At 38.5% G+C, this 72,089-nt stretch overlaps 1 protein-coding gene across 1 annotated transcript; it reads right to left on the reverse strand.

The window, feature by feature from the left end:
- Positions 1-695: 695 nt before the first annotated feature.
- ANXA10 (annexin A10) lies at positions 696-22,270 on the reverse strand. The gene is made up of 12 exons (XM_054383132.1): positions 22,253-22,270; positions 14,442-14,523; positions 11,304-11,398; positions 10,049-10,162; positions 8,806-8,896; positions 8,073-8,152; positions 6,619-6,672; positions 6,413-6,506; positions 4,924-5,019; positions 4,248-4,306; positions 1,627-1,749; positions 696-764 (listed from the first exon to the last, which is right to left on the reverse strand). The coding sequence occupies exons 1-12, from the start codon at positions 22,268-22,270 to the stop codon at positions 696-698; spliced, it is 975 nt and encodes a 324-aa protein (XP_054239107.1).
- Between the last annotated feature and the right edge of the window lie 49,819 nt (positions 22,271-72,089).

Raw genomic sequence — 72,089 nt, forward strand, 5'->3', positions numbered from 1 at the left:
TTTAAAAGCTGTGTAGACAGGGTGTTTGGGGATATGGCTTAGTGATGGACTTGGTAGAGTAGGGTTAATGGTTGGACTCAATGATCTTGAAGGTCTTTTCCAACCTAAATGATTCTATAAGGGACAGGTGCAAACAGCATTAAAGCAAACATGTATTTGCATGTCTTAGTAATGCTTTATTCAGTCATACTGATATACTTTCAGAAAGTACTTCTTTAAAAAATATCTAAAACCTCTGTGTCAAGTTGGAAATATTGTAGCCACAGGAGAAAAATAAATGTACAATATGAGGTGTAAGAGGTGAGAAAGAGAAGAAGAAAAAAAATAAAAGGAAGAAATCATACTGCTAGAATTAAATAAAACAACATTTTTTTTCTCATCAGTGTGGAAGGGAATAGGTTCTTCCAGAGCCTATTGTCTAATGTTGGGGATTTTGTGAAACTAAATGATAGACATATGCTTACATGGAGATATTTTTATACTTGCTTCATTAATCATAGAAATGTTAATTAGAACTAGGGATAAAACCATATTCCTGCCAACATTTTTTCCTGTCTCAAGAAAGATTTAATATTTGCAAATGTATAGCACTGATTTTTAAATGTAGGATAGGGATCTCATACAGTTAGTGTTTTGTGTCTAGTTTCAGTTCTATTTAAGTTTTATGCAGTTTTTGAAGTTGATCTTCTTGTTCATTAATAATCTTCAGTGTCACCAGCACAGATAGCAAGCAAAGCACTCTCATAATGCCCTGAAGCAAAATGCTGCAAGAAAAAACCCAAACATTACTGTGATTATACATTTTATTTATTTTTGTTCTCTTAATGTGTGACAAGGTTTAGACTGACGTATGGTCTTGTAAAATACTACATTTTTGTACGGATTGTAGTCCAAAATCTTTTAAATGTCATACACCTTGGGCTTTGGTTGCTTGGGCACCTAGAAACAAACTACGTTTGAAAGGTTTTATCAATCCTATTTTAATGTGTCTCAAATTTAATACCAAATCCTGAGGAACTTCTTACAGTTATTGCATTTGGATTATAGCAAAAATAAAAAAAGGTAGTGTCTTTGCCTGAGTAATTTTTAAATGTTCTGGTTTCACAGTCTGCTCTCACAAGTGAAGGCCTCTCCCACTTCCAAGATGGGAGGTAATACAAAAAAAGAATCTCTGGGCTGAGATAAGGAGTTTAATGAGATGATAAGATGTATAGTTGCCTTACTCTAATTTCTCAGAAAAGGGCAGCAAAATGCATAAGCAGCAGCAGAAGCCAGTGACTCCCCCACCCCCAACCCACAGCCAGCCAAGCAGAAAAGACTGACAACCTAAACCTTGAAACAGCAGCAACCAGAACAGGAAGCCTCTCATGTTAAAATCTGAACTTCAAGCCACATGATGCTTTGCTCCAGCCAGTGTTTTCGTTTTGAAGCTGGCGTGACAGCAGCATGGGTTTGAATATCATCAGCAGGTTCAACTCAACCCATGACAGTCACAGATACATTACAGTCTACCAAGATTTCCTGATGTTTTTCGCAAGTTGATTCCTTGGTCATTTTGTCTCAGCCACTTGACATAGTTTGTGGGGTGCCAGTGCTGAATATATGCAAAGGTATGTAAAAACTTACTTTAATGTCATGAAAGATTGATTTCCCATATCTCTCTTTGTATCGCTGTCGTATATTCATCAAATCAATCTCACTCCTGGAAATGAGAATCCTTATAACTGTTTTGTTGTGAAACCCAAAATCCTAGGAAGAGAAGACGACGAGAGGAAATCTGGCAGTCAAACAGTATGTGTTTACCTAGCTATGTATGTTCACATTAATGTTCAAAAGACAAGCCAATTAATTAGGCTACTCATAAAGATACCCAAGCTTTTAAAGGAATCCAAACATTCAAAGGTTTTATCCTACAGAGTTTTCATATACTCAACAGAATTCATGTTACTGAATAGCATGGGCTGAAACTTTTGTAAAGAAAAACCTGATGAACTTTTCTCAGTCTTAAGTATTCAGTTTGTAGGTAACTTGTGGCTGTTTTGGGGTCCATCCAAACTATACTGAAGCCAATAATTTATTTCACAACTGCTGCTGAATGTGAATTCAGTGGGATTGTAAATTATTTATTTAGAATGTACATAGCTTGGATTCAGCTGTGGTTTATTTTAACTGTTTCTCGATAAATTTTGATACTGTGATTGTGTAGAGAAGGGAGACATCTAGTGGCAATAACAGTAATCAAAATGAATTTACAGTTGGGATGACGACCCATTCAGATTGTTTAAAGATAAATTGTAATTTTATTGATAAGTCATTGATACCGAAATCTTGTTTACAAAAAAAAAAAAAAAAAAATAAAAAAAAGAAAGTAATGAGATACATTTAAAAACTGCATGTAGAGAATCTGATACATGTTTGATGTCTGTACTAAAATCTTTCATATAAAACGTTACGGGCTATGATTCTGAGCATTAGACTCTTACAGTCATGGAATGGTAGGGATTGTAAAGGACCTCTGGAGATCATCTAGTCCAACCCCACTGCTAACACAAGTACACCTAGATCAGGAATGCACCCGGGCAGGTTTTGAAAGCTTCCAGAGAAGGAGGCTCCACAACCTCTCTGGGCAGCCTGTTCCAGTGCTCTGTCACCCTCAAAGGAACGAAGTTTCTCCTTAAGCTCAAGTGAAGCCTCCTGTGTTCTAGTTCGTATCTTTTGGCTCTTGTCCTGTCACTGGCCACCAGTGAGAAGAGCCCAGCACCACCCTCATGACCCCCAGCATTTAGATGTTTTTATGCATTTAGAAGATACCCTCCCAGTCTTTTCTTTTCCAGGCTAAAGAGCCCCAGGTCTCTCAGCCTGTCCTCATAATAAATGAATGTATGAAAAGCTTCTTATATAATCTAGACATAACTTGGCTGCAAAACCAGACAGTATTTTAAATTCTTGCATTTCTTTTGAGAATTATCTGTTTATTAAAACACTTTGAGAAAATAGATTAAAATATTAATTAAACCAAAATGCAAATGTATATTCTTAATAATTAAAAATGTTTTCCTGCATCACATACATCATCTGAATATAATATTGAATAAAACTAGCTATGTGATAGTTCTTAAAAATGAGCTTTTAACGTTTCTTCTTGGCACTCGCTTGTTTTAGTATGTTAGCACTTACAAACAAAAATAAAAGAACCTGCCTACATACACTGAGTTCCACAAGAAAATATCATAATTTATTTTTATGTAACTTTAAGTTATGATTTAATCTTTAGTGATAATTATTACATCTCTAGAGATTAAAAATCATATAGCAAGAAAAGTGAACATTCTACACAGCAGAGGGAGATACTCTCTGTAAAAGACAGATTTTCAATAAAAAAAAAAAATTGACAGAGTTAGTAGATGAATATTTTTTAAGGCATCTGAATATTCAAGCTTTTACTGTTACTGTTAAATCGTAACTACTGCATAGGTGTCCACTGCTCTCGTGGCCCCAAGAAGGCCAATGCCATTCTGGGGTGTGTTAGAAGGGGTGTGGTCAGTAGGTTGAGAGAGGTTCTCCCCCTCTACTCTTCCTGGTGAGTCTGCATCTGGAATATTGTGTCCAATTCTGGGCCCTCAGTTCAAGAAGCACAGGGAACTTCTTGAAAGAGTCCAGTACAGAGCCACAAAAAATGTTTAAGAGAGTGGAACATTTTCCTTATGAGGAGACACTGAGGGAGTTGGGGCTCTTTAGCTTGGAGAAAAGGAGTCTGAGGGGTGTCCTCATTCATGTTTATAAATATGTAAAAGGTGAGTTTCAAGAGGATGGAGCCAGGCTCTTAGTGATGCCCAATGACAGGACAAGGGGCAATGGGTGAAAATTGAGGCATAGGAAGTTCCATGTAAACATGGAGAAAATTTTTTACACTGTGGGGGTAATGAAGCACTGGAACAGGCTGCCTAGGGGGAGGTTGTGGAGTCTCCCTATCTGGAGATATTCAAAACCTGCCTGGATGCGTTCCTGTGTGATTTGGTAAAGGTGATCCTGCTCTGGCAGGGGTTGGACTAGATGATCTTTTGAGGTCCCTTCCAATCCCTAAGATTCTATGAGTCTGTGTGATTCTGTGAAATTTATGTATGTACTAACAATTTTAAAACATGCAGTGGTTAAATGTGTGAGTACTCATTCACAAATAATCAAGCAAACAAAAAAACCCCGGGAAAGCTACTTTTTATGATACGTGTAGAAGAGGGATTACTTACATGAATTGCAGTGTAAAGCCTGTAAGCAAAGTAGGAAGGCTTGTCACGAACGCAGAGAACTAGGAGAGATGAGTTGCAATACGTAAGCAGAAGGTAATTATACAATAATTTCTATTGGCATTTGGCTCCTTGAAATATAAAGCTAAGTAATGCTATCTATGACTCAGCTTATAATTAAGCTACAAGTTTTCACAAATGTAAGTATATTTATACTTTTCAAAGTCTGGTACTTGTTTTTGGTGGGTACTCATTGCTGTTGCATTGAAGAACTTATTAAATGTCAATGCGCTCACATGACTTTTGTAGAAATGTTATTATCCTTATTGTACAAATAGAAAACAAATGCATATAAAACTTGGAGCTTGTTTATATACCACTGAAGGTCTGAAAACTTTAATGTGCATAGAGTCAGTTGGTAATGCAGTTATTGTTATCAAATAAGGAACAGGTTCTGCTCAGTCAGAATCTAGTGCTACATACATACTTTTTCATATTCACACAACCATGGAAAAGTAGTTCAAAGATTGTTTTCTAATTAGCTCTGAATATTGATTTACACATTATAGAGAGTAAAATAGATGAAAGTATTAGAAAAGTAATATTCTTGTTTCATCAATATTATACTAGATATTTATTAAGAAATTACTGCTAGTATAAAAGAATACCTTTACATTACCTATTGCAACCAGTAATTCTTGAAAGTATCCATCATAACATTCATTAATAGCCTCTACTATGTCTTGCCCAGAGATATTTTGGAATTCCTGGAAAACTTGGGAAAAAAAAAAAGAAAATCTTGATTTGTTCTAGTTTGTTAATAATGATCAATTTGCCTTCTTTTTTTTCCCCTGCTTCCCCCAGTACTATAACTATTGAGTTTACTCTTCCCCCTATTTGCTCTGTGTGTTTCATGATGTTTATATCCCCCAGATAAGGCAATTTAAATGAATAGTCTGAATCCTGCCTCCCAGGATGTTCTCTCTCTGCGTTCTCTAGTATACAGTACATAATGAATGCATTGCAGAATCTCTGTTTCACCGGGAGCTTCAATAAATTCTTTATCTTGCAACCTCTGTTTATGAAAATGGTAAGAATGTCATGTCTTTAAGACAACTTCCTTTGTCAGCTTGGGTAAGACTGGCCAGAGATTCACAGATTGTGACAAGAAGCCATGGCATGACACAACATTTCAGTATCTAGACAGGGACAGTCTGAATAATGCAGGTATCCAGACTTACATACACCCTTTAGGGAAGGAAGAAAATTTTCAACTCACTGCTTACTACAAAACATATGGAGGACCACATTACAGGCAGAGTTCTCAAATCTCTGTTGCAGAGACAGTAGAGCATAAGATTGCTTACATTATGTTAATCGTGTGATCACTAGCCTTACAGAAATCATGACAGAAAATTAATTTGTTGATCCATGACAGCAAAGTAATTCTAAGCTACTGTTATAAATGGGTATAAAAAATATAACTGGCTGCACTGTGATAAATTGTTACCAAACAGTCTGTTTTTCCACAGCAGAGCAAAACACATCTCAAACTTGTCATCAAACAGACACAACAGATTTCTCCTCTGCAGCTGAAGATCTAGATGATCTCACATAAATTTCTTGCACTCTGTAATCATGATTATGGATTAAAAAAAAAGTCCCACTATATTTATGTGTGTATGCTCATTATGGGAGACTGAATGTGGATCCTGAAGTGCTCCCATCAAAACCTCTGAAACTTCCAGGGAAAAACTTCCACACAGCAATGTGTTTTCACATACAAACGTTTGTTGAAAATACTCCTCTGCCTCTCTCAAGGTGTTCCCAGTCATAACAAAGAGTTACTTAGGAAAAATGAAGAAAATATTAAAGACAAATCTGCCCTGTCCTTTCTTTGGTCATGCATTTTCTCTTTTCATCAGGCATCCTGATGTCTGTCTGTTTTATCTACAGCTGCCTGTAGTCATCAGACAAAGTTCATTTTTGCATTACATCCAAAATCCTGTTAACATCAGTGGGAGTCTGAGAACTCCAACAATTCACATTTAGGTTTCAGGCTGATACCCAGCTGCACACTGAGCTTTTTGGTATGTGAACCACGGTTTATTAGCAAATCAGATTTCTCCTTTGCAATCTGTGTTCAAACAGCTGAACTGTTGAATTACCCATCCACAGCTGCTGGTAGCTCCTGTTGCAGAGGATCATTTGCAGCATATTTTTGTGTTCTCCTGTTTTCTGCTGACATGCTTCCCACAGAATCTAGTATACCAGAAAAAAGAGAAAAAATACAAAAGATTTTAAGTCTTAAATAGGTTTTTAATGTTTGTTTTTTTTTTTTATGTTTGAGATGCTCACATCTGACTGTATTTACCATTGCATCCTGAGCAGCTGTAGAAGGATCTGCATATCCTTCCATTCTTGTTCCCTGGGAGAAAAAAAAAGGTACATTTTCTTCAGAAGTTAAATTCTAAAAGACTATTGGAATATGCGGTTGTTTCTTTATGAAGGTGTGTTTCATTTCTTAAGATAACAGATGTGGGCTTTTAGATTGGAACAGTGTATTCAGTGGTTGAATTCACAACTGTGGAAAATGTCTTCCAGTTTGTCAGGTTATGTCTTCATTTCCTCTAAGAAGAGGAACTCTGGAATGAGAAATGGTCTTGTGAGAGAAAAAAATGCAGGAAGTGGGTAAATCTACCCTATTTTCAATCCCATTCTAAATAAGCTTTTACCTTGCCACCACCATCCCACTACAATTTCCAGTATTATGGATGGTATATTGCTTCCTATAATATATAACTACAAAGGAACAGAAGAATAAGAGTAACATTTACCATTCGCTAATTATTTCTTATCAATATGCAAACTATAGGAACAAATACATCAAATAATAGAGATTTTGATTTCTCATAATCACTGTCTAAGATCCAAGGCTAGGAAATTTTTTACAACTTGGATACATAAACAAGAGAGGAATACTTCTGATTTCCCATACATTTAAAAGATTTTCAATTACATAAATCAAGCTATTGTTGTTAGAAAAAGAAAAGAATTGTAAATTTATGTTTTTTTAACCGTAGTCATCATGTAAGATACAAATCAGCATTAGTTGCAAAACCCTAAGAACCTCAAGCTGTGTGTAATCACTGCCTTAATGATACATGTTTGAAGTTTAAAATTTAAAGTAATTTTACCCTATATATGAAAGGGAGGATTAAAATTGCATATTTGCTGTCAACTTGTAGAATGACTAATTTGTACCTCTTTCCTGTTAAAAATATTATTTTACATTTTAATTAAATTGTACAAATTTCACACAGTGGAATTCCTAGTAACAGGTGCATGCAAAAATACTGTGACTTAACATACACAATAGTACAAAAAACATAATGTTTAAACCAGAGAACTATTTAATACTTTCTTCTAGAGTCAAAAGTGGATATATCTCCATTTTTACATAATTCCTAGACTGAACTGTGAACAATATATTCTAATAACGGAGAAAGCAGAGTTTTTAAAATGAAAATCTTATTTGTACATTCAGGAAGGCTCCTTTTGAGATGAGACAGACTAAGCAGAGGAATATCTAGGGACTTAATCAATAAAATAGTCTGCTGACCTTTGCCACCATCTGAAAGCCAAATTAGAAGCAGATGAAGGAATTCAAGTTCTCTTCTGCTTTCCCCCCCTCTCTTGTTCAGAAGTGTAGCCCTACTGAACTAGCTTTAACCACAATCACCTCAAAATTTAAGACTTCTCCAACAGTAACAAAAGTTATTGTGAACTTTTTAGAAACATTAGTTATACAACTTGTATTTACAGTACCTGAGCAAGGTTCATGAGTGTATCTCTGAAGTGACCTGAAGTCTCAGAATCAATATCTTGTTGAAGATCATTATTATATTCTATGTTAAACCAAAAACATAATCTAAATCACAAGACAGCATGCTCTGAACAGTGCTATTAAAATTGGCAAGCAAAGGCTGAATAAGTCAGGTGCAAATACTTATCCATTTTCTATGGTGATATTCCACAGTAACCTGTGCAGGGTTCTACATCGACCTATCCGTGGGGCTGGCAGGTCTTTCTTGGCCCTACCAGGGGGCTCTGCCCTCCTGGGGGCCCTCAGCTGCTGCCCCACCTTGCCAATCAACCCACCATGGGCGCAGCCACACAACACAGCTTCTGCTGCTGTGTGGTGATGGGGTACTTGGAAACTGCACTTCAAGGCAAGTGGGCAATGTCCAGTCTCAGTAAGCGCTTCTTTGAAGGAAAACAGCTTACATGCTTTTTTTGAATGAAGTGTGCAAAAGCTTCTGAAAATCCCCACATGTAGCTACCACATACGTCAGATGTCATAGGCAGCAACACATCTTACAAATTCTATGATGTATTTTCGACTTTAAACATTTTGCTTCAGCCATTTATATATAGTTATGGAAAAGCAGGGGGGAGGGAACAGACTAATACTGAGAAGTTATTTTATAGTTCAGTTTGTTCAGGTCTGCTAATAATCCAGAGCACATATAGTACAACTGCTACTTGTAAAAAATATTACGCATTAGGTAGGCTTCTTTCATCTGGAAGATCTCCATATTTGATCTTGAGGCTAATATGTCAATTAGACATTTTTCTTCTGTGTCTATTCCCTGTGTGGAAAGAAGGAAATATGAAAAGATGTTGTTAGTAGAAACCATAGCTTTTAGAAAAAAAGCAATGCTGTGCTTCTAAGTAATTGAAGAATAGCAGTTCCTGCTGGAGCAATGCAAAGTGCACTTTGCATAGTCTACCTGTTTTAGTAGACAGTGACTTTAAATTAGTAGTAGAAGCCTGTATTTAAAATATATTCCTTCTGAATCTGAATTTCAGCACATACATTAACAAGTGGGGAATAATGCAAGACTAGTGTTGGCAGAAACAGAATGGGAAGAATTGTAGAGTTTCACTAAGACTTTAGAAAAATCGGATGCAAATATGGAGCATACATCTCCAGTAAGTGTTCAGGTAAGCTGAAGTAGATGTGAGCACAACTATTATATTGTGCTTCTATCTATCTATCTATCTATCTATCTATCTATCTATCTATCTATCTATCTATCTATCTATCTATCTATTTAAAAAGTTATGATCTATAATATCTACTGTAGAACTTGATGTTTAAAGAAGCTTCACCAGATATGCATAAACACATTCTTTATGAATTGATTTGAGCATCTGGCCTTCACAGTGCCCTGTGGGAATCAATTTCACCATTTAATTACGTGATCTTTAAAGAAATATTCTTTGTTTCAAAAGTTCAGTTGTTTAAGGAGCACAAGCTGGGAAGAAAAGGAAATCACAAGGAGTGATCATTGCTTTGTCATTGAGTAATTTGTAGGTGTTTATGTAAAGGCATATTCTATTAAAGAATTGTTGGTCTTTTCAGAGATGAAAGCTCAGTGCATTGTGCTGGCTGTTTGAATTAATTTTGTTTGTAACATACATAAATGCTTACAGGATCAAGGCCTTACATTTCCCTCTATAAATATTTACTCCTTTCCCAAGTTTACCGTGGGTGTTAAATGAGTTGTGTTTGTTACATGACAAGGATATTATTTGTGCTGGGTTTAGCATACCGATGAAAGAACTTCATATATCACTATTTCTAATGACCTAGTGTGCTATGTAGTAGCATACTATTCCAGCATATGAATTTCTAGCAGTTTATCAATCATTTAAATGTGAAAAATAATCAATTTAACATATGTTCAGTACTCTAAGTAGTGACTGCAGCTCTAAGTAATTCTGAATTTGACAAGAACCTTCAAGGCGTGCCAGAGCTCATGGGCATCATAGGAGGCAGGTGGATACATCAAGCCAACCATGACTTCTTTGAAGTGATGAGAGAGATTCTCTTTTAGGTCTGTTATCAGATCCTTGAAAAGAAAAAATGTATAGACAGGATTATTTCAATGGTCACACTTTATGAAGACAGCTTAAATAAAGTATTAGTGGTTTTCTCTGTAAATGAATGAAGATGAATTGTCCAAGATGAATTCTGGCTAATAGTAAGAAAAATATTCTTTAAATAGTATGTGTTTCTTCTAATAGTTTGGGTGAGATGATGCCGGATAGACAAGCCAGTAGACCACATAGGATTCATAGAATCATAGAATTGTGGAATACCATGTTGGAAGGGACATTAAGGGTCATGTGGTCTCAACTTTCTTGTCAAAATCAAGGTCTAGATAAGATGGCCCATCATCCTGTCCAGATGAATCTTAAAGATGACCAATGTTGGGGGATCCACCACTTCTCTGGGGACATTATTCCAATGGCAGATAATCCTTGTGAATTTTTTTCTTCTTGTGTCCAATTGGAATCTCCCCAGAAGTAACTTGTATACATTGCCCCTTGCCTTTCCCATATGATTCCTTGTAAAAAGGGAGTCTCTGTCTTCTTTGTAGCCACCCCTTAAATACTGGTACATGGTGATAAGATCTCACCTAAGCCTTCTTTTCTCAAGGCTGAGCAAACCTGAGCCTTTCCTTACATCAGACTTCCAAGTCCTTTGATCATCTTCATGGCTTTTCCCTGGACTGTCTCCAGCCTATCCACATCTTTTTTTGTATTGTGGGGACCAAAACTGAACACAGTATTGCAGATGTGGCCTGACCAGTACTGAGTGGGTTTATGTTTTCCCAGGTACAAAACCTTAACGCTTGTCCTTGTTGTACTTCTTAAGTTACTTGTTAGCCCACTCTTTCAGGCTATCTAAATATTTCTGAGACTGCCCCCCAAATGCACAAATGGTTTGATCAATGAATGAGGAGAATGAACCAGAGAAGAAGAAATTTTATATGTCCATTTTTAAAAAACTGGTGTGTGGCAGATGTACTTCTGCTGCTATGTAAATGATAATTGAAAACTGTAAAAGTTACCAATAATTATGAGTGAAGTTGTGTGTCAATCTGTTGGTGCCAGCCAATTGTCTGCCAGGCCTTTGGTTCCAGTGACTGACCTGAGAGAAGGGCTGACCAAGTGCAGTAATGGAAGTATAAAATGGTTCTGCCATACCCTGCCATACATGTCTCTGTACGCCTCAGCAATCATGAGCCGCTGTGAGTTGCAACGCTGCGTTAGGACATCAATCAACACATCTTTTTCACAGCCTGTAAAGGAAATATGACACAGAATGTAAATTTTAAAAGTACTGTTATTTACTTATATTTGTGATTACCCATATTTTATTCAAGAACATTAACCTAATTTCTTGAAAAATAATAGATCAGAAGATTAATAACCCACTGGTATTTACCAACATCAGTTGTATCTGCTGTTCTTATGTACCTTTCGTTTACTGGTGTAATACTAACAAAAAGTGAAGTAGTTTGTTATTATTTGATGCATCACCATCTCTCAAACTCAATGTGTTTGAAACCATCAATAAAAGGTAGACTTTAATCTATTCAGAACTAAGCACAGTAGCAGAATTTGCTGGTGTACCTGGGAAATCATGCTTGTATGCACTGTTGATATTGATTAAATTGTTATTTCAGGATTTCTTTCATGGGGATGGCAATTTGTGGTCAGACCATTTGCTGAAAAGCTAAAGCTACGTGTTTTCAGAGCAACTATATAGAGTAAGTTATGAAGTTTTAAAAAAATATACTATTTAACCAATTTCCAAGAGCATTTTGTTGAAAGTTGCTTATGATACTTTGCTTGATGGCTAGAGCATGCTGCTAAACTTCTGTAATGAACCAGTATTTATGGCTTATGCAAAAAAAAGAGATAATGATTAACATATTCTGAAAATTATTTTATAATTTAAAATATTTTTTACCATCCTGAAAGTTGGCCTTTGCAATTTCAGAAGGCTGAGCATTTTAATGACATTCCAGTATGTTTGTATCTCCAAGTGTAAATCAACTGACTTTATCACACTTGCAGCAGAGACACATTAGGGTGAAAAGCATGAGAATCAGCTGGATCTCAATGGAGTAGGGTAGTCTCTCAAGTTTCTACCAGTCATTGTTATACAGATGCATATACATATATATATAATGTTACAGATATACATTCCGTACCTACTACAGATTTGTTAGGCAGATTTTATTATATAGTTTATAACTGACTGACAGGTTTCATTTTGACAGAAATATAATTGAACATTGAATGCTTTCTTTTTTTTTTTTAAATTGTCAGAGGAAGTCTGTATTTCTTCAGTATACAATCATAGAATCATAGAATTGTTAGAGTTGGAAGGGACCTCAAGAATCATCTAGTTCCAACCCCCCTGCCATGGGCAGGGACACTCACACTAGATCAGGTTGCACAGAGCTACATCCTGCCTGGCCTTAAAAAACTCCAGGGATGGGGCTTCTACCGCACCTCCCTGGGCAACCTGTTCCAGTGTCTCACCACCCTCATGGTGAAGAATTTCTTCTTAACATCTAATTGGAATCTACCTGTTTCTAGGTTTGGTCCATTCCCCCTAGTCTTATCATTACCTGACACCCTAAAAAGTCTTTCACCAGCTTTCTTGTAGGCCCCCTTCAGATACTGGAAGACCACAATAAGGTCTTCTTGGAGCCTTCTCTTCCCCAGACTGAACAGCCCCAACTCTCTTAGTCTGTCCTCACAGGAGAGGTGCTCCAGCCCTCTGATCATCCTGTGGCCCTACACTGGACACACTCCAGCACATCCAGATCCTTCCTGTAATAGGGGCTCCAGAACTGGATGCAGTACTCCAGGTGGGGTCTCACCAGAGCAGAGCAGAGGGGGAGAACTACCTGTCTTGACCTGCTGGCTGTGCTTCTCTTGATGCAGCCCAGGAACTGATTGGCTTCCTGGGCTGCAAGTGCATGCTGGTGGTTCATGTTGAGCTTCTCATCCACCAGCACCCCCAAGTCCTTTTCTTCAGGGCTGCCCTCAAGCTAGTCGCTGCCCAGCCTACATTGGCACTTGGGATTGCCCCAGTTGTGCTAGTTTTTCAGCAAGACATTGATGTAACATCAGTCTGATTAATGTCCATCAAACCCATAAAATGGAATTGTTTCTGAAACTCTGCATAGGAATCTGTTTTTACTTTCCAGAAAATAATTATGACTAGATGTCTGTGCAGCTTACGTAGTTTCTACAGTAAAAGGATAAGAAGGATTCAGAAAATATTTTAAAACCTAAACAACTGATATCAGTAGGAGAGCATACGTGACTGAAAGCTTCTCACAAAATGAATGTTGCATGCAAGATTTGGGGTCAGGATGTCAGTGATTGTAGAGGCTATGGACACTTAGATTCCTCTGAAGCTGAACTTTTTATTTTGCCAGTTGTCCTTGAAATTAGAACTTTGTTCCATGTACTTTGATAGGTAAAGTGAAAGTAAGGTTAAGGCATCTGTATTTACAATATTTAATGAAGAGAATCGTGTCTACATTTCCATGTTAGCAACATTGCATTAAAAGTACAGTTTGAAGTTTAGCAAGATGTTTAAAACTTTTCATCTGTATCAAATTTAATCAAAAAGATACTTCAGATTCTTCTTGATCAATAATACTCATTGTGGTTCACTTGACATTCAGTATGAGTTCTCACATTTCCATTAAAGAAACTGAAAACAGAACCCAAGATTTTGTGGTGTACAACCTTGTGAAAAGCCCAAGGGGTATAAGGATTCTGATACAGAAAACAGTTTTAATGTGAGAAAAATGTTTCAGAGAGTTAAGAAAATCATAAAGAAAATCATAAAAATCAATATTCTGACCCTCAGCAATGTTGATGATGCCCAACAAGAAAACACAAAAATCCAAACAGAGGAAAATGCTTTGGTGAACATTTTTTTTTTTAATATAGGCTGAAATTCTATAAATAAATTCTTTAAACTTTATGCACCCTTAATTTTTTTTTCTAGATGACTGATTCAAACCTTAAGAGTCTCTGGTAATAGTTAATTGTTGAAGTTACAATTAAAATCCTTTCCCATGTTGGCCTTCACTGATATAGCACAGAATTCTGTTTTTTTAAACTTATTTTCTCAAGAAATCTTTTGTTACTCTAAGTGTTGGTGTAGGGTTTAGATTAATCCTAATTACCTCTTAATTCCTGTAAATGCAGCTACATTATTTATTTGGACATCCTAGTGTGTCTCATTGTGATTTATGAGAGTTTTCTGAAAAAAAAAACTTCTGTTTTAGAATCAGTCAAGATACTTACTAATTCCCTGTAGGGCTCCTCCTAGCAACTGGGCATCCATAATAGGATTAAAATTTGGAGCAGGAAAAATCGTTCCTTGTATCTGCTAAAGAAGAAAGAAGCCTTTAATTGAGGTGCTTTACATCTATTAACACTGTATATATAATTATGGTGAAAATCAGCAGTAGTAATATTAAATTGTCTTTGCTTCATGGGGAGCAGGATGCAAAGTTTTAAATTTATGAAACAGAATTTACACTTGCAGTAAATCCTTGAGGAAGCTACCCTTAGTATGAGTTGGACCTGGAAAACAATAGAATCTTTTATCTTTCAGTGTTAATCCGTGATATCCCTGATGGTTTTCCGTTATCTGTAGTATTTCTCATGGTATTTCTAATTTGAAAGGACTTGTGAGAAAGTAACAGATAAGATACATAAGTTGCTTATAAATCTAGTTATTTTTTAAAGACAGGATGTTACTGCTAAGCATGAGATAGCTTTCCGATATGTCATGTAGAAGGCAACACCATTTTTCTAGTTACTTTGTAACTGATTAAATTACTGTCAGTTCATTCTCAGTGATACTTTATTTCATGTTCATCATTTAAATACAAGGTTCTGTTGTTACAACTGAACAGAAAATACATAGAACCTCTTTTACTCGTTAAATCAATCAGGAAAATAATGAGAAAAAACGAAAAAGAGATATAAATACTGGACATAGAGAAGACAATAAGACTATGCTGATTTTTGTTGCTGACTCATCCTTAAGATATGCTCCATCCTGTCTTCCTTTGTCAGCATGGGAATTATCTGTATACCCTGGGCCTCACTTGTCACTTAACTTATATCTAGAGTAAGACTCTGCAGATATTAACCTCAGAAACTGAGAGTTTATATCCTCATGACATCCCAGTACTTACAGTACACATACTTCTTCAAATGTTATTCACCAGAAGCTTCCTAGGCATGTGCCATTTGCCGCAGTGTGAAGTTTGAGGCACAGAAGGCTTCATTTTTTCCCCACCTTGCTAGCATGTCAAATAATGCTGACATTAGTTAAATTATCATTCTCCACAGCTCAGGAAACAGAAATAGCTGGTCAGCTGGACAAACCACTCCAAAGCTTACTAATAAACAAAATCATTATGGAAAGAAGACCTGGAAGACACTGTTAGAATGCAGTATGAAAAATACCTATTTATATATACTATGATTTAAGAAAAAAGTGGATCTAACTTTCTGGCTGTGATTTATGCTTCCAAAAATATCTGTGTTGTATAAAAAGTCATTGAACTCAAGAGGAAAACCAAAACAAATCCAAAACCCAACACATCATTAAATGTTAGGGTTGCTAAACCAGAAAACATTTAGAGGGGAATAATTATAAAGATTACTAGGATGCAAATGAATGCAAGTAACAAATAACAAGATTCAAAGACTTTGAGCCTTCGCTTTAAACCAAAGGTAGAAAGCACAAACATATCTGGTATTCAGTTCAAGTGCTCTCTGGACCTGCCACAGCCCTCACTGCTCAGAAGGGTGATGGTGTGGAGGACATATGGGACCTGGGCATTTATTTTGTGGCTCTTCATGCCTGCATCAGCTTTGAATAGGCTCAATTACTGTAAAGGTTAGTTGTCTCAAAGTATTTCATACATTCAGGTTTATGGTGTCAAAATGAACCACCAAGTCACTGATTTTTTCAGCATTTATGATACTTGCACTACAACCAGAAATAAGTTATTAGTGAATGCTATAAGAGTGGATTCCTAAAGCAAGTTCCCTTGGAGCAGGTTGCAGAGTGATGTGATCTTTTATTTTTTTAATTTATTTTTTCTTTTTGTGCAGTTTCAAATTATTTAGGTGCCATGTGATATTTACTGTGGAAAGCAAAGCCAAGGAAATGGATAGGTAGATAGTTCAGTGGAGACAGGGATTGATTCTTGGATGCTGCAGTGCTGTCTGTCCCTCTCTGAAGTCCTGTAGAGACAATCCATACACCTGTCTCAAAGGATGGAACCTTAGTGCCATGATGGCAGGTGGCACTACTGTCCTGTGTTGACAAGATAGTACATTGTAAATGAGAAAGGAAAAACTCACTTCAAAAGCAATGCAGAAATCCAGGGGGTTGCTTTTATAAGCAAGAAGCTCTTCTAATGTCCTTTGGTGTATTATGAGGAGAGTGAAATCACGAAGGAAGTCTCAAAGATGCAGCAGCAGACTGTCCATATGTGCTGAAAGTCTAGCAGGTGGGGAAGAAGACTGGCCTGGCTGAACAGAGAGATTTGGTTGCAAGTCAGGGAAAAAAGGAGAGTTTATGGAACAAGGGGCAGGCCTTCAGCAGTAAGACCAGTTGTTTGCTGGATACCCAGTCACCCTGAGCTGGAAGATAGGGATGAGGAGCAGGATGAAGCCCCCATAGTCCAAGAGGAGATGGTTAGTGACCTTCTGCATCATTTAGACGTATACAAGCCTAAGGACCTGGATGGCATACTCCCAAAGGTACTGAGGGAGCTGGTGGAAGTGCTTACCAAGATATGTTCCATCACTTACCAGCAGTCCTGGCTAAATGAGGAAGTGCCAGCTGACTGGAGATTTGCAAATGTGGCACCTATCTACAAGAATGGCCGAAAGCAGGATCTGGGGAACTACAGACACGTCAGTCTCACGTTGATGCCAGGGAAGGTCATGTAGCAGATAATCTTGAGTGCTGTTATGCAGCAGGTCCAGGGCAGTCAGGTGGTCAGGCTGAGTCAGCATGGGTTTATGAAGGGCAGGTCCTGATTGATGAACCCAATGTCTTCTATGACAAGGTGACTTGCATAGTGGATGAGGAAAAAAGCTATGAATGCTGTTTACATGACATTTAGTACAGCCTTTGACACTGTCTTCCACAGAATCCGCCTGAAGAAACTGGCTGCTCATGGCTTGGATGGGGTAGATACTTTGCTGGATAAAAACTGGCTGGATGTCCAGGCCCAAAGAGTGGTGTTGAATGGAGTTGGTGGCCAAGTGGTGTTCTCCAGGTCTCAGTATTTGGGCCAGTTCTCTTTAATATCTTTATCAGTGATTTGGACAAAGGGATTAATTATACCCCTCAGTAAGTTTGCAGGTAACACTAAGTTGGGAGTCAGTGTTGGTCTCCTTGAGCGAAGGAAGGGTCTACAGAGGGACTTTGAGAGACTGGACTGATGGGCCAAGGTCCATTTTATGAGCTTAAAAAAGGCCAAATGCATCTGAGTCCAAACAACCCTATGCAGTGCTGCAGGCTTGGGGAAGAGTAGTTAGAAAGCTGCACAGCAGAGAAAGACCTGGGGGTGTTAATCGACAGCGAGCCATTAGTGTGCCCAGGTGGCCAAGAAGGACAACAGCTTCCTGGCTTGTATTTGGAATAGTGTATCCAGCAGGACTAGCGAAGTGACTGCCCCTCTGTACTCAGCACTGGTGAGGCTACTCCTGGGGTACTGCGTTCATTGTGGGGCCCTCGCTACAAGAAAGGCATCGAGTTGCTGGAGCAAGGCCAGAGAAGGGCGATGAAGCTGGTGAAGAGTCTGGAGAACAGGTCTTACGGGGAGTGGCTGAGGGAACTGGAGTTCTTTAGCCTGGAGAAGAGAAGGCTGAGAGGAGACTTTATCACTCCCTACAATTACCTAAAAGAAGGTTGGAGCAAGGTAGGTGTTAAGTCTCTTCTTCTCCTCAGTAATAAGTGATAGGATGAAAGGAAATGCCTGAAGCTGCACCAGGGAAGGTTTATATTTAGATTGGATATAAGAAGAAATATCTTCACTGAAAGGGTTAGAAAATACTGGAGTAGTCTCCCTGGGGAGGTGGTTAAATCCCCATCCTTGGAGGTGTTTAAAAGACACAGAGATGTTGTGCTAGGGGACATGGTTTAGCATCAGACTTAGTAGAGTTGGACTTAATGATCTTAAAGGTCTTTTCCAACCAAGATGATTTTGTGATTCTCAGATTTAATGAAAGATTGTGTAGTTTTAAGTTGAGCTACAATAATCTCCTGTACTGAAAGACAAATCTGGAGGTCATGGCTGGCATTTTGTTTTGCAAAGATTTGTTTTAATCTTGTCATGTTTTAGAAGCATACATAGTTACAAAATTATTTGCTCACTATTCCTCAAGAAAATGAGGAAATACATCAAAGCAATACTCACCTTGGAAAGCGGGGGCTCTGCTTCCAGAACCTAGGGCCCAGGATACAAAATCATGTTTTGCCCCCAAATTATACAGGGTTTGCATGCTAAATGCACTACCTAGCAGCAGTCTTCATCATTGTGCAAACTGAGGTAGCAGAGCAGTAGAGGCACTTAATAACAGTATGAAATTACAACAGATTGAATTTTGATCATGGAGCAGGCAACTGTATGGGAATAGGTTGTTCTCTTCCATTATCTTTGGTTAGAGAATTTCTATGGCCCTGTTTTGAAGCAAGACATTTTTAGGGTTGATTGAACGTCTAAGTGTAGTTACAAGTACTGCTATTTCACTTCATTTCTACTGAAGTCAACTGTGACTGACTAGTAATACCCTATAATAGAAGAAGATTCAGAGGAGCTGGGTAAGATTAGTGTGACCATGAAGCTCAAGGAATAATGCAGGATGTGGCTCACCACAGCTCTTTTAAAGAAAGATGATTTTATCTCACAGAAGGTAAGGCAAACAAATCTCTAGATTCAGTGATTTTTGACTTGAAGGATTTTAATCTTTCTGATGTCAAGATACTCTCATCTACAAAAACATAGATCTGTTTTCACAGAGGCAGTCCAAGTGGGCTCTTTATACATAGTTCTGCATGTTTCCACATGTGTATTTAATGCTTTTGAAAAAGAACTGATTCCAAAACAGCTGTGCAAACAGAACAGATTAATGAACGAATCAAAACAATAAAAGAAATTGAAAAGGGGCTGTTGGTAAAATCTGAGACTGCTTTTATTAAATTATGGTGTATAAAGTTCAGGCAATTCAGTCTTGTGATGGAAAAAATAATCTAAAGTGAGAACAACCTTCTAATAATATTTGTTCAGTAAGTCATTCTGCCGATAACAAGCATTCAGACTCCTTAGTCTGAATGTTTCCTATACATAATACTTAGTAAAATAAAATGCTCACTTTATTACCTAACTACATGCTATGAGCTAGGTATACTTTTGAGATGTCTTTCGTATGCAACTTTATTAAAAAAAAAGTATATTGATTCACTGTAAGTTTTTTGTTTGTGTTACATTTCATTTGAATAATATGAAGGAGTACTTTTAAACATAGGAAATTCTTTCTCCAGAGCCTCCCATTTCCCCCTGTATATGTATTTTAGAGAGGTCACAAATGTCATCTTATCTAATTCCTGGCAGTTTTACCTCTGTGATTCTGTGGGATGCCATATTCTGTATGTAATCTCTGATAATGATGTTGCCCTGAATTGTTAAAACTGGCAGAACTGCTGCTGTTAATATTTTGTCCATTTCATTCTTGATCTTGGAGGACTCCATCCTGTACAGCTGTTCTCATATAACATGTACAATTACTAATAATGGGTAACATAAAATATAAAGGAGATAATATATATAAAGAAAAAGGTAAAATTTGAAAGTAATACCTCCAATTCTTTTTTAACATTTCTTATGTATCTGAGTTAATGGTGTATTAAAGTTGTGGGATTCCTTGAAAGATATCTTTAAGTCTCAAGTGTGCTTTTAAGTGTTGTTGTCAGCCTAAACTCGTAGTTAAGAATAGTATACAAGAATATTTAAGAATAGTCACAAGTGTGACAACCTAGCCACTCAGTCATGTGTAAGCCCTGCTTTCTTAGAGCTTATGACTTGTTAGAAAATTATTTTTCTCTTGTTTTTTTTCTGAGTCTTATCTGAGAAAGCTGCCATTCCTCCATGACCAACTTTATCTCTACAGGAACTAGCAGACATCTGGGAGGGAACATTTGCATGGGCTCCACACTACAAGTCCCCATTCTGTCTGGACAACTCAGCAAGGAAGTCTGCTGCACTGTTTACCATCTGGTGAGCTAGTTCATACAAACCCCTAATTTCTCTGCCTTCCTATCCCACAACACATGGAAATGCTAATAAAGAATAAAAGTTTACCCAACTTGAGAATCTAACACATACTTTTCAGAGAAAGCCTGGTTTTTTTTTTACGTCATTGCTGAGATCAGTATGTACCTTGCTGTTTAGAGATGCTTTTCTTTCCTCTTCTGTGATTATGGAAAAAAAAAAAAGCGGGGAGCTAATCAGTGTGTTTATATATTTAGAAGCAGAAGGACTAGAAAGACAGTATTCATATAATTTATTCTGGAATATTTTGGTGTGATTTAGAGGATCAAAATTGTGAACTTAAATTAACTCTTTGCTGAAGCAATCCTAATGGCTGAATAATATAGAACAATTATATTAAATTATGCCTAAAATAGCTGTTGTAAACATCTCTTATAGTTAAGATTTTATGTGTATTCTTTTTATATATATAATACTATTTCATTATTATTACAAATGGAATAATTACCAGTTTTAATGACTTAAAAACAAAAGAAATTTTCTATAAATTGTTTTATAATGTATTACTGTTAATATCAGGCAAAATGCAATATGCAGATGTAGTGACAATTACTTAAATAGAATTGGTCTCAAATCATTGGAAGAAAAGAAACTGAACTTCTTGACTTCTCCATCTGAAACGGATCTACTAGCTTTGTCAGGTGGCATTCTTCCTGTCTTTCTTTGATTATCAGGAATATATTATACATAGGAATTGAAAGAGAAAATAAGAAACAAAGAAGGAAATCCCTTTTCAGTTCTTAACTGGTCTAGTAAAGAATGAAAGATCCCAAACTACTGAAAACCAAACACTTTAGTAAAACCCATTCAATAATTAATACTTTAGAAAAACAAATATATGCAATATAATTTCGTAGGAAGAAATGCTTTACTGATATGATAGGAATAATTATATTTCCAGATAAGTAAGAAAAAAATGCTCATCCTTCAGAAAATTATATATTGATCTTCAAATTTATTGGTAATGCAAAGAGCATTTGAAAGGAGTGAATCATTATTCCTATTAAAATAATTAAAAGAATATGGAAGTCCTTAATGAACATAATTATCAGTATGACATGTGCAGAAAAGAATTTGACATTTTGCTGTAATGAGATGATAACTACAGTAGCTTTCACAATGGAGCTTTAAAATTGCAGTATGAACTTTTATTTTCATGAAGAGCCCTAATGCAACCATTTAATATATTGCTACAATTTATTGATGGGAAACAATAATTGATAGCTTTCCCTATGTTATGGGCCTTGTAGAGGTAGCGTTTCTTTCCTTTGAAATATTTTTCACATTGTGGACAAACCCTAATGATAAAGCTATGTGGTTACTTCATGCAGTTGCAGACTGTCTTCTGAAAATACAAACCTACCAAAATAGTGCCATAAATCTTCTGAACAACTCACCGTTTTATTTTTAATGGAGTCAGGTCATAGTATGCAATTTTATGTCTTGCGTAACAGCTACGAGCAAGTATATAACCCCCAGAGCCTCACAAAGAGATAAAAGACATTATTTTGTCTTGAAAGGCCTAAAATTATGGGAGAGAAACTGATAATTTTTTGTATTTTAATCTTCATTTCATACACTTCATATATACTGCAAGTAAGCCCAGAATTAGACCCAAATTACAAATAAATTGATTTCACCTGAGATTAATTTCTACCAGTAAAGAGAAATGGGTCACAGCATGTGTGATGACAACACAAGAGCAATAAACTTTTTGAATGATTTCAGAGAACAGGTCGTTATACTCACATAGTCTCCACAATACATTTCGATCCAAGTCTTCAAGTTCTATTGAGAGAAAATGGTATCTTTCTTAGAATAAATCTAACAGTTCAGTAGACAAAATTTTTAACTCTTATTCTATATCTGACAACTGAGAGAAACTATCCAATCAAACTGGTACCAAGTACGTTAGGCTCCAGGGTAACAATGAAGCATGATTACGTCTTGGTACTATACGTCCTTGGCTTTTATAGATTCACTGTATACCTAGTGATTAATCATATGTGAATAATCATGATTATAACATAAGTAAACAGTCATTAGCACGACACCCTCTGTTCTGCTGTGTTGACTTTAAGAATCAAAATTCAGCTAATCACAGAATGAAGTTCTCACCTGCAGAAATTGCTTGTGTTAATGATTAACTTTTCAGATTGGGTTTGGTCTAGTTCCTTTCTAGCTTGTGCTGCAATCACCCAGCTCATCATGTGTATAAAGACGCTTTACAGCCCTTACTTGTTACCTGGAGTAATGAGGGCCAGTCCTTGGGCCTCACTGGAATCACATAGATGAGGGTCTTTTCATGCAAGTTACAATTTGCCTGTAAAGAGATGATCAAAAATCATATAATATTACTCTATTCAAAACCGCATACAAAATCCAAACTATCCAACTGACAGCAAAAACACATTTTTCACGACTAATAGGGTGTATTTTTCCTGTTCATTATAAGTATTATTGTGATAATCCATAATTAGGAACATAAAATAGATGCAGAATCAGTCTATATATTCCATAGTACAACTTGAATGGAAGGCACAGGCTACCATTATTCTGACTGGGTACCACAATAGAGAGGTAAATTTTCTGCAATAGTTGGACAGTAATAGTAGCTCAAAATTTGAATTAATTTTAAGTTTTCTTGATTTTCTTAATGTATTTTTCTCTATTATAAATGTACCAAGCATTTCAGTCTCTGGGTCTCAAGTGTTTTTCAAGGATGTCTGGGAAACAGAATCCCACTGAACAGCTAAGCAAAAGGATCCATGAAGGATCTGATCTGCCTGGTTGGAAGAGGGCACATATGAGGTGCTGAAGGTGGTGCCTAGAGTAGGATCCAGTCACCTGGCACTACATGTTTTAAATCAGTGATAAGAATATGAGAATACTTTAAGCCTCTCTCTTTCAGACTCTAATTTTATGTGCATTTCCTTTCTGTGACTAAAATTTAATACAGTAATTTAATCTTCAGTACCACAGAAAATGGATTAAGTTTACAGGATTACAATAATGTTTTAGCTTGCTTGTGTCAAAACCTTCAGTAATCAGGAACCGTGGGATGTAAATAAGTAGACAAAAATTGTTGTTCTATGAAGTACTAATTTCTGACATACAATGTGAGGGAAACACTTAACTGAACTAGATTGTGGTTTTAATGAATCCTTCTAGGAAAGGTATGAGAGATTCTAGAGACAATGGGAGAGAAAGCGTTCAATGTAAGAGGGAGTTTCAACCTCCTTTTCCCTGTGAATGTCCTTTGGCTGTCCTTTCCTGCCATTTCACCTCTAAGGCAAGAGGCAGGGCTTACAAGGAAATGCAAAATATATTTGTGCACGTAATGCTTAGCAAAACAAACCCATTGCTTGTGTACCAGATTGAACATGCTGAACCTAATCTTGCCTTTACATTTTCTTCAAGACTCAGTGGGACCAAGGTGTGGATGATTTCTAGAAGAGCAGCTTATCCTGTTTTTAATGGGGAAACCCAAAGTTGTTTCGCAAGTGCTTTTGGCAATCCCGTATTTAAAAAAGATGTGGACTACTTGGAGAGACTGCAGAAAAAAGCAGAAGTAATTACTTATACAGAGAGGCAGGAAACACTCAACTTTGTTCAGACTAAAGAAAAGTGAAGGAGACCTTAACAGTTCAAGAAAATAAAAGCTGTTGCAGGGGGAAGTGAAAAAAAAAGTAGTTTGTCCCTCTTCACTGTGGACTGAGCATATGAAAGGCCCTTTGTCTATTTCTCTATTTAATCTTTGCAATTCTCACCCAGCTATAATGTGAGAGTTTTATTTCTCTTTTGGCCACCTGGTTGCTGCTTCCTGTTTCTGTTCCTTCTTACTTTTTCCATCTCATTTTGCACCTATTCTTCCTTTTTGAGAGATCTAGGAGCAAGGAAGGTTTGGTTCCTCTTCTTCAGGTCCTTTCAGACTGGAATTTCTCACTTGTGCTAAACGTTCTTCCTCACACTTTGTGTGTCCCTGGTCATTGATGTGCTGAGACTTAGGCATTTAAACTAACAATTTCCATGTTATTCTAGTGGAAATTTTAGGTAAAAATAATGAGGCACAATTAATTTCTAATTAAACATCCATATACTTCTAGAAAAGAATTATTTAAGTGAAAAGTAAAAATTATTTAATGTGAAATTATTTTATTTTTTCCCTTGAAAACTAGGTTCTAGCATATCAGTTACATAAAAATTAAAACCAGAAATTCACTTAAGATTTATTGCTTATCAGATAATCAACATGTGGATGCTAACAAACACATTTATACTGCTGTTTTTGTCCAATATTACTGCAGTGGCAGCATCAATGTGTTAAAGACATGGAATTTTTTACTCCTTGCTGCTGAGCCTGCAGTTCATGTAGTAGAAAGAAAATCTGAACATAATGAGCTGGTGGAATTGCTACTCCTCACCAGAGTAGAAACTGTGTAAGCACATGACAGAAGGACTGGTGGAAAGGTAATTTCCAGCTCTAGGGTCATAGTAACAGTGTTTGGTGTTTGAAAAATGTAGTAATGGGGATTACACTCATTGTAGGAGCTTACAATTGTGTGTGGAATCTTACTCACCATGATTAAATGAAGTATTTGGTGGTAAATACCTTAATCACTGTAGGATCTATGAGTCAAATTTAAGTTTCGCAATTCTAAAGTGTGTAACCATGTCACAAAAGGAATTTGGGCACTTAGCTACCTTGCCAGTTCAAACCCTTGGGGTTGCCAGGGCTAAGATGTGCACTCTTTCTGAAAAGATCTCTAAGCGTGATAGGAGTATGCAGGAAGTTATACCAAATATTGCGAGGACTGTGCAGCTGGTAATCTGTACCTCTGGCATGACAGAGTGAGCTACTGAAAGCAGAGGGCAGTGGGTTTTTCTCACTTTTCTCATCCCTTCTCCTTCTTCTCAGCTTGTTGTGCCAATATAGAGATAAGGCAAACAAATGTGTTCAGCTCTTCTTTGAGTCTGAGGTGATGTGCTACAGGGAAGATTTATTAGAAACGCTGTGGCCGGCAGGGTCAGGAACGTGATCATCCCCCTGTACTTGGCACTGGTGAGGCCTTGAATATTGTGTTAAATTCTGAGCCTCCCACTAGAAGAAGGACATAGCAGTGCTGGAGTCCAGAGAAGGGCAATGAGGCTCATGAAGGCCTTAGAGCACGTGTCCTAAGAGGAGTAGCTGAGGGAGCTGGAGTTGTTCAGTCTGGAGAAAAAGAGGCTGAGGGCAGACCTCATTGCTCTCTACAACTACCTGAAGGAAGGCTGGAGCAAGGGGAGGAGCCAGTGTCTTCTTGATGGCAAGAGGCAAGACTAGAGGAAATGCTGCCAGGTTCACTAGTTAAACTTTGTAAAATTTAGTGTTTTTTATTTTAAACAGACACTTTCATCTACAAACGATCATGTGCAGTATTACAGGACTAGCCATATGAGGCTGGGAAGAGAAAGGAATGGAAGGAATATTAAAGAACTGAAAAGAGACTCCAGATTTTTATGACTCATAAACACAGAGGATCTAAGTGACTTCCCTTGGAAGAAGCATCATTTGTCTAAGAAAAAGAACAATATTTCTGCATACCAAAAGTACGGATCCCTAATTTAAGAGAAAGTATTTAAATAACGAAGAAGTACATTTCACACAAACAAAATAATTTATTTCCATGAGAAGCAGTAAAAGAATTTTTGAGCGAGATGAATGGCAGATTCTGGCAGTCTGTGTGCAGTAGATTGCTGTTCTCATGGATGAGGTCCCCTTCTAGCTCTACTGTGTCACAAATCCCCCTACATTCAATCCATTGAATTTATTTTATTTTTTGATTTCCTCCTCTCAAATGTGCAAGCTTCATTTAATCTACTGTTAGGCAAGGGAAGGTGAACATGTATATATACAATTGTTACTACATTTGAGATATTAGGCTCTTTTCTGGGTAGAGATTTTGTTTTTAATGGGATGGATATAGAAATTAAATATTTTTAGTTATTTTTATCTTACACTATAGGCTCTTTCTGCCACTGTAGTTGCATTCATTTACAGCCTTTTAATAGCTTTTTCATGTTTAACCTGTTTAGGCTATGTTTAAAACTGTGGCACATATGTGCCCCTGGCTTCCTAGGGTCCTGATCATTTTGTTTGGGATGCATGGAATATAATCTTCTCAACAAGAAGTCTCAGCTTCCTCCCAGGGAAGAATAAATGCTTGCAAATTATTATTTATATTGAAAATATATTATTAGATATGTTTCCTAATTTATTACTGTGTTCTCCACAAAGTTATTTTTTGTTTTATGGTGCAGTGCTAGTGTGTTTTAAGGGTGTGAAAACTACAGATTTGTGGTTAAGAATGCAAGCAGTTGATATAAATTAATTTTGAGGAAAATTTCTCGCTCTTTGGACGTCTCTTTTGCTGACAACTAAGTTTGCATGTGTTTCTAAAATTCCTATAATTATTTTTCTGAACCTTGAGAAGGTATTAAGGCAAATATCTGTACACATGTGCAGATAGAAACACAGGTGTTTCTAACACCTGTGTTAAGGAGGAGCTCAACATTTACAGTCTCAAAGCTTGGTAGCTAAATGAAAAATAACTGTTTCCAGCCAAGAAAAATCTTCCATTGAAAACCTGTTAGAGCTGTATAAAAGTATTTCAGCAGAATTTCTGACACTTTTGGAGTGGTTGTATTTGAGTCACTGTGGATGTACTTTCTAAAGTTTCACAGTTTAAATATAAAATTGGAATAAACGCAACTAAAACCAAACAAACAAAAACCAAACACTCCTCTCCCCAATGACAGTGGCTAACCTCATACTGCAAGGAAAATCACACTATTAAAGATTATTTTTCTCTAGCTACCATGGAAGGGGTTTTTCACTGTAATGACTCTTCCAAATTATTTTCATTTTTAAAAAGTGAAAAGTAGGCAGCCAGGCATGATTAATAGTATTAGCATGTGACTTTAATGGCAATGTGTAAATGCCAGTAGGAAGAGTATTTGACCTTCATATTATCTTCCTGCAGACATTTAACTTTCTGGGAAGCAGATCATCTATGCCAAACAAGCAAAGTACATATTTTTTGAGTATCTATGGTAACTGGCAATTGGTATTAAAAATCGCTTCACTTATAAACTGACCTGATTTGTATTCTTCTTCACAGAAGATGTTTTATTTACAGAATTTAGTTTAAAATGTTTAGTCATGCATAGCACAGTAAATTGTGCAATACAGATACAGGGAAATGTGATTGTACTTTTTTTTTAATGACTTTAAATAAAATACATGTTTGTCAAACAAATCCACAGTCCTTTTATTGCCTGGCTATGCAACAAACCTGTTCTGCTTTGTCTAATTTATTATTCCTTTATTTGAACGTTGGCTTTTTTTTTTTTTTAATTTCATGGTTTATGTCTAATCCTGTTTCTCTTGTTTATCTCTCAGCTATTGTGTTTCCCAAGATTATGGTAAAACTGAGCAAAAGATTAATGAGTGTGATGGATAGATATTCAAATAAGCAAATTAAAGGCAAAGTCTTTTTACAACCACAGTTATTTACAGGTTACATCTCATGCTGAGCTGTATTTGCATATTTTACCAATGCTTGGTTAATTATCCTGAAATTTGGGAAAGTTTTTATCAGCTTCAGACTTTGTTGGGTGTGAAGCTTGAAGGATCATTTGCTTCAATGAAACTCTGTGGTCAACTTCATAATTCCATTTTCCTATCAATGTCTTGCTTCAGAGAAGTATCTACTAACCATTCATATCTGTAGCATCTTGTGCTCAATGATTATGTTTAACATACTGATTTATTGTATACTGTCCCTCGAAAACTAATATTCTTTTTTTATTTTCCAAGTGAAGGAAATAATCGTTAAGTGATTTGTGTAATGTCACCTAGGAAGCCAGTAGCAAAGCTGACAGCAAGTGTCAAAGCTTTCAGACCTGTTAGTAAAACCGCTCTCCTACATTACTGCAGACTTTTGTTTACAAGAAGACTCTCAGAAATATTAGTCTAGTGAAAATAATCTTGTATGGTGATGGATTGACTGAAGTATATCCCATTAAGGCTATCTCAGGGGAGGGAGAATAATGATCAGGCATAAATAACCCATAGTGTAGTTGGTATAAATTAGATTTGATCCCAAGTGGGAGAGTTTATTAACTCAGACTGAACACAGCTCCAAGAGCTTTGTACTGGTTTTGAGATGTGTGTTTATACATACCCACTTTGGGTATGTGCTGTGTGTGGGATCTCTGTGCCATGCTCTGTTGTGCGGCTTTCTTGTTTTTTTCTTGTCTGTCTGTGCTTAGAATGATTTCCTTCTGTCCATCTGATTAGGTGTTCACATGTCAGAGCTGTACTTTGAAGCATAAGGTGCCCCTGCAAAGGTCCATATTGAAAAAGACTGCTTGTGCTACTTTCACCCTTAAAATGTATGACAATGATTTCTATTAATTTTGCCCTAGGAGCTCTTCTCTTGGCAGTTTCCCTCTAGTATTTTTTTTTTTTTACAGTTCAGGAGACTAAAGTAATTAGCATTTATTGAAAACCCCCCTAAGCTTTAAACATATTTGCCATAGGAAGGAAATATTGGTATTAATAAAGAGAGATTTCTGCTGACCTAGAAAAACTGGCTGTAGTCCTGCACTGTATGAGCTATTTCTTTATTTTGATTTTTTAAAATTAATCTTAGGCTGTTCAAAGCATGGCTGTGCAGGAGAATTAGGATGTTTTGTGGACAGAATTAATTTGTGCCCTAGGAAAATGTAAACTTAGAGAATATAGTGCATACAGAATCAGAATCAGAATCAACCAGGTTGGAAAAGACCTCAGAGGTCATCAAGTCCAACCTATATACATGATATATTCAGGAAGTTACATGGTGAAGTAGTGGAAATATGACTAAGTGGAAATAGGTCCTACTTGGAATTGTTTTGTTACACTTAAGCGGAATTGTTCTCAATACAACTTGAAACATTATCCTGGATGTTTTGCATAGCTTTCAGAAACGCCTTGTTTTATTAAATTCAGCAAAATCCACTTTTGCTAGAGAGCCGCCATAGAGTAAATAGGTATTCCTCTGAGAAAATATACACAAAAAAGATAAAAGTAAGGTGCCGTGACATAATTATCCCAGCAGTAAGGTTCCTAAATCTGCTGTCTAAAACACTGCAAAAAGAAAAGGAAACAGTCACCAAATGTCTTCACTACTAATTTGTGCAGGTGACAGCGATGTTTTACAGCATTCTCAGTGCAGTGGTGTTCCAGATTAAAATTAATATGGTTCTCTGGAAATCTAGCTATATAAGGATGAATTTTTGATTCTGATAACACAGTATTTTATTACTGACTTTATTAGTTTCATGCAAGGTAAACCATATAGACATGTAATTTATCTAAAAACGGCTTCAAAATAAACCAGATAATTGTACATCTAGACTTTTACTGCAAGCACTTCAAGGATTTGATAAGTGTTATGAAGATCATTTAAGGATTGCTTTATTTATATGACAAAATGCTCACTATGCTCTCATAGACAGCACATTAATTTTTAAATGAAATGTATATAAATAAAATATGAAACATTGTCAATTTAGGCAATTTGTTAAGGCCAGCTGTGTTTGGAAGATGTAACTGCAGCTTTCTACATTGATGCCTGTTTTAAATACTATGAGTCTTCTCATGAGTTGTAAGTTATACCAAAACCAGCATATATAATAATCAGTGATTGTAGACCAGTGATTTGCACAAACACTTGTAGAAAACATAACGGATGTATAATTTCTTGTATGCTAAGATGTCAAATTACAGTGCTGTTTCCATTATGCAAGCACTTGATCTTGCAGTGGATGGAACATTTCTCTACTGCATGCTTGTACTGGTAATGGAAGTTGCTTATCTCCTGAGTAAGCTCTCAGAAAAAAACCCAGGGTGTCTGTGGGTGTGTATATGTGGGGCATCTATAATTTCTCTGGAGAACAGAGGTTATTTGTGAGCTTTTGTTTCTTGTGAAGAACGTTTCTGTCTTAACGACATGCTTAAATCTGTTAGCATGTCTCCCATCATAACTACTCAGAAATGCAATTAGCAAGTTGTTTACAGTAGAGCTGCAACTGCTGTGATTAAAGTGTTATTGATAGAGTGAATCATCTTCTGTTTTCCAAAGATGAGTTTAATAAAGGTTTGATGTGATACAATAACTTAGTCTTGATTAGCTACAGTGTAAGGCTTAATATTCACTGTCAAATTACTTCACATAGAAGTGACATGATATTTTGCCTACATTATTCCATACAGTTAAGCCTGTTCTTACCACTTTTAATCCTGAGTGGTTCCACTAGTCTTGGAGCTTAGAAGCTGCTTGATGCTAAGGACTGTTGAAATTCATTTATTTGTATGCCTGAACCTGAAGGACAGAACGATAACTACCATACTTAAGGTAGAACAATTTTCTGCTTGGGAGTGAAGTCAAAAGGACATAAATGAAATGGAATGGTGTAGCAGAAAAAAGAGTAAAATCAATGTTGCCTCTTTAATAGCCTATCACCTGTCATTTTTTAAGAAATCTCTGTCCTTGCTGATAGTCACAACTCAGACATAAGCAGGAGTTAATGTTATCTGTCTTGTGCATTTTGTGTGTGTTCTTCTTGTTGCTCTAGTAACTGGAGTGAGGTTGGCACTAGCATATGCACCTTTTATCTGAAAAAAATTGTATTAGGTATATCTACTGTGTCTAAGGAGGAAAGCTGAGAGGCATAGCCTAATTTTCAAAGCTGGCCATAAAAAGTAAGAACCATCTTAAACTCCTCCCCAGTGTTGAGAGCATGGCTCTTTTTTGTGGTAATTAGAGGGTCTGATTTCTATATGTTGGCGATAATTTTCAGCATAGTGAGAAAGAACTGCTAAGACCCCAAAATGAACTATGGGACACTTGAGTTGTGTTCTTAGATATACAGTCAATGGGTTGAAGCCCCATGGGAAAGTAACTTACCCATCTGTGCCTCCATCTTCCATCTACTAGTTAGTCAGTGCATAATATTAGCTTAATAAGAGACTCAGTAGGCACTGATAGATTTAAAACAAAATATATGATGACCCCAAGATCTAGATATCTCAGGAAGAAGTAAAAATGTTGGGTTTTGTTAGCAGAATGTGTTTACCATTAAGGTTAAAAGGGTCCTTATCTGTTTGTTTTATTATTTAGTTGAGACAAAAGTGAGAAGGAGAATAAAACCACCCTGTCTGCCACGTTCTGTGGCAGGCACAGACTGCAATGTGCAAAGGTAGCAAGAGCTGTTTTTTTGCAATCCAGATCACGTGTGACCCATACTCACACAATTCCTGCATTGGAAAGCTGTGAAGGCCAGGTATTGCTAACAAAAATCATGTATTCATTATGGGAAAATGACCAAAGTTTTGAATAATCTTTGTTTATGTTGTAGTGGTAGTCAGTGGATATACTTGTGTACATTTGATTTATTGGTACTGGTACTGAACTCCAGCAGAGGTCCTGCAAAAACAAGGAGAATGTTTATTTGTACAGCATATCCAGAATATGTGGAAAGTACTGAATGTGTGTGTCAATCAGTCCTCTGTTCTGTTATTTACCCTGTGTGGACTGGAGTGATCAAGTTAAGTCCTGCTTTCTTGATTATTTGACACTAACTAGCTTGTACGTTTCACTGGTTACTTAATGCTCTATAAAATGATGGCATTGTGTGATGGTTTGAAACTGTCTTTTTAATTTTTCCTTGCAAAGTTCAGAACAGAGAAAGTGAAAGAATGTAAATAAGTCACTATTGGGTGTAAGAAAGCAAAATAACGATTGTTCCAAACACTTCCATTGGATAGATAGAAATGTTTAAGAACTATTACCCAAAACAAAGTAGGCATTCGGCACATTCTGCGTTCGGCAGTGGGGGCAGTTGCTGGGCTGTCTGGTTGCTGTTTCTTCTTCTCTTCTGGCTGAAGATAACACACTGACCTTGGCAGCTAAGTTAACAACTTTCTGCTTAACTAACTCTGCTTCTCTGTCCAGGGGGGTCTGGGGGAAGCTCCTGGGAGAGAGAGAGGCCCCTTTGGGAGGGTCCCCTTGGGCGGAAGCAAAGGGAGATCGGTTGTGCTTTTCTGTTGATTGTATACATTTGTGAATGTCGTGAATTTTGTATATTTGTACATATTCATTGCATTTCATTGTAGATTTTAGACTTTGCTTGTAAATACAGCTTTTCATTTGCTTCCAGACTGAGCTAGCCTGGTTATTGTTGGTGGGGGGGAGGAATTTCAGCTCACACCGACACACTTTTTATTTTTGGCGCCCAACGTGGGGCTCGATTGCTTGTTTGATTTATTTCTGCTCAGATTAGGAAGCAAAATGAAGCTGTTTTGGATTTTGAGTAATTTTATTTCATCTATTATCGGTGCAATTGTCTACAGATGGGCTGTTACCTGCATGATAGACAAGATTGTGAGATATGTGGCATATAAGTAATTTCTTTGGGTTAAGAACAAGTTACTGAATGTTGGTGAATTCTGTTGTGGTCTTATTGGGCTAAGAAGCTATGGTAACTCAACTATGGATCTGCTAGCAGACACATTTGAGTTTGTTACTCCTCTTACAACTACAGAAGGTCTTTGGAACTAGTGGTACCCTAGATATCTTGTGCTAGCCTTAATCTTAATTTTGTTGCTTCTTGGAATAATCATATGGCTACTGATAGCACTGTGTCAAGAAAGACATAAGGCTACTTGCTCTTCCAACTCTGCTGTGAATGTGAAAACCAAGCCAGTAAATTTGGTGGCCACTGTAAGCAGAAAGCGTAAAGGAGCTGCAGGAGGAGATGCAGATGCTGCAGGAGATGGTGCAGATGGAGATGAGGGTCCTTCTACTCAGGGTCCCTCTGTTAAGAAAGATCCTTCTGGTGAGGAAGAGAGGGTTAGCCTTAAAACTCTGGTAGACCTCTTGAGACCCCACATGGATGATGGAGATGTAGGTCAGGATGTAGACCCTGGTAGATTAGCAACTGCTGGCAGAGCCTCTGAACTCAAGGAAATTCAACGGAGGATTACAACAGGATTATGGGGACAGCAACCTCAGGATGATGATGATGATGATGATGAGGATGACATACAGTCAGCTAATGCACCCAGACAGGAAATTAGACATGTGAGGAAGGATTACATCAGAGGAGATAATGAGCCAGTCCTGTCTTGGCTAGCCAGGTGTTTTGATATGGGAGCCCCAGCATTGGTGGTAGGCGACAAGTCGGCCTCTCAGTTGGGGATGCTCTCAAAGGATACAGGCATAGACAGGCACCTAGGCAAGTGCATTGGTAAAGTTTCTCTGTGGGCACGCCTCCTACTGGCAGTCTCACTGAGGTACCCCAGCAGAGATGATTTACCATGGAACCCTAAGCCTTGGACCACAATAGCTGAGGGAATCAAGCGTCTGAGAGAATTTGCTGTGAGAGAAGTAATGTATGGAGATCATAAGACTCTGAATCCTGATGAAATTCCTGTTGGAACAGGCCTTGCCAAAAAGCTCCTCCTGATTATGCTACTATTTTGGCAAGCAGGATTGTAGCAAGAAATTATGGTGGAGTGCCTCCTACTGTTGGCCATTTCACTGACCAAATGAGGCAATTGGAGGATAGTCTTGCACGTACTTCTTTGGTTTCAGCCATTGAAACTTTGTCTGGAAAGATTGAGAATTGCATGAAAGAGCTGAAGGAGGAACTTAAAACCTCCATATCCAACTTGATGAAGGGGGATGATTCTGATTCCTCTTCCTCCAGATGGATACAAGTTTCAGCTGTTAGGAACAGACGTGCTCCAAGAAGGCCATTCCAGAATAGGTCAAACCAAAACAGACAGCAGAGGCAATCACGTGGCAGTATCTGGATAACTCTGCGTGATCAGTTTGGTGAGAACATGAACAGATGGGATGGTCAACCAACTTCTGATCTTTTCAAGAGGTTACGGGAGCTGCAGAGGGGCAGATCCCGAGGTAGCAATACCAGGAGGGTAGCTGTCGCTTCCTCAGTTTCCCAGAACAACTCTGATAGCTCCAACAGTGATCCTAATTCTGATGCTGGACGTTGTGCCAGCTGTACATGTGGAGGTAATCCCCACCATTAGGGGTGCCCTGCCTTCCGCCAGGGGGAGGTAAGGGATAATGGAGATAACAGAATCTATTGGGATGTGTACATCCAGTGGCCTGGCACTTCAAAATTTCAGAAGTACAGGGCCTTGGTTGACACAGGAGCTCAGTGCACCATAATACCATCAAATTATCAAGGGGGAGAATCTATAACTATTCAGGGAGTCACTGGTGGATCTCAAGAGTTGTTTAAGATAGAGGTTGACATAAGTTTAACTGGGAAGCAGTGGAAGAAACATACTATTGTAACAGGTCCTAATGCACCTTGTATTTTGGGAATTGACTTTCTGAGAGAAGGGCGTTTTAAAGACCCTAAGGGTTACAAATGGGCTTTTGGAATAGCAACTGTAGAAATTGATGGAGGAAAATTGAAGTTGTCCATTAGACCTGAGCTTTCAGATGAATCTGCAGTTGTGGGACAACATGAGATAGAGGATGTAAAAGCTGCCGGCTGCTTCTCAAACTGTGCATCACAGACAATACAGAACCAACCGTGACTCTTTGGTGCCCATTCAAAACTTGATTTGTCAGTTGGAGAGTCAGAAGGTCATCAGCAAAACTCATTCACCTTTCAACAGTCCAATCTGGCCTGTGAGAAAGCAGAATGGAGAGTGGCGTCTGACAGTTGATTTCCGTGCCTTGAATGAAGTAACTCCACCCATGAGTGCAGCTGTACCAGACATGATGGAACTCCAATATGAGCTGGAATCCAAGCAGGCCAAATGGTATGCTACCATAGAGATTGCTAATGCTTTCTTCTCTATTCCCATAGCAGAGGAATGCAGGCCTCAGTTTGCTTTCACCTGGAGAGGCATTCAGTACACATTCAATCGTTTGCCCCAGGGGTGGATTCACAGTTCAACCATCTGCCATGCAGTGATCCATGATGCTTTGGAGAAAGGTGGAGCTCCAGAACACATTCAGTTCATCGATGACATCATCGTCTGGGGTGAGACTGCTGAAGAAGTCTTCGAGAAAGGTAACAAAATCCTTGACATTCTCTTGCAAGCTGGTTTCGCTATCAAGCGAGACAAGGTGAAAGGACCTGCCAGAGAAATCCAGTTTCTGGGAGTGCGGTGGCAAGATGGTCGCCGTCACATCCCAATGGATGTGATAAACAGAGTCTCCACCATGGCAAATCCCATCAACAAGAAAGAAACTCTGCGTTTCTTAGGCATAGTGGGATTTTGGAGACTGCACATTCCTGGATACAGTCAGATTGTGAAACCTCTATATGATGTGACTCGAAAGAGAAACAGTTTCCAATGGGGTCCTGAGCAACAAGTAGCCTTTGACCAGATCAAGCAAGAGGTAGTCCAAGCGATGGGTCTGGGACCTGTCCGAGCTGGTCCAGACATCAAGAACATTCTGTACACAGCTGCGAGTGACAATGGTCCTACCTGGTGCTTATGGCAAAGAGCTCCAGGGGAGACACGAGGACGTCCTCTTGGTTTCTGGGGTCATGGCTACAGAGGCTCAGAGGCAAACTACACTCCAACAGAGAAAGAGATTTTAGCTGCTTATGAAGGAGTGAAAGCTGCTTCTGAAGTGATCGGAACGGAGTCACAACTTCTTCTAGCTCCTAGATTGCCAGTTCTGAATTGGATGTTCAAAGGCAAAGGTTCTTCACCACATCATGCAACAGATGCTACCTGGTCTAAGTGGATGGCTCTGATAACACAGAGAGCTCGAATGGGAAATCTCGAAAGGCCTGGTTTGGTGGAGGTGATCACAAACTGGCCAGAAGGCACAAGCTGTGCTAAACCTCCAGAGGAGAGAGTAACTCGTGCTGAGGAAGCTCCTCCTTACAGTGATCTGTCTGATGATGAAAAGAGATATGCTTTGTTCACAGACGGTTCCTGTCGTCTTGTTGGGAACAAGCGGAGATGGAAATCTGCAGTGTGGAGTCCAACGCGCAGAGTTGCAGAAGCGAGAGATGGAGAAGGAGAATCCAGTCAATTTGCAGAGGTAAAAGCTGTCCAGCTAGCTCTTAACGTAGCTGAACGTGAGAGATGGCCAAAGCTTTATCTCTACACCGACTCGTGGATGGTAGCCAATGCCTTGTGGGGTTGGCTGAAAGACTGGAAAAAGAATGGCTGGCAGAGGAAAGGAAAGCCAATCTGGGCTGCAGATCTGTGGCAAGACATTGCTGCTCGCATTGAGAGAATCCCAGTGAAAGTGAGACACATCGATGCTCACATTCCTAAGAGCAAAGCTACTGAAGAACAACAACACAACCATCAGGCAGATCTAGCTGCAAGAGTTTCCCAGGTGGACACAAACTCTGATCCTGATCCTGATCTTGACTGGAAACCGAGGTGAGCTGTTCTTAGCTCGGTGGGCCCATGACTCGTCAGGACATCAAGGCAGAGATGCAACCTACCGATGGGCTCGTGACAGATCCATTGACATTTCCATGGATGCTATCACACAAGTCATCCATGATTGTGACATTTGTGCTGCTATTAAGCAGGCAAAGAGGATCAAGCCCTTGTGGTACGGTGACCGATGGTCCAACTACAAGTATGGTGAAGCCTGGCAGATTGACTACATCACTCTACCTCGTTCTCCATCTGGTAAGCAGTATGTGCTGACTATGGTAGAGGCAAGCACTGGATGGCTGGAAACTTATCCAGTTCCTCATGCAACTGCACGTAACACCATTCTTGGCCTGGAGAGACAAATCCTGTGGAGACATGGAACTCCAGAGAGGATTGAGTCGGACAATGGAACTCACTTCAAGAACAATCTTGTAAAAAACTGGGCCAAAGAGCACGGCATCGAGTGGATATTCCACATTCCCTACTATGCACCAGCTGCAGGGAAGATCGAACGCTACAACGGTTTGCTGAAAACCACTCTCAAAGCCTTGGGGGGTGGATCTTTGAAAAACTGGGAGAAACATTTAGCACAAGCAACCTGGTTGGTGAATAGTAGAGGTTCAGTGAATCGAGCTGGACCTGCCCAATCAGATTTGTTGCGAAAGGAGGAAGGTGATAGAGTTCCTGTTATCAGAGAAAAGAATCTGTTAGGCAAAACTGTTTGGGTATTTTCTCCTTCAGGAGAGGCCAAACCTGTCCGAGGGGTGGTTTCTGCTGAAGGTCCTGGTCACACCTATTGGGTGATGCAAGAAAATGGTGAAATTCAGTGTATTCCACAAAGAAATCTAACTTTGGCTGAGAGAGGTTAAATTCAGAGTGTTGTGCAGACACAGCATCGCGCCCAAGAGGAGAGTTCATGAGATCTACGGTGCACGAACCCTGAGAGCCCTGAGTCACCTGAGAGTCCCTGTTCCTTCCTTCGCTCCATCTGCGAGGAAACAAGCTGTTTGCTGTTTTTCCTGTGATTTGACTCTTTTGAATCATCTACATCTGAGATAGCCGGAATGGACTATGGTCTTTATTCACCTATTGTTGTAGATATTATTATAGATTAGATAAATGATAGTAGCAGCCAATGGAATTGTTTAGAAGGGGTGGACTGTGATGGTTTGAAACTGTCTTTTTAATTTTTCCTTGCAAAGTTCAGAACAGAGAAAGTGAAAGAATGTAAATAAGTCACTATTGGGTGTAAGAAAGCAAAATAACGATTGTTCTAAACACTTCCATTGGATAGATAGAAATGTTTAAGAACTATTACCCAAAACAAAGTGGGCACTCTGCACATTCTGCGTTCGGCAGTGGGGGCAGTTGCTGGGCTGTCTGGCTGCTGTTTCTTCTTCTCTTCTGGCTGAAGATAACACGTACTGACCTTGGCAGCTAAGTTAACAACTTTCTGTTTAACTAACTCTGCTTCTCTGTCCAGGGGGGTCTGGGGGAAGCTCCTGGGAGAGGGAGGCCCCTTTGGGAGGGTCCCCTTGGGGGGAAGCAAAGGGAGATCGGTTGTGCTTTTCTGTTGATTGTATATATTTGTGAATGTCGTGAATTTTGTATATTTGTACATATTCATTGCATTTCATTGTAGATTTTAGACTTTGCTTGTAAATACAGCTTTTCATTTGCTTCCAGACTGAGCTAGCCTGGTTATTGTTGGGGGGGGGGGGAATTTCAGCTCACACCGACACACATTGACATCTTCTATAGATGTTACATGATGTGTTTCATACTTTTACAACATCAGTTTATTATCGTTATTTACAGCTTCTGAATTGCTGCAGTTCTACTGTTACTGTCTGCAAGAGATACATATGTATATAATAAAGTCCATGACTAGAAAAGTGTTCTTTAGCTTAGCCTTGTGAATATTGAGCGCATCTTTTGCCTTTTTTGATGTTGTGAGATACTTACTCTGCATTTGAATTGATTCTGGTCCATTAAGCCTCATTAGCCCATATGGTGCTGCTGTGTACACGCATGTCTAAACTACCCAGGTGCAACCTCATCTGGTTTTGTGGAAGTGTAAGAATCACTTCTGCAGAAGTCCTCTATGGGACCTGTATATCCAGCTGACTATGCTGCACTAGAGAAAAAACTAACTTAAAGGAAGCTGTCAAGTAAAGCTCCTGTTTCGTGGGTAGGAGAGTTGATTATAACTGCTTACTAGCAATAGTAATAACTAATGTAAAGGGACTAGGGAAAAGAAGAAAGTAAATTTTACAAGGAAGCATGTGTGTAGTTTTTAATGGTGAAGAGCACTATGCTTGTGTGTGTGTGAGGAGAGGGCCAAACAAAATCCATCATCGAAGTAGCTCCCAAATACTTTCTGTCTTTGGAAATTCTAGATAGAAATATTTATAGTATCTCTAGAGTCCTGTGACAGAGTGCGTTTGAAATGCATCGTCAGGATAACTAAAAATATCATGTAACTATAATTTGTTTTCAGTGTTTTGACATTACAGGTACCTTCATGACCTGACTCTGTGCCCAGTTTAAGCATTAGGCATCTGACCTAAAGCCCATTGAAGTTAAACTCCCTGCTCTTCTAGCCTTGTCCTCAGTAAGCACAGATCAAGTGTGATCAGCTCAATGTACTGATTTAGAACTGATTTAGACCTATTACATACTTTCAGAATTTTCTTTAATTTTAACTGAATTGTACTTCCTGATACTGAACTTCATTTGGTCTGTTTGTTCAAAACCTAAATTAGTGTGTTTAAGCACAGACAGTTGAGGCCCTGGGCAATTTCTGGGGATTAATGACTGATTGAGAAGGTTGATGACCTGAGGCAAGACTCAGGGCCATTAACTTCTTCTAAAGAAAATTTATCGGAAAATGCTTCAGACTGAAGTTGTTGTTACTTGGCACTCTGCAGCTGTGCCTGAATAGAGGGAGCCTCAGTCTAAGGGAAAAGCAATTACCTGCAAAGTCTGAATTGCTTTATTAAAGGTACTATTACAATTTTGTTTTATAGTAGCTCTAAAAAGCCTGAACAAAAATGGGGATAAGGAAAATGGAAAGGTTTGTTCTGCAGTGTGCTGTGCAAAACCATGGCAGTGGGCAGTTCCTCTCAATAAGATTTTATTATCATTACAATAATTTAAAAAAAATACTGTAGAGCTTCATAAATCCCATGTCCAGTTTCTCTTATAGTTATGAAAGATGCACTATTTTAAATCAACATTGCCTGCTAGAAGTATTTGATATCCAAAACCTTTCAAAATGACATTCCCAAGTTCTTATATATTAGCAGAGATATATTCAAATGCATGGTAATGAGAGACACTGCTTATGTATGCATGTAGACCTCCTAACAAAGGTAAGCTCGTGTCACTGGCACTGAATTTATTCCCATACAACTACTTGAAGTAAGGTTGTGTTCTTACCCCAGTTCATAGGTGGGAGTCATTGTATGAATGGTCTGCCAAAGATGAAACATGTTACATGCAGAGCAGGCACAATGTTAATCTTTGGAGATTTCCAAAACTTGGCTGAGTGGAGGCCCTGAGCAACCTGCTGTAACTTCAGAAGTGGCCCTGCTTTGAATAGGGGCTTGGACTAGAGGATTTCCAAGGGTATCTTCCAACCTGCACTTATTCCACGATTCTGTGGTTCTATGTGTATGTAACAAAGGCAAGAATTGAAATTTAATCCTGCCACCAGTCCTGCTGTTCCAGTTGCACCTTGAACAGAATAAACACTATTTGTGAATATAGATTGCTAATCCGTTTGCTGCTTATTCAAATCAAAGCCACAGCTGACAGTTTTTGCAGGCGTTTAAGAACCATCAAAGTTCTTGATGGTTCTTTATTTATTATTGTGCGTCTTTTCCCTGCTAACACACACTTGGGAAAATGGAGAAACGCATTACACCAGTATTTTGAGTTGCCTACTCTTTGAATTTGCAGCATTTCTGAAATCTTGTCCTTTTGGACTTTGAAATGCAGCACCAGCATTTTTAGTGACAGTTTCCTTTACTTTATCAAGTAAGCAAAGAATTTATTGAACATCAAGCTTATGGAAGGCTTTTTCTCCTGACAGCACAGACTTCATTAAAAGAATTTTGGATACTTTTCACTGTATTATTTTGAGAGTTTTAAAACTCCATAATGACATACGTGAACTGCAAACATATACCTACTCCACATACCATCTGAATAGTTTTTTAGAGCTAAATCTCTGCAGTGAATTAAGAGAGTGGATACAAAAATCTCTCAGAAATGATTCAGAGTTTCTAGATAAATCTTCATTTTTAAGCCAAAGAAGGCCTTGAGGTGTCTGTTTAAGTAGAAAAGCTCTTACTAGTTTCTCAGTGTAAGAGTTCTTCAGTAGTTAGCAGATCAGTCTTTTTATGAATTATCATGCAGTGGAGGATGAGGGGTATTACCTGATTGCTCTTTCTTGTGTTCCTTTCTTGGTTTCAGCTGTAGTAATCACTGTCACATCTAACTGCAAGACATTTTTCAATGTGTCTATTCAAAAAGCAGACAAATTACATATATATGTGGATTAGAACATTGTTTTGTGTCTGTTTCTCTGCAGACACCACTGGTGTGTATTTTGGTGTCCATGTGGAACACAGAGGAAGTTGATAATATTGAGCTATTTTTTACCATAATTAACAAATGGAGATTTGAGAGCCTCACTTCCTTTCTTTTTTATACAGCTGGAGATTCTGCTTTACACTCTTACATTTTCTCCTAAATCTACTGGAGTCTTATTTTGTTTTGTTACCACCTTGGTTACTGCAGGTTTAATTCTGTAGCTGCTTCTGAGCACACCAGATATGGAAATCCTGGCCCTTCTGGGATGTAGAATGGTATCTGTGTTTTGCCGAGATCTTGCTTGCTTTCATTGGTCAGATGTTGAATGAGGATATCTCAAATTCTCTTGAGAGATAACATTTTCTAATCTCACTGCTTCTCTGACTACTCTCATGAGAAACTAAGTCTATGTTGTCATTGCATCTACATAACAGCAGATAATGAGTATTGCTTGAGAAGGAAGTTTCTTTTTGTAGTTTCCTTTTTTCCAGGTGATGGCAGTAAAGGACCTTTGCTCTTTCAGCATGTGTTATGAAGTACAGAAAGCTTTCAGATCCCTACCTCCCCTCCAAGGGAAAGAACTCGTGTATTCCATTCCTGTTCCTTCCTTGCAGCTGTTTATGACATCCATCATGAGGTGGAAGAACAGCAGGGACTGGTCTTTAGGCTGTTTGTTTTTTTTCTCTTGTTTTTAATAAATAAGAAATACAGTATCTATTTTTCACTTGCCTCTCTCCGTATGGACCTCTCATACTGTATGCACTAGTATACCTTTCAAAATATTCCATACAGTGCAAGTTGTAGTGTTTGGGTTTTATCTAAGATACTTAAAATTGCCCCTGGAAGTTTAGCATAGATTGTGTGTTAAGGGACAGAGAGTGTCCCAATAAATCTGTTTATTTGGGATTTTTGACTCGGGCAGATAGTAACTTAGCAATGTTATGTCAAAAACGTTTTCAAAATGAAAAGCCTTGCAGTGAACCTAGAATGTACCTGCTGTAACTGGAACAAATCAGCCATTCACAACTAATGTTTTATTGATGGTCTAAAGGAAAGGAGGAAGAAAAGAAGCCTAGACCAGAAAATACAAATTAAATCATCATGGCATTGAAACTTCCTTCCTTAAGCTTATATTTAATGAGCATACGACAGGATAGAAAAGAGACTACTTTCCCACTTCTCAAATAAAACAAAGTGATACCAATTTAATTCGTGGTTTTGACTGTACTGAATAGTACTCTCATGGCACTGGGTTGGGGGAAATGAGCCAAATGTTTTCCTCGTGGCAAAACCATGGTGGGGAACATCTACTAAAATCATTGTTGTAGATTAACTTCAGGAAGGCTCTATGGGAAGTTCAGATTTTCTCTGTCTCACACTGTGCATAGGTTAAAGCCAGCAGCGCTGTAATGACAACAATTTCATGTTCTAATTAAGATGGAGAATGAACTTCTGAAGTAAGTCTCCTGAATATGTCCTCTTACTCAGCTTTAGCTTGCATTGCAGACTGGTTTCCCAAAGTGTGAACTGGACTGATTTCAGACAAGGTTTAACTAGGAAATGTGTTCCAGGAATACATCTAATGCACTCTGGTGACAACAGAGTCAGAGGTGTTTTTAGTGTGGATGTCAGGTCCTCAGCACCAACTATTGCCTGACAGATCTCCTCCTTCTCTGTTTGCTAATGTAGACTCAGCTTGCAATTCCCTCTGGCAATGAAGATGTTCACACAACAAATGTCAGTATGTCAAGTGTCCCTCCATTTGATCACTATTAACCAATGAATTTTCACTAAGGGCTGATAAGTGCACTAACCTGGGCAGGTATAGTCCTGTAAAGTTACACAGTTCTAACTGTGGTGTATCTCTATGCTTTTTACGTTTTGACAGAAGCTACACAACTGTTGTTCTTTTCCATTAGGCTTGGTCTTGCTGCAACAAATTGGTTTTCCTCCTGTGATTCTAAAGCAGTGTGCTTCCAGAAATTTGCTCTTTCAAAACAGTCTTTCCATTTAGATACAGTCTTTGTTGGACCAAACTTGTGTTCCAAAAACTTTATGGTCTTCATATACGCCTTCTGTGTTTCAGCCTCAGCCATCATTTGACTGGGCTAGAAGAGCTAAGTTAATGTAAGTAATGAAATCTATTCTTTATCAAGAGATTCATTACCGATATGTGTTGTTGGGAAGCGGCAAGGGCTTCCTAAGGGGTGGGAAGCCGAGCAAGATAGCGTGGCCAGCCATGGCTCTGGCTCTTGTCACATGAATGAGGCAAGCAGGGTAGACCCAGGGCTCATGGACAAGTTTAAGCAACAGTCAAGATTGCCCAGTGGGCTTGCAGGGATGAGGTAGGCCTGAGGTCAGGCCAGGAAGTCAGTCTACAGGTAAAATTCTTGACCCATGGTGGAGCTGGTATTTCTCTGAGACTGCCAGCTGGCGCTGAGATGAACTGGGCTCTGGAGTCCGTGGTGTGGGAGCTGGCCCTAGAAAATGTTTTGCCAATACTACCAAAGCCCCTAAGTGTCTGGTTTCTGAGATAAGTAGAGTTTGCTGAGCAGGCTTCTTTGCTGAGCAGACCTCCTGGTAATTAAAGGTGTGGAAAAGAAACACATTGTTGACACAATGGGAGATCATCAGTCTATGAAAAGTTTCCTGAATCACAGAAAACCTCCAATTGGGAGAGACCTCAAAGATCATCCAGTCCAATTTTTGGCCTAGCACGGAAGGGCCAATACTAAATCATGTCCCTAAGAGCCAGGTCCTCATGCTGCTTAAACACCTCCAACAACAACATAGAACAAAAGGAACCAAAGAGAGATGAAATGTAACAATAAATCAAGTAGTGCAAAGGACAAAGCATACATTTAAGAATTAATAGTAAGGATTAGTGGTAAGACTATCAGTTCTGCTTATTCATGTTCAGGAGAGATGGAGTTTAGCTAGAATAAGTAAAAAGAAGGGTTAATGCTATTACAGGAAAATAAGAGTTTGTCTCAATGGGACAACTGAGAAAAAGCTTCCTAGGTTGGTAAAGTACGATGACAGCCACTGAATATTTTAGAATGATAAACATTATGGGCACTGAAGATAATTTTTTTGGTAAAGAATGGGAATGAATAATTACAAACAGTACATAAATATATTTAGGCAAAATTGGAGTAAAAATAATACAATAGTAGTACAATAATAGTAACATAGTAGCAACTGACAGTTTGGCCTCTGGGGGACTTTCTAACCTTATGGCTTTATTAACTTGTTTAACAATGACATGATATGCCATGAAGGAGAACAGAATACAGTGTTCTCAAAATTAGAGATATAGTCCTATTTATACACAACGTTATAGAAGTGTTTGAGAGAATAACCAAAATATTTCAGTAATCTCTTTCCTGTTTTTTACTAATTAATCAAATTACATAATGAAAAACAACTAATCTGCAGATGACTTTTCTTTAGCAAATCCAAAGTTGTTTTGTGTTTTGTTTGTTTTTTTAATTCTGTGTAGTTAATACTGCCAACCATTGTTGCACATCAAGCCGGGAATTTGTTGCTAACATAATTGAAATCTTAGTAATCTAACGAAAGAGCCATTAGTAGTGCAGATGTAATTATTACAGAAAGAGGAAAAAGTACACATATGCAGAAAAAGTTTAATAGTATAGAATAGAGTTAAAATTGCTATTCCTGCACTCCTTGTGAAGAAAAGGGTAAGAAAATGTTCTGTTTTCTCTTCCTCTGTGCTTTTGGGACATAAGGTCAGTGGTTTCATTCTGTTGGTGGTGAGGGTGTTAGAGTGGTTTGTCAGTGTATTGACTCCTTTGCTGGGAAAAAAAAATTTCATGTTGATAGTTTCCTCACTGCTGCTCAGGGATATCTGTGGGGGCCCATTTTTGAATATTTGCTAAAATGCTTTTACGCTTTTTCTTCATCAGTCAGTGTTCTTCATCACTCTGTAGCTCCACCTCACGTTCCAGTTTTGTGCCTTTCACATGTGTGGGTACCAATTCTTTGTTCTTTCTTGCACATAAACTCACTTTTGTCCAGTTCCAGGTTCGCTTTTCTTCTAGTGACCACTGTTAAGCTGTTTATAGCTGCAAGGTTTCCAGCACCAGGCTTGTGTCTTATCTTTTATTTTCTCATGGCTGTACTCCCTTATCTTGTTTGTCCACTCTATTGTCCACTTGTTTGGCCTCTGCTATTTCTCCAGGCCTGTATTTGTCTGTATTATTATGTAATCCACAAATATCTCATTCTACATGGAATAGCTCCTTGTTATTGCTATCTGTATAAAAACTATGATTGTACTGAAGATAAACACAGGTAAAACAAATCAGTTCTAGAACCTGGTCAATTAGGAAAATTTGCTGTTAGAGCTGACCAAAGTAAAAGGAGGTTTCAGGTAGGTCAATAAAAGGTCAGATGAAACTGGACAAGCCTCAGACCTGATACCTTGCAAATTCAGTACACAGCATACAACCTTTTATTACGTGGCAGCACAGTTACAGGATCTTTGCCCTGCTCATATGAACTCATATTACAAAAAGGTCTTTGAACAAGGAGCTTAGAAGCCATCATGGAAGGGTGGGATGGGGCATGATGACCAAAATCAAATTAATGAAACATTCTTTGCTATATGGAAGCAGTACATTAATTTTGCATCACTTCTGCCACTTGAATAATGTAATCCCTAAACACTGTAGACAGCTTTATCAGGCCTGATCTCTCTCAGTCTGTCCTTGATATCCTACCAAGACTGTTTAAATGTGTCAAACTTGGTAGCACGTTTATACAGCACTCTTTCATTGCATGTGTTTCAAATTTGACATTTGTTCCCCAGGGAACTATGTGCAACTGCAAAAGTCATTTTACTTGTCACCTTTAGCAATCATCAGAAAAATGGAACTATGTCTATATACGATGAGCTTGAAGATACCTAGTAATACATATGCTATTTATTTCTAAGTCCACATAGACTTATACTATTCCTCTAAATGCTAGTGACATCTAATTCAATAACTCAGAATATGTTAACTGACTCTAAATACGTAACATTATTTTTCTGTGTTAATTTGACTTTAGACAAGGAGTCATCAAAAAGGAGGTGAAACCTTATATTAGAAATTGCAGTGGAACATCTTTCAAAATAGTTTGATGCTTCATGATCCATTTTCATCTCCCAGTATCTTGCTAGTTCTTCTGAACATTCTTCGTAAGGTTTGGCCAAAAATATGTAATAGGGACAGAGTAGCCTGAACAATGGATACAGATATACAGTGATACACTGAAGCAGTTGTGGCTGCCAAGTTCATCTCTGCAGTATAGCAAAATCCCTCAGAAATTTAGGACAATCATCGCCAGAATGCTAGTTGTCAGATTACTATAAACTGAACAATCCCAAACCAACATGCTAACTTTGTCTTCCTACTCACTGAGATTTTTTTAATTGTCTGTGTCAAGGATTACAAAGATTGTACAGTTCCTTCTCTCCTTAGAATTTAAGCTGTGACCTCAGCTATGGATTTAACTACACAAATACAGCAACTGCAGCTTTCCATTCTTCTTATTTACCCAGGCACAGTTCTGCTAAAGAGCACCTACATAATTTGTGATGATGTTTTACCATCACACTGTTTTGTCTCTTGATCCATTTCTTATTATTTTATCCTCTTTCAACCTTTGGAAAGAATAACTTCACCCTTTGTTAAACTCTTCCAAGGCAGTGGTAAAAGGGAGGACATATGCTTAGTGAGTGGACCATGGTATCTGTGAAAATGCTGTTTTCTCTTAGCAAGGTATAGAATGGCAGTGCCTCTCTTCCTGGTTTTCAGTTTTTAGAAATGCCATTCTATATTTCTACTGCCACAGAAAAGAATGGGCACCATGTGGTGTCTCAGAAGCATTCAGATATGACATCACAGAATAGACATCTTCAGAGCAGAACTGACTCATCAAGCAACAGATTATTGATGAGAAAACCTGGCATGAGTCAGTGCTCCCAGGTCAGATGAACTCTTGCACAGAACAGCTTAATCTGTACTTTTAAGTCCTTGTTACTAAGCGAGGTGAGATCTCATGCAGCAGAAATGACAATTGTAGAGAAGGATTTGTACTCCAGTAAAAGTCAGTCTTTTGTCAGCAGAGTCTCTGGCTGGGAGAGATACAGAGGACATCTGAGGTAGTGATGGAAAACAAGAGTACATTTAGGGTTTTTGAGAGGAGGCCTAAATGTAACTGTAAACAGTGTGAATTGCTTGGCTGAAATGCTTGTGCCTGCTGTAAACATGAAATCAGTGTTGTGTTATTTTTAGATAGTATGGAAAACAGCCATATCAAAAATGAGTGCATGATCACACCGTTCATTTCCTAGTATCTTAGGATAATAGTAGTTTGTGGTTTATGAGTATTTCTGTTTCCTGAGTGGAATCTTTTATTCAAATGTAGATATTGGCTGAATTAATGACCTCTGGAACCTACCTATGCATAGGCACATTCACATTTTTAATCTTATTTTGGGATATGGTTAAAAAAACCTGGCTGAGTGCCTCAGTGTCTGCCTTTCACCCCAATATTTACTTACAAACTCTGTTTAGCTGCTGCTTCTTAGCTCTCTTTGCAGCCAATACCGTGCAGGAATGGTGAAGTTTCAGTTTAGTGATGCCAAGCTAATCTGCAAAAACGCCCCAAAACACTAAACATGCCCAACCACCAGCACTGCTGAACAGTTGAGCAGAAATCAGAGGCAGTCAGATTCACAGTGGGACATGAAGGGATGTGGCTGTGAGAGGTATGAGCTTGGAGAGTGAGTGCTGGAAATCACATTCCCCAAAGAGCGAACAGTTAAAGCCCCAAGCATGCCAAGCATGATGCAGAACCAGCCAGGCCGAAACACAGGATAAAAGTACATTTAATGACGCAGACGTTCATTCATGTAGTCCCAATACAACACATTTTGTAAAACTACGGAAGAAATGTCCCTTAGCTTTATGACTTATTTTCTCTCAGATCAGCTGAAGAGGGCAGGGGAAGATCTAGAGTCACCTACTGGTGAAACAGAGAGAGGGACTCGTCACTTTTGTTTCCCCTGCTACTAGAAATATTTAATATTGGCAGGAAAGAAAGAAGCCTGAACCTTAACTTGATTCAAAGTGTGAAGTGAAGCTGATTTTTATATGACCGTTTCCCCCATGATAAGACCTGCTGACACATCATCAAAAGATGGCAGGCAAACTTAAATAAGCAAGCAAAGCAAAAATCAGCAGGAAGAAAAATTGAAACTGCAAAATAAAATAATGTGAAATACTTTTCTGTATCAAGGAAGGGCAATTCAATCTGTGAATAGCAGGTAAATATCCTTCAGTTAAAAAAAATGCTGACATTAGGTATTTCTCCATAAAAAAAAGGATATGGAATAAATAATCTCTCTTAAACTTCTGGCAGTGGAAATACTGTAAGATCTCTTCTGAAGGAGGCTGTTGCTCTACAAAAAAATCAACTTTGGATGACCTACTAATGAAGTTGCAGAACGTAAAAGGAACAGGGTATAACATGACTTGTCACTGTTCTTTTGAAGTTTATTTATTGAAAGGATCTTGGCATTAAGCTGGAAAAAAAGAAAGTGACCAAGAAAGACCATGTTATTATTTTCTTTCCAAATGGGCTGATGACAGGTAAAACTTGACCAGAAAGATTACTATGCAGGAATGGTGAAGTTTCAGCTAGTTTAATTTTTAAGAACTTTTTCTTAGGAATCAGAAAAATGACCCCATATTATTGCACTCTCTATTATTTTCTCACATGTAGCTGTGTAAAACTAATGCATATGTAATTTGCCAAAGAAAACATTGTAGGTAGTATGAGGAATTTTTGTGCCACCTTATGCAAGATTATAATAAAATAATACAAATTCTTTGCCTAAATAAGTAGTAAGATTGCAGCACATAGTTTTATATGCAGCATGTATAGTCATAAGAATGATTACCATTAATTTGGTAATTTTCCTTCATGCTGTACAAATTCATATGGTATTATTAGCACACATTTGAAATAAAATATTCTTGCAAGTAAAAAGTGTTTTGTAAACCAATATTATATGATCAATATGTACTCAAAAATAGGTGTATAAATGGTTTTTCTGTTATACACATCAATGTACCTTTATCATGCATGTGGTCATTATGAAAAGATCTCAGTGTTTGAAACTAGTTGCCAGGAAGAAGGATTTCTGTTATACTGTTTGCCATTTCCTAAGTGGATAAAAAGGAAGGGTTAGCTAAGCAGGCTGTACAAAAAGCCAGCTCTGTAGAAAGGCTAGTAAGATCTTCCTTGTGGAGGTCAGGTATTGCCTTCAGGAACACTGAAACACTGAGGAAGGGAGGGCTAATAAAGTGGAGGAGGAACAAGAGTCAAATCTTTTATGATCATCTTTGTGGAAATTATGTGGTGGAATACATGGTAAACATTATAGGATTTTATGATTTTTCCTTCTTCATATTTTTCGCACTTGGATTTGTTAGCAAAATATTTCTGTAAAAGTTTCCAGAATTTTAACCATCTGTGGAGTTTGTATGAATATTTAAAACCGAGCCAGCTCAGATGAGCTGCATAAATCGTATCATATATTTTAGTTCCTGTGAGACAGATGAATGTGGTCCCTCTGTCTTTGAATATGTTGACAACGTGCATACCTGTTGTGCACATAAATACACGTTTCAGTTTTGAAAAAAGTCTGCAATACATCATGTTTTCAGTTCACTTCAAATACTTGTTTCTGCAGGAGGAAGGAAAAGCATGCTGCAGCAGTCATGCAAGTAAGTTAACTGCCTGATTTAGCCCCATGTTTTATGCTTCCTACCATCTTTGTTTCTAAACTCCAAAGCTGAACCACTTTTGAGCTGCCTACAAGTGTGGTTTGGATCTAAACTCCTTGGAGTAGCTGTTCTTCTCTCCAGTCTAAAGGATGAAGTAGTTCAATAATGTTTTCTTTAGTAATTGGTAAATCAGTGAAGGCTTCAGTCAATAACATAAACTCACAGATTTCAGATGAAAGGCTGTGGTATGTGATTAAATGTTTTTTTTTTCTTTTTAGGTTATAAAGAAATGGAAAAGAAGCTCTGATTTATGAGAAGTAGTTAGAATTACATATGTATAGGGCTGCTCTGGAGAAGCAGGATCTGAAAGCTGGGTTCTTCAACAGACACCACACAAGAATGTGGTTTCAAGAAGTTCTAAGAGTAACTTTGGGTTAGGGGTGGCCCAGACAAGCTGTGTTTGACAAACCACATGGATCAAGTAGGGTCAATATTATGCTTGTTGGGACTGAATGACTGATATTTAAAGGAGGAATTTGATTATTTTTTTCTGTCTTTTTATTCACCCTAAAAAGGTACCAAGTAAGAGGCACCAAAGTTCAGCAAGGTGAGGCAAAGGCAATGATTAAATTTGTGTAATAAATGTAGTTTCTTGGTCTTTCGGCTACTCCTGTTCTTTGGAATAAGAGATTGATGAACTTATGTGGCTTGTAGTGAATAAACTAGACAAAAATGTCTGATAACTATCATAACCTTAGTAGCTGGTGACTGGCTAAACTACAAAATAAATATTTTTCCTTTACTCCTTTAATATTGATTTCTGATCTGGAGCTGTGAGGTATACAAAAATTAGATAAACTAGAGACAGTAAGTAAATGAATTTGATTAAGGTGGTAATGAGTCTCATGATGGGGTAGTACATGTTGTAGGCTCAACAATTAGCTGTAAGAAGTTTTCTTAAAGAATGGTGAATAAAATTCTTTTAGCAAATGCAACTATTTTTTCCTTTCAAAATAACTAGCCACAGATTATTCTAGAGACTTGTCTAGGTCCATAAGTTGGGAAGGAGATGTGGTTCTTTTTTGAACATTCCTGTGAGTGAAATTAAGACACAAATGAGGTCATATATCAAATTGAGACTATTTATTAAAGAGAGAGAGAATGGAGCAAACAAAACAAAGGGAGAGAGAGAATGGAGAAAGAGAGCAGGAGAGATAGTTACCACCTGATGGTCCTTCTTTGTGGGTGGAGAGGGTAGGTGAGGAGAGACATCCTGGCCTGCTGCTTCCAGCCTCATATGGCCCTGGTTATTATATGATATGCCAAGGGAAGTTTAGATTAGGAAAAACTACTGAAAGAGCAGTCAAGCATTGGAATACGTTGCCCAGGGAGGTGGTGGTGTCACCATCCCTGGAGGTGTTCAAGAAACATGGACATGGCACTTTGGGAGGGGTTTAATGGCCATAGTGGTCTTAGACTGATGGTTGGAATCGACCCTTTCCAACTGAAATAATTCTATAGTTTTATGATGAAAAGAAATTAGATTTCCTGCCCATTCTTTTTTTTTTTTTTTTTTTTTTTGGGGGGGGATATGGCCTTCTGTTGCTCTGTAGTTCTTATAAATGTAGTCCTTGAGGAAAGCAATCTGAAAGGAATGCATGGAGGGTAAAAGAGCTGGAATCAGCTTCTTTCCACAACTCCCACAATTTTTGAATAAGTAGAAGAAAAAATGGAGTGTCTTTAGCAGCCTAATTGGTTATTTCCTGTTTTTTCCTGTTATTTTGCTCCTGAGAAATACCCAGAACCCCTGGTTAATAGCAATTTTCAAGCTTACAGCTTATGGTATTTTTTTTTTAATTCATTTTTGGTGTTGGTAATTTTGAAGCTTTATGGTATTTACTGATTTCAGGGCCACATAAGGAATGATGCTAAAATGGAACACCACTAGTAATTATTGGATTAAAGCAACTGTGGAAACATCAATCTGAAAATAAGATTTGGGATGGTTTAAGACAGTATAGATTATCTGTCTACAAACACTCTATCTTGCTAAAAAAACCTCTTATGTTAAGCAACATTTTATGTATGAAAGTGTGTCAAAACAAACAAATAAATCCAACAAAATTCAAACCCAGAAAAAAGCACACATTGAATGGAAAAAAAACCCCAAACTCACAAGGGATGCTCTACCTCCTAAAAGCAGGGAGATGAAAACAAGTAAGAATGGTCATCCTTCAAGCAAGAGTTCCTGAGACTGTTTTATTGACAAGTTAAAAATACTTGGCTGAATGCAGAATGTTAATCCTCAGTTTCTTTTTGCCTTTTCTATTTGATCTACTAAGATGCTGTCTGTGTTCCTTCCATATTGCTTACATCTTTGAGAACATACCAAAAAATATGCTGCTGTTTAGAATCATATTGGTAGGTGACAAAATCTTTTAACTTTGTTTTTATTTAAAAGATATAGGCTTTAAAGAATAACTTAAGTCATTAAGTTATTCCTGAGAATCTGACAGGTGAAATTTATTTGTTCAATAGTTGCTATTTCACTAAATTCAAAATCTGAGCTAAAAGCACTTTGATCAATGAATTAAAAAGTTATCACACAGTAGTTCATGCAAATGCAGCTATATCCCAGAAATCTTGTAGAGTGATACAAGTCAATCACCACAAATCTGCTTGTGCTTTGTATTCTGTATTTTTACAGGGCAGAGAGGTTGCAGAATTTCCTTTGAGACTAGGCTCATACGGTCCTATTGTAACCAGAGTAGTATCACTGGAGTGTTGTCACAGAAGCAAAGAAGTCAGCAGACTTCAAAACTCACAGAAGCTGAATAAATGGGTTTTAAGGCTGCAATGTACTCTCAGGAAATGCAGAGACTTTACTGTACCTGAACTTGTTTAATATTCTGGATATATCTATTTGAAATCTGTTCTTAAGTTACTGAATATTTCTGCATTACAAAACTCTAAGCAATTTTTTTTATTTAGTTAGGACAAAGTAATTATATATGCTAGAAATGTTGGAATTTTTTTTTCTTTTTTTTTTTTTTTTTGGGTGGGGTGGGGTGTGGTATCACTTCTAAAACTTATTAAAGGTTATTGTTAATGAATACTGTTTGGGAAAAGATCATCTTCACTCCTGGATCAAATTCCTCTTCAGTTGTCACGGTGAGTATGGCATGGTACTCAGAGGCAATTAAAATAGCTAAAAATAAAGCTTTGAGGTGGATGTGTCTTTTCAAATTTAGATGTGAATGAAAAAAGGGGTTGAGTTTTTTGTGTGTGAGACTTCCCTCATCAGGGAGAGTTCTGAAAACACTTCTGCATTTCAAATCAGAAAAATGAATCAGAGGACATCAATATACTTGCTGCCACTGGAAATAATCTCTAGTTTCAGTCAGTTTGGTTTCAGGGCTTAGCAAATTCATGCAGAAGAGGTGAGTCTCCTCATCAGTCTGCAGTAGTCATAGTTGACCTCTTAAAAAAAACATGGTTTGTTTTACAAAGTGTGCCCTTTCCTTCTGTGTACCACCTGTGCTCATATATACAGCCTGTGTGGAACAGCTGGCCCTCCGTCTCCTAAGATTGAAATCTCTTTTGTTTCTCTCTTATGGCTTTAATAGAAGTTGTAGTTTCTGTTTCTGCTTCTGATCAAAGGTTTCCATTAGGAGCTGGCATGAAGGAAAAACAGGTTTTGATCTGCAAGCTGGTACATACAGTATATTGATCTGCCATGAGTGCTACTCATTTTAGTTAGTGTGTTAGTTCCTTCTTAACTACGGTTAACAATTCAGCCTGCAGCTCAGCTTACATTTGTAGCTTCCATTTTTGCAGTTTCTGGAGTCACCTCTTGACAAGGTGGTCTTTAAATGAGGTTGAGCTCTGGAAACATCCTGTCTACATCAGTATGGATCTATGGAAGATGTATATTATTAATATTATTTATATTAGCATAAATGTAATTTCCTGCCAGTCACCTCCATGAAAATGTGCACAGATTTAGGTCTGTATATTTAGGTCTGTATTAGGTCAGGCAATGCTCAGTACTATTAAAGTCAAAGTTTGGTTATAAAAAGCACAGTTTTGGGTGAGAAAAGAAATATTATACTGTACAGTCAGCTAGGGAAGGAGGGAATCAGAGTTTCATTAATTTAAGTGCTCTTGTATTTATGCAGATGGCCACTATTTGATGATAAAGTTTTTTTAAGAACAGTCACATTTTCTAAATTAAAACCAATGATGTTTTCTAAATTAATTTGAACTCTCCCTTTGCACCTAGTAGAAATATTACTAATGTTTAAAGCCCAGTGCAAAAATCTTGCCTCTATAGACAAGCACCATTTTCCTTAGAAGGCAGAAGATGCAAGCACTGGTTTTAAAGAAGTAGCAGTGATCTGTGTGTAGTAGTCAACACAAAAATCCCTTCTAAATTCCCTGAGACAGACACCACTATGTGATGCAGAAGAAGTGTGGTTGCTATAGAGATATGTGAAACCAATCACTGCCTCCAGCTACATCCTGTGAGCTATTATTTCTGAGAAATAGTCCCCAAAACATCGTAAGAATTGGTTACAATTTTCCTTGTCCCAAAATTGCCCATTCCTTCTGCATGAATTGCTCAAATGAAAGGAGCTGTCTGCTAATGATCTAGGCATAGTTACAGGAAGTTATTTCGCCACTGGCAAAATTCTTGCCACGTGGAGAGAAACCTTGTCTCTGAGAAAGGCTGTTTTTCTGCCTTTGCTCTGACTTTTGGGCAGCTGGGAGACTACGTCCACCAACGTGACTTTTGATCTCAGCTGGCCAGCACCCTCCTCTGCCGTGGCATGGGGAAGGCACAGTCTTATTTCACTGCTTGTAGAGGGATCCAATTCCCAGGTATGGTATTCTCTATTTTCATTTTTTACTCTAAAAAGTGTATCAGGGCAACCAATGGTTCTAATTAAGAGAACACTGACAAATGTCTTGCTGGTCATAAAATGAAAAAAGCAGTAGAATCATAGAATGATCTGGGTTGGAAGGGACCTCTGAAGGTCATCTAGGCCAACCCCCTCTGCAGTAAGCAGTGGCATCCTCAACTAGATCAGGCTGCCCAGAGCCCTGTTTAGCCTCACTTTGAGTATCTCCAGGGATGGGGCCTGAATCACCTCTCTGGGCAACTTGTTCCAGTGTTCCACCACCCTCAAGTAAAGAACCTGTTCCTAACATACAATCTAAATCTACTCTGGATCTGCTGGCAACACATCTTTTGATGCAGCCCAGGATGTGATTTGCCTTCTGGGCTGCAAGCACACACTATCTGCTCAAGTCCAGCTTCTCATCCATCAGCACCCCCAAGCCCTTTTCCACAGGGCTGCTTTCCATCACCTCATCCCCTAGTCTGTATTGATATAGTGAGGATTGTTGCGGCCCGGGTGCAGAATCCTGTGTTTGCTCTAGTTGAAACTCATGAGTTTCACCTGGGCCTGCCTCTCCAACTTGTTCAGGTCCCTCAGGATGTCAGCTTGTCACTGGTAATAGAGCTTACAGAGAGATGAACTCGTGTACTACATAAACAAAATTTGATAAATGTGATTACTAACATGTGAAAGGTACTATACAGCTTAAAGTACTAAGTATTGTGGGGAAGAGTAGGAGATATCTGGGAAAAGAATAGCCTGATAGAGAGTTGCTGGATTTCATATTCTTTCTGAGTGCCCTGTGGCTCAGGAAAATTTTACGAAGCCAACTCTCAGACAGGCTTGTATCATGCCTTCATGAATCTTACAGGAAAATTTGCATGCCAGAGGACAACTGGTCTTGAATCCGTTTCTACTTCCCACAGGGAAACGGAGCCCTGTGGTTGTGGCTTCTCCTTAGATGTGGGCCCTTTGTCTACTAATTTGTGATGGAATCTTTTCTGTAAAGGCACACAGTACAGTGCAATGGCAGATGCTTTTATTTCACTAACCCACATGAATGGATGCTGTTTGATGTCTGTTTTATTTGTGGTTTGTTTACATAAATGAATCCCATTTTGATGAACACAGCAGACAACAAAAGTAAAATTTGTTAATCAGTTTTCAAGATGTAAAAGCAAAGAAATTGGTGGGCAAATGTAAGGAAGAAAGCTAAAGCCACAATTGTCTAACTTCCATTGTTGTAGTTTGTGATATATAAATACTGGCAATGTATTTATGTTTCATTTGTCTATCAGCTCTCTTGGCTGAGATCTCATATTTGTATTAGGGGTCCACAAATATACGTAGAGCCTTTTATGAGGACCGTATAATGTGTAATGTGCTGTTCTCGGGGGTTTATAACAGAAGAAAGCTGTTTTAGTTAGCAACTCTACATCTGTAGTTTTTGAGTATTCAGTCTTTCATAGAAGCTATGTTTGCTGCCAACCAACTACATTGATATTCTCCACTACCTTTATTTTAAAATAGGATCTGTGTTTTAAACAGTTCTGATGATTACTTTGAATGTGTGTGGGAACATATGAATGGGTGTTTCTGTGAGTTCAAGTGATCACTGATCAGAATTATTCACTGACTTCAAAATACTGTTTTATGCCATTATTCTGCAAACTATCCAAATTTCGTGGTTGATTTTGAGTGCAATGAAACCAACAACAGCTAACGACAAAACAAAGCCCCAAAAACCTACAACAACAACAAAACATACAAAAATGCCCAAACTAAAACAAAGGTCTCTGAATATTATTTCTGTGCTTTATTACATGGTTATACTGCATTTTGTCTAACATTCTTACCCAAGATCATAGAATCATAGAATCAGTCAGGGTTAGAAGGGACCACAAGGATCATCTAGTTCCAACCCCCCTGCCATAGACACGGACACCTCACACTAGATCAGGCTGGCCAGAGCCTCATCCAGCCTGGCCTCAACCACCTCCAGGGATGGGGCCTCAACCACCTCCCTGGGCAACACATTCCAGGGTCTCACCACTCTCATGGTAAAGAACTTCTTCCTCACATCCAGTCTGAATCTCCCCACTTCCAGCTTTATTCCATTCCCCCTAGTCCTATCACTCCCTGATATCCTAAAAGTCCCTCCCCAGCTTTCTTGTAGGCCCCCTTCAGATACTGGAAGGCCACAATAAGGTCACCTCGGAGCCTTCTCTTCTCCAGACTGAACAGCCCCAACTCTTTCAGTCTGTCCTCATAGGAGAGGTGCTCCAGCCCTCTGATCATCCTGGTGGCCCTTCTCTGGACACGTTCCAGCACGTCCATATCCCTCTTGTAATAGGGGCTCCAGAACTGGACGCAGTACTCCAGGTGGGGTCTCACCAGAGCTGAGTAGAGAGGGAGAATCACCTCCCTTGACCTGCTGGCCACACTTCTCTTGATGCAGCCCAGGATCTGGTTGGCTTTCTGGGCTGCAAGTGCACACTGCTGGCTCATGTTGAGTATTTTGTCTACCAGGATCCCCAAGTCCCTCTCCTCAGGGCTGCTTTCCAGCCAGTCACTGCCCAGCCTGTGTTTGTGCTTGGGATTGCCTCGACCCACCTGCAGGACTCTGCACTTGGTCTTGTTGAACCTCATGAGGTTTGCTTGTGCCCGTCTCTCCAGCCTGTTGTGACCTGTTCATAGAAGACCACCAGGGTTGTCAGGCATGATTTGCCCTTGGTGAAGCCATGTTGACTGTACCCAGTCACCTCTTCACTGTTCTTCTGTCTCAGTAGTGCCTCCAGGAGGATCTGCTCCATGATCTTACTGGGCATAGAGGTGAGACTGACTGGCCTGTAGTTCCCTGGTTCTTCCAAGATGTTGGACTTGGAATCATCACTTCTAAATAGCTATATTTTGTTTTACAGACTCAGAATGCAATTGTGGTAGTTCAAGATTATGTGTAACACAAATGAAAATCCTGGAAAGGAAAGAGTGACCAGGACAGGTTGAGGCTATACCAGGTGCACCAGGGAAGGTTAAAGGGAACAGGTGAAGTTATTGCAGAGCACAAGGAGGTGGCAGTAGGAATAATTAGCTGACTACCAGCTGTTTATGCTTTCTGATGCATGTAAAGGGAGGAGAATGAAGTGTAGTATAGGGATGCCTTATTTTTGAGTTACATTTAACTGAGTAAATAAGAGAAAGTTCCTCACAATTTTATGTCTGCTTTAGGAGAAAACAGAGATAGGAATTTCTTTTTGTTATGGTTGTTTTTTTTGGCTGTTTTAGCAGCATGATGGTGCCTGTGATTCGAAGGACTGCTGGAGGTAAGGATTTTAATTTTATTTCACAGTCTGCAATTTGTTGCAAGCATTTCCCTCCATTATACATTCCTTGATATTGAACATTTTAACACCCTTCCATGTCTGTAAACTAATAGACTAAGTCCATGAGAGCTGCTCGTGTGTGTCCTACAAGTTATGCAATTTGCTCCCATTCAGCAACCAGACATTTTAGGGAACCTTCTCCTGTTTGTTGGTAAATGATGTCCATCGGAAAATAGCATGAAGCATGTGAAGGAAAGTTACAGGTGGTGGTGGGTTTTGTTGTACTGTTCTAAGAAAATGAGCCCTGAATGAGATGAGATACAAGGCATTCTTTTCCTGTATAGAAGGCAGGGATTCGTTTAGAAAAAGTAATCTCTAAACTGAGGGGGAATGATGTTAGTCAGAACTGGAGCCTGCTTCAGCACTGTGCCAAGGGTAAGTCACAGTGGCACTGCAGGAGTAGGTTGGAGAATCTGGCTACAATCTCCTTTCATTTGCTGTCACGCTGGGTGGCTAGGGTAAAACAGCAATTGCTTACATGGCTGAAGAATACTGAGAAAGTACTGAATGAATTTTATCTGTCTTCCCTTGCAATTTAGCTGCTGGAAATTATTACAAGCTAGTATCATAAGATCAGTCAGTATGAAGAACCATCATTGGATAACATCTGTGTTTGAATGCTCAAGCAGAGCTATCATAAAGATGGCTTAATTCTTATAATAAGTTCCATATATTTATGTGTGACTAACTATTAGTAACAGCATAGCAGATGTTATTTATTTCTGAAAAATTAAACAAGTGGCCTAGATGTGGGGCTTTTCAGTGTAGGAGGTGATACAAAAAACAGAAGGTGGTGTGATGCTGGCATATCTGAAAGGCTAGACAAGTCAGCATACCACTTTAATGTCTGGAAGAGTTCCAGGTTTAACGAGCATTTAAGCTCTTTTCTGCTGTGGGAGCAGCATAATGAATACTGACAAGCCTGAGTTGCAGGTTAGCTGACACAGCTATCCTCAGGATTCAGAGGCTTTAATAGTTGCCTATCTTTGAGCTCTTCACTGCTTTTGAGCAACCCCTGGCCTCAGACTCAGTATCCTTCCTGATAATGAAAGCAAGTCAAAAGCTTGGAAAACTGCTTTCTCATTGCTTCTGGAATTGACAGAGAGTAGTGTCAACAACAAAAAGCCCTTCTGTATTTGTGTGCTATGAATAAATGTTTTTCTTGATAATGTACTATTCTGTACATACATATTTGGGGAGGAGAGTGGATGACAGTTCAGAATGCTACCATCTTCTGAATAATTGTAGAATAAACTTATTTTACAAAGCGTACATTCTAGCACAGCTGAAAGGAACCAGATGGGTTGTGCAAGCCTCTGGTACCACACTTCTGTTTGTCACAACAGTACTTATTCTGATGGTAAGTAGGACTGTTTTAAATGTGTACAAAATGGAGCTAGTCAGGGTTGCTATCAGAAGAACTCTGATGCTCCTTTGCTGTACCTGCATGCTTGAAGTTATACAGTAGTAACTACTTGCTCTTCTCAGGTGTGTCTGAGACATCAGACAAAGATGAAGGTGTGGAGAAAACCAGCAATTACAGTAAGATATAGAGGAAAAATACCAATGTTTGTTTTAATTAGGGAAGGTATAGCATGTCAGTCTGTGGATGGATATCTAGGTGTGAGACGCAGAACTGTGTGCTTTTTCTGTGTATTTAAAAGAAGTTACTCAAAATCTCATGTTGAACAAGAGATACCACACTGTGTACAAACCCTGGTGGTCACTATGAAGAGAGCTCTCAGAAGTATCTGGGGCAATGATTTAGGCACCAGTCCTAATGGCTGGCAGCATGTTTATTCACTTGTTCAAGGCTTCCACAATATCCTGTGCACCTATTCTTTCCAGAGCAAAGACTGAAAGCTTTTTCAAGACTGACATCATTTGTTCAGACTGTAAGTTTTAGGGGTTTGCTTCAAGTCCTTTCTGTGATTTAACTTTATGCTCTCTCCTTGACTAACTGCCACAGCAAGTTAATAGTAAAATGTGGCTCCTAGGAGGTGTATCTGATTATGAAACAGCGGTGTTGGCAGGTGAGACATCTAAAGGACTCACAAGGGTAGCACCTCCTTGAATTATAAATATGTTTCTGGAACACCAGGTTGTCTTAAAAAGCAGTAGAGGATAATAACATTTTGGAGTTAAAGCAAGACACTCAAACTGAATGCAGAGATCTCCTGTGTAACTTGGACAGCAGGTGCTTTGGATAGCAATGATTCTTCAGTGTTCTAGTGATTTGGAGGCTTGGTGTGTGAGTGTTTTGGTTGGGGTATTTTTTATGTTGTTTGCTTACTAATATTTTTTTTTTAAATCACTGACAATAAATCATGCTGGGTTTAGACTGCAGAGGAGCCTTTGGGCTCGTTGGATCCCTGATCAAATTTCTTATTTTTGTTACATGGAGGAAAGAGTATGCAGCGTTTTAATTCTGTTTGAAAATATTTCAGATAAAATGTACTTTGCTCTAGATAGCTCCAGTAAATAGTGTGACTAATATATTAACAATACCTACGTTTCATGTTTGCTTTCTGTTTCCACTCCTACCAGATGAAAAATTAAGAATTTAGAGGTATGAGAGATTAATTTATGTGCCTTGTGCTGACTACCCCCTCGTTCCCAGTATTCCAGAGTAGGTGTATGCCCAGTTTGGTCTGGATCAGCTTTCATGTTGCCTTCACTCCTGTTAGTGATGTCCTTTCTTGCATGAGTGTAATAACTGTTACAAGAGAAATACATAGAATCATAGAATGGTCCAGGCCAGAAGGGACCTCCAAAGGCCATCTGGTCTGACCTCCCTGCAGTCAGCAGGGACAACCCCAACTAGACCAGGTTGTCCAGGGCTTCATTGAGCCTCACCTTGAGTATCTCCAGGGAAGGGGCCTCCACCATCTCCCTGGGCACACTGTTCCTGTGTTCCACCACCCTCATGAGGGCAGATGGTCCAGTTCATTTATTCTCAAATATGAAACCTACAGAGTTAATTCATGCTGAATACCCCCATGTTTCTCCCTTTCAAACACTTTGAGACTTGCTTATCAGAAACACTTACCAAATTGAGTTAGTGTACTACAAATTTGCGATGCTCAATTTAGCATTACTGTGAAACATCCATTCGGGATAATAGATTTTACCTGAGGGATTTATAAGAGCCACCAGAAAAAAAGCAAAACAAAACAAAGTCCCTCAGACCCTACCTTTCCCTCCAAACAAAAAAAAAAAACAACCAAAAAAACCCACCAAAAAACCCAACCCAAACCTCTGATCTGTGATTGCTAATTAAAAATCATTATCATTGGGAAATATCGAAAGCTTCAGTCTAATTTTTGATAAATATGGTACTAGATAAGCTAATAAATAGAAAAATGCCTAGGATATCAAGGGAGGCCTAAAATAGTTTCTGTTATGCCACAGTATTCTTGTAGTGGTTTAGGGTGTTGCTTATCTTTATACATGACCTGGGCTGAAAAATGGGGTAAGTTGGAAGGGCATTTACTGCTGATACGAAGCTGTTGGTCTCCTCAACAGCTGTTGGTTTCACAGAGCATGGGAGTTTAGAAAAAGAACTATATTAGTACAGTCAGTGTGCTAATTTAACAGTGTAGAACACAAGGCTGTTCCCTTATGAATAAAGGAAACATTTTGCTATGAGGTGTGGCTTGTCACCTTGTTACACTGGTAAATCATAGGAAAAGTATGTGCTATTAATGCTATAGACATTGCAGGACAGGCAATCCTGTGTTGAGTGAGAAACCTGGCAGGAGAAGTTGAAATTAGTACTAAAGCCTGCACAAAAGTTGAAATCCTTGCAGGAATGTGTGTACTGTAGAAATTAAGAAGTTGGAGCTGTTTTTACATCCCCATTTCTGAAGCCATTTTAGGACCCAAAGATTTTGGATTGTAGTTATTCTAGCAAATTTAGCGTGTCTAGGCATGCCATTGCTCTTTGTTAATATGCAGCAGGGTTAGATTAAAGGAAAAGAGAGGGAGGTAGATAGTGAGGAAAATAATATTTGTATAAGGAGGAAATGGACACACTTAGGTTACATTTCCATTGGACTTACTTAGGACACAGTCTAGTTGTGAGAAGAAAGTGATTATTGTACATAACTTTGCCAGAAGTGGGAGCTTTTGTAAATCCAGACAGCACGTTATAACTGATTTCTGCATCATGGAAATTGTGTTTGTGATCCAGGAGGCCTCTCCTAGTCTTGTCTTCATTAGTAGGAACTGTCTTGGAGTTGTATCATCTACTTGGCTTTAGGTTTACAGAAAAAGAACATACTACTCTTGAAGGGGCTATTTGTAAATTCTTGCATAGTAAATACTGCATATATCAGTTTGTGGTAATAAGCTCTCTTCCATCCACTGTAGTAAAAAAATAAAAATAAATTGATCTTGGTATCCTCTATGCCAGAAAGAATATTCTGAGTGAAAGATATATTTGGCAATTTTACTGCCAGTAGCTGTAGCATGACTGTTCTAATATATTATTTATTTTAAGCAGAAATTTTAACTTCCACCCAACTGTTGTAGAGAAGAAAGACAAGTGTATTACTGGGAGAAGAAAAATATGGTTCCAATGATTGAAAGCTATTTGTTTGTTTGTTTGTTTGGTTGGTTTTTTTTTTTTTGTGTGTGTGTGAGAGATTGTGCACATCTTGCTAGCTAGTTTGCTGGAAACTATATATTGCATAATACATATTTTGTAAATCCCATTAATTTCTCACTGAAGTTGCACCTTTCCACCCATCCTGCAATGAGTAACAATAATTCTGATTATAGAGGAGGGTGGCATCAGTTTAATTATCCAGAGGAGCTTCTCATTACCTTGCTCATTTAGCTGCTGTTTCCCTTTTCCCTGCTACTGGAGACTGCATCCTACTGAGCAAACAGGAACATGATCTGGATTTTTGTACACTTCAGTATAGAAAAGTGAATATTACCTTGGGGGGCATAAGAAAAAAAGCCAGTATTATGACTCCAGATGTTGTTTTCTGAATGGGATCTTTACAATTGGATTCTGTGAATTCTAATCTGATACTGTAAAATAATGTTGTAGGAAATGAAAATGTATCTGTGAAGAACTTTTGTACAGTAATCTGAAACAGAAGAGCGCTTCCATGCACTTGCTGAGAGTGCATGCAGCAGCCTGTGCTGAGGCTGGGATGCCTGGGCAGATGAGTTCTGAAGCCTGAGGGGGTGTGTGTGTGGATACTGGGATAACTGAGGAAACCCGAGGTGGCCAGTAAACCCCACTTACTGGGTATGCCCAGGAGATATGGGAGGGTTGCCAGCCCCCAGGGAATTCTCCACAGAGCTACTCCACAGCTTGATAGTGCCTGACTTGTCTTACTCTTCCCCGGTGCAGGACCCTGTATTTGCTTTTGTTGAACTTCCTAAGGTTCCCACTGATCTGCTCGCACGGTCCTGCCTGGCTGGCTCTCTGGGTGGCTGCTCTGCCCAGGACTGTGTTGGCTGCCTTATGGGGAAGTATAGTGGGACAAAGGTTAGAACTAAATTGATATGAATATCACTGTGAATTAAACAAAGTGTTCCAATGTGGGTTTTATTTTCACAAGCTTTCATTTGAAATAATAATTTTGTGTTTTGTAAAGAGCAGAGTGAAGGTACAGTGTCATAAAAACTAGCATGGTGAATAACTGGAAGTATGATGTTATAGCCATTGTGAAAAGTCGGGGGGAGTTGGGTTTTGTTTTGGTGTGCTTTTTTCTTTTTTTAAACTTTAAAAAAAAATTGTGTATTTTGTTGGTAGATGTTTGTGTGTTTTGAGAAGGGAAGCACTACAACTGAAGCTGCAGTAATGAGAAACTATGGATGCTGATACCTAACCAGTATAGGGTGTTACTGCTGTAGGAAACAATTACTGTGGTGAATATGCCAGTGGAAATAGCTGCCCTTGAGCATGGACAGACTAGAGTACTGTGAAAATATTACTTGGATGTTCAGTGGTATTGATATGAATCTCCTGGGGTGAAGGTTTTTAAGACAGAGTAAACAAGGAAAGGGCTGATGGATTCCAGCCTTAGTTGGTATTTCAGCAGGAGATAGTAATGGGCTTTGCAATTTTGTTTTCAATATTATGTTGGCATTCTAAAATGGATAGTATCCTGCCTACATCTGCCTGTAGGATGATACAGCAAATCACAACGATACCAATAACATTATATTATGAAAAACAGATTTCTGGAGCTGGTTTTATTGATAATGTTAATGCTCAGAATCCTCATGTAGAGTGATCATTAAAGTTCTTTAAAAAACCCTCAGAGGGTTGCTTATAGCTCAAATACTATACAAGGAATCTAATTGTTAATTATGTACAGAGGGATATAAGAAACGGAACATGCAGTCGCAATGCATTTCTTGATTGTGATTCCATAACATTATTGTTTCTTTAGAGATTGGAAAGGATGCCTTTGATGTAAGAAATGAAAGCATTCATTAAATCAGTAATGCAACACTGGGCATTTAATGTGGGTTCATAGAATCATAGAATCAGTCAGGGTTGGAAGGGACCACAAGGATCATCCAGTTCCAACCCCCCTGCCATGAGCAGGGACACCTCACACTAGATCAGGCTGGCCAGAGCCTCATCCAGCCTGGCCTTAAACACCTCCAGGGATGGGGCCTCAAACACCTCCCTGGACAACACATTCCAGGCTCTCACCACTCTCATGGTGAAGAACTTCTTCTTCACGTCCAGTCTGAATCTCCCCACTTCCAGCTTTATTCCATTCCCCCTAGTCCTATCACTCCCTGATATCCTAAAAAGTCCCTCCCCAGCTTTCTTGTAGGCCCCCTTCAGATACTGGAAGGCCACAATAAGGTCACCTCGGAGCCTTCTCTTCTCCAGACTGAACAGCCCCAACTCTTTCAGTCTGTCCTCATAGGAGAGGTGCTCCAGCCCTCTGATCCTCCTGGTGGCCCTTCTCTGGACACGTTCCAGCACGTCCGTATCCCTCTTGTAATAGGGGCTCCAGAACTGGACGCAGTACTCCAGGTGGGGTCTCACCAGAGCTGAGTAGAGAGGGAGAATCACCTCCCTTGACCTGCTGGCCACACTTCTCCTGATGCAGCCCAGGATCTGGTTGGCTTTTGGGGCTGCAAGTGCACACTGCTGGCTCATGTTGAGTATCTTGTCTACCAGCACCCCCAAGTCCCTCTCCTCAGGGCAGCTTTCTAGCCAGTCACTGCCCAGCCTGTGTTTGTGCTTGGGATTGCCTCGACCCACCTGCAGGACTCTGCACTTGGTCTTGTTGAACCTCATGAGGTTGGCCTGTGCCCACATCTCCAGCCTGTCAAGGTCCCTCTGGATGGATCCCTTCCCTCCAGTGTGTCTGCTGCACCACACAGCTTGGTGTCATCAGCAAACCTGCTGAGGGTGCACTCAATGCCGCTGTCCATGGCACCGACAAAGATACTGAATAAGACTGGTCCCAGGACTGAGCCCTGAGGGACTCCACTTGTCACTGGCCTCCACTGGGACATGGAGCCATTGACAGCCACTCTTTGGGTGAGGCCATCAACCCAGTTCTGTATCCATTGTAATGGATATCTAATGTAATGAAAAGAGACTTAGAACTAGGTAGCTGCTGCCCTGCTGCTTATTTTTTTTTTTGGCCTCCTCTACTGGTCACATTGCTGTGATATTTGATAGCAAATTCAGTGTGTTGACAGTGCAATTATTAATCCTTTAAGCTGTATGGTTTGTTCTAAGTGCTATATAGAAGTGTTAAATAGCACTGCAGAATTAATCCATGGCTAAAGTGTAGATCAAGATATTTTTTGTTTTCTTGGTGTTCAAGATAGATATTAAAAACACCTTTGCTTGATTTCATTTATTCAAGGGTATACATATTTTGTGTATGAGCCTTATGATGTTTGACATTATACTTATTCGAACAAAAGTGAAGTTTTTAACAGATATTTTAGAGGGGAGAGGGGAATGCATTTAATTAATCTGGAGCAGTCTGCAACTTTGTGTCTGTTTAGCTGGATCACTTTAAGTCCTGAATAACGTAAATATTTAATTTTTTTCTTTTTTTAAACAACAAAATGTAGTGGAAAATGTTGCTTGCATAATTCTTTAAAACACTTCTTTGAAAGATCTCTAAATGGAATACTTCATTTTGGTTAAGGAAGGGACTTTGAGTGGTATCATAGGAGGCAAAATGATTCTTAATTCTACCCTGATCTCTGTCTTCCTGTTCCTCTGGTTTGATACCTTGCTGAAGTTTGATTATGGGGAAGGTTCCTTATATCTGTATGCTTAACAGATGCTTAGGATCTTTGCTATAACCAGGTCATAGAAAATGAAAGTATGAGGATGGAGACCAGAAGCTGGTTTTTTCTTGTGTCATTGATTTCACTCTGGAATGATATTAAACTTTGGGTTGCCTCTAAGTATAATGAGTGCATACTTGAATGGCTCAGTTCTTTGGAAAGAGTCTTTTCTAGGAGCAACATTGCCTGGTCTTTGTGCCTGAAGTTATGCAATGTACTCAAATGCATCAATAGAGTGCTCCATTTAAATTTAAGTCTGAAATCATATGTTGACATCCCATTCAGTGTGCCCTGTGTGGGAGCTTGTGCCAGATGTTCCAGTGGCTGCTTTCTGTGCACTAGTGTCTGTGACTGAAGACTAGAAGGTGCAAACCTGATTGCAGGTTAACAGTGATGTGATAGAATCTAGGACTATTAACACATCACAGCAAAAGTAATCTTGGCCATTCTCTGTGCACCACACTAGTTGTTAATGTAGAGGTGCCTGGCAGAACAAACTGTGACTACCTTTCTGGGGCTGGTGTTGTATTTTATATAAATAAACAGAATAACTGATTTTGATGACCTCAGCAGTGCTTAAATGCCATGCTTTATGATATAGAGACAGTGTGTAACCCAGAATAAATACTTTAGTTATTTGGATTTCTAGGAAAGCTGTAGGTGTAGTAAGCTATATGTCAAAATCAGGTACCCTAACTCTAGGAATGTAATTCTCTGTGTGGTTTGGTGGGTTATTTTAACAGAGATGAATTCAAATTGAAATACTAAAGAAAAGCAGCTATCCTAAACCCCTAATTATATGGAAAACTTCTGGCTGAATGTTCAACATTGTAATTACCTCAAAATTACTAGATGAGGCTGGACAAAATGTTTTTCTTTGGCATTTTGCTTTATGCTTCTAGCTTGAAAGATAAATTAAACCTGCAAATGCTGGGGGTACTGTCAAAACAAGACAACTGAAACAAGAAACAAGCTGCTCTTTGATTTCTATGGATTTCTCTCAAGCTTTCAACTTGCTTTCTGTAAAATAACTGCAACATGCTATGTCATTTACTATTGATTTTGTTAAACTCCAAAGTATTGTGCAAGGAGGTGAAATCAACAGACAAAGTTGGACAGAAGTAAAAAGTCCAGAATCTGGATGTAGATAGCTTTTAAGTACAAACATTTCAGCCTCTATTCTAGTCTCAAGGGCAGAGTGAAACAGAAAGCCTTGCAATTAGCTGAGTGATGAGAGCTACTTTGGAAAGAGACCTGTGGATACATCTATGATGTGTGCCTTTTCCTCAATCATCTCTAGGCACAAACACACACTGTGTTTGGTAGCACAGTCATGGGCCGTTTCATTCAAGTAAGTATGAACTCAGAGACACTCAGTAATCTCAAACAAGTTATAAAAGTGGCCCAGTATCACAGAGGGCAGTTAGTAGCTGGCTATTAATAGATCCCAACAGTGGGCTTGAGTATTTCTAGGTCAAATGGATGTCAGAGGACTTCAGACTTTGCTTCTAGTTTTGATCTATGGTGGGTGCTAGTGACTTTTAACAGCTCTTTAGATGTGATTGGTGAATAGAGAATAGATTTAGATACTGAAATAAAGGGGTATCTGGGCTGACTAAGTTCTTCTATCCAGTTTCCCCAAAGGCAGACTGATGATGTGGTGTGAAAACCTTCTCACCATTAGGGCAATCATTAGTGCAATGATGGTGTTGGATGCATAGACCTTATCTTAATCTTCCAATAACCCTGTTTGCCTACAAAATCTGTACCTGATCTTTCCAAGGTGAGAGATGTGCTTCAACATGATTCTAAGATTTTTTTTTTTTTTCCTGTATGTATAACCGGAGACGAAAGCGATGTAGGGTTTTTCTGGAGCTCAACTTACCTAATGGGATTTTTTTAATGTACTGTTTGTTCAGAGACTGGCTTTTCAAGTCTGCAAAATTGGATCAGATCTTACTCAGTGTTGCTTCACCAATTTCCATTTATATATTCTAGGTTGACAGTTGTTCCTGAAGGCTCAGTGCATAAGGGATGTGGTTTGTAGTCACCTCCCCCATCATCTTAGAGAGACTGTTTCAGTTGGACAACTGAATGGTAGATTACTTTGGCTAAAATTCAGGAAATGGAAGCTATTTCTACAGCATAATGCTTAGTGGCTAATGCTTCTTGACACCTACCATCTCTTTAATGCTTATGTTTTTTTAGCAGCTTGAATAACAATCCGTAGTTCATTTAGTAGTTAGGAAAAGGAACATAGATGCTAGTTTCGATAGTTTTCAGAGGAATATTAGTTTCTTAAGAGTTCACCAGAAAAAATGCTGTGATATAATATTAATTGTATCAGTGAGTTGGACAAAAGACAACATGATGTCTGCTGCAATATATCTTTGTAAATAACATTTTCTTCCAGTCGTGGGGCCATGATTTGGAGTGAACAAATTGATTCTGTTTTTTTAATCAGTCATTTTAGAAGGTAGAGAAAAGACATGGAATAAAAAAGTCAACAAGAAACTGAAAGTCTGAATGATGATGAAACATTGGCAGGACTTTTTAGTACCCTTTTGTTAATTATTTTTATTTTCTCATTGATCTCTGCAGCTTTTATTTATTAAAAAAAAAATCTTCATGTTGATTAACACTTATGTGATCCCTAAGAAAACTCAGCAGGTGTAAAGGATGTTCATTCTTCCTGAATTTCCTGAACCATTCAAGAACAAATGAATAGGTTATGACTTTCAAGCCTGAGCATCCTCAGTTTGAGAGACACAGCTATAGCATTTTCTGACCAAGAAGGGGGGAGCATATGTAGTCTAAAGACTAGGGGGAAAAACTAAAACAACAAAAAATCGTTATGTTTGAGTAACTTATATGGAGTTGTCCTAAGAAACAAATTATGTATGATTTAAACATAGTTTGTCTTCAAATATAGTAAGACAGTTGATTCAGATAACAGAAACCCTACTCCCTAAATGCTTATTCTGTTTCTGGTTATGAAAATGCTTAAGTACACAGTAATTGTACACTTCGGAGCTATTCTGTTACAAGTACTTACAGCTAATATTTTTATAAACACTATAGAGGTCCTTTTCCAATAAGCTGACTGTAAATGAACTCTGATGTAACTTCAAAAGATCATTCTTAGCTGAGATTTATAGTTGAAGGCTTCCATGACTATAGCAATATTTTAGTTGTATTTTTGTTCTAGAATGCTGACACCTTTTCAAAATTTGAAAAAGGCCTGCAGGTAGGTAATATGTCCATGTTAGAGCTGAATAGATGAACTTAAAGGAAAAATGAATAACTGCTTGATTTTTATTTTTTTTTTTTTAAAGAAAGAAACCTGCAATGATTGAAGTAGGTTTTTTTCAATATTTTGGTATCTTTCACTAGAAATGGAAAAATCTTAAAGAATGCATTTGACTCTGTATATTTCTTCTACAAACTGGGAATAGTATGAAAAAGTTTTCTAAGTCAAGTGAAAATAATTTTGGTTACAGGAAACTTTAATAGCTTTTTTCAGACCACTTGGGTAACACTTGTGACCAAAACACAAAGTAAAAATTAGCTTATAGATTTGAACAAGGAAGGTCAGGAAGGATGAATGTAATTGTGAAGTTCTGTAGGTACAGGACAGAAAGGTTCTTGTCATAGCAGGCCAAACCAGTGTTCTGCTAGACTTGACAGCCTGTCTTTGGTATGGAGGGTATTGTCAGACTGTTTCTGTAATTTGCCTATGCACTGGTATGTGTGTATTTGAAAGGATGTTGTGGATGAGTTCTATAGGGACATCTAGAGCAAATTACTTTGAGAGAAGATCTTCTGTTATCTTTAAAAATGATTGATTTCTTTCCTTCCTCCCCTCCCCCCCCAACGTAGTTGTGAGCAGTGTCATCCTCTTATTTACATAAACCATATATAAAATATAAACTCAGATATGTTGGTCTTCCTGATATGTACCATTAACTTTAATACTTCAAAGAACATGCAGAATTCTTAAATGTGATCTGATCTCTTTTATTCGGTGTATGGTAAATGTTAAATGATGTAAGCTTGGATTCCAAAAATATTTCAAAGTTGTTGAAAGGAGGTAGTCTCTTCCTATAAGGAAAAGAATAAATTTTCTTTCATTTATGGCCATAATTTTAAAGATCACTGATAGAAAACAACATATTCATAGTGGTTGCACTTCAACTAGTGAAGACATAGTGTGGTATGGCTGGAAACAAGCATATCCTCACCAGAAGACAATGTCAAACTCCTTTTAGCCCATTTAATTTGAATTTTTGTCTTAATAGAAAGTTTCATATTCTTCTATCTGGAGGTGATCTTCCAGAAGAAACCTCTGTCTAGATCATCATATCTTTTCCAAACAGCCTCTCCTGAGTTTGGTTTTTGAGGAAATGAAAATACAGCATGGCTCCCTGCCTTTGCTATTTCCTGCTTTAGGAAAGAAAAAAATAAGACCAAAAAAAAAAAAAAAAAAAAAAAGAGATACGAGTGAGACAGGACTTCTAAACTACTTTCTTCATGAGATAAAGCAAAACTGAGAGATCCAGCTACACTGACACACTGCCTCTGTTAGAGGCCAATATTGGATGCAAAGCAGAAGCAACAACTGCTTTCATCTCCCCCACCCCATATTCGCCCCACTTTCAGTGTGATCTGGAGAGGGAGACATAATTTCCAGATACAGCTGTTTTTGTTTATCACTGTGCCTTCAACCGAGCAGTGGGAAGTCACCTGTGACAACAAAAAGATTCTCTTACATCTGTTTTTCCCACTCTAATCTACTTCTGTTTATGAGCCAGGGCAGAATTGCTTGAGCTTTCTTCCTACATTTTTCCATTCTGACCAATCTTCTATTCCAAATGAACTGCTGATCTTTGGGCATTCTTCATCTTGCTATCCTTCAGGTAATTCCTATGCCATCTAAAAAATATGCCTATGCTAAATATTGTGTGTCACTTGCTAGACAGGAATTTTCCAAGCAGAGTTTGTATTTCTCTTGTGTCTAATCCAAAAGCATGGAAACTGAAAGAGAAGCAACTATTAGTCAGCATTTCAAAGGGATAAGACGGGCATATAACAAGGTTGTAAACATATATATACATA

The sequence above is a fragment of the Indicator indicator genome, chromosome 8 (assembly GCF_027791375.1).
Source record: "Indicator indicator isolate 239-I01 chromosome 8, UM_Iind_1.1, whole genome shotgun sequence".
Classification (NCBI taxonomy): domain Eukaryota; kingdom Metazoa; phylum Chordata; class Aves; order Piciformes; family Indicatoridae; genus Indicator; species Indicator indicator.

Coding starts and splice junctions, on each gene's coding strand:
- ANXA10 (XM_054383132.1), bottom strand. Junction 11,399..14,441: donor AGGAGCCCTACAGGGAATTA/GTAAGTATCTTG, acceptor TTTCCTTTACAG/GCTGTGAAAAAGATGTGTTG. Junction 6,673..8,072: donor CACTCATGAACCTTGCTCAG/GTACTGTAAATA, acceptor TTTTTCTCCCAG/GGAACAAGAATGGAAGGATA.